The sequence below is a fragment of the Apium graveolens genome, chromosome 9 (genome assembly GCF_009905375.1).
Source record: "Apium graveolens cultivar Ventura chromosome 9, ASM990537v1, whole genome shotgun sequence".
Classification (NCBI taxonomy): Eukaryota; Viridiplantae; Streptophyta; class Magnoliopsida; order Apiales; family Apiaceae; genus Apium; species Apium graveolens.
The window spans coordinates 252,348,025-252,420,113 of NC_133655.1; the positions used below are offsets into that span (position 1 = coordinate 252,348,025).

The following is a 72,089-nucleotide window of genomic DNA, read 5'->3' on the forward strand; positions in this document are numbered from 1 at the left end:
CACAAACTCTTTTAATTAAAAACCATTGTCTATTCAATTTCAAAACTAAGTTCATCTTTTATTCAAACACACACACTAACTATCTACACTCCACCTACTCGGGCAACTCAAAGCTTTCTTCCTGGATTGGGATCAACACCTTGGGTATGAGAGGATCCCGAGGCTTGACTCGCTTCTTTACCACTCGAGTCCTGATAGGTTTCATATTCCTTCTTAACTGAAAACAATAAGGTGAATAACAACAAAAAGGGTGAGCCAAAAATTGCTCAACAAGTCCACAAAATATAAACAGTATTAAGGCAATTTAAATGAAACCGCAATCCCGAGTATATCTGCAAAGATATAACCCCACGAGAATAGAAAGAAGGCCATTACTGGCGAGTACAAATGAACTAAACTGGACACAAGTTTGCATCTATATTCTGCTGATCAGTCAGAATATAATGCAGATCTATATCTCCATATATATATCCAGTCGGGTACCCAGGCACTACGGCCCATATCGAGGCACCAGTCATATCCCGGTCCTCAGGATTAACACACACTCAATCCTCAAAATATCATTATCCAGTCCATCGCTTAGCAACCGGAACAATCGGTATGCTTTGATATATTCTAATCACCAGAACATATCAATATCAATGTGTAACCAATGAATTATGAATCAAGAATTCAAGGAAACTGAGAAATTAAGAATCAGAATGAAATATGAATAAAGGAATAGTAAGTGTATATCAGTGATTATACACAAGAATCAAAAGAGTGCAAACGTGATAAGCATCTGAAGTAATATCAATATTCTGAAAAGTAGAATAGGGGAAGAACTTGCCTTCTGCGCGACTTACTACAATTGCGTCACCTTCGTCTATTACCGACTCAACCTGCCTTGCTGGCTTAGCTTCTGTTAGAGAAATAGACTGATTTAGTCATTTCGTACTTCAATTGCATCTTGAATCGATTTCACAGCGTTCCTAACGTCTACCCATGCGCTTATGACTGACTCATGTATTATTTATTAACAAGTAAGACTCGATTAACCACATAATACACATAAGCACATAGTCATTTTTATAGTTACAGTAATTTTTAGAATCAACATCGACTCGTTGATCGCTCAACTGATCGTTATCTGACTTGTTTCCCATTTTTCCGAAATTTTTCGGACTCGTCTCGGCACGTATTTCGACTCACAATCAAACAAGTAACAAGGTCGACTAATTTCTAGGAGAAATTAGCCTTTAATATTATTTTTAATGGAAAGAATTCATTTTTCTGAGTCGCTTTTGTTTCGCTCGAATCGGACTAACGGTCTAATTATTACCAATTAAATACTGATAATTCAATTTATTACTCAATATAATAAATTATTACTAATTTTTAAAATCCAATAATAATTTTTAAATAATTATTTAAGAAAAATCAGAATTAAAAATGATTTTTCTATAATTATTGGAATTAAAATGAATTTATTATGATTTATTGAAAATTATTTGATTAATTATCAAAATAATTAATCATTATTAAATAATTAATAAATAAATAAATAATAAATAATAAATAATTGAGAAAATGATTAAATTTGATTTTTTTAGAAAATATTACAGAATTATTTATAATATAAATCAATTAATTAAGTAATTAATTAATCAATTTATAAAATAAATAAAACTGATTTTTAAAATTAATAAAAATAAAATTAAAATTAAAAATCCAAAAACAATTGTGAGAATCAGAATATCTGACAATTCAGATCAAAACTGGGTAATTTGAACGGGTCAAACGGGTCAAAATTCGGGTCGTGAAGAACACGCCGGATTTTGCCCAGAATCCGGCCACCGGAGCAGATTCCGGTGGGCCAAATTTCAGGCGAAAAACAACCCCGTTTGGTGTGTTTTTCACTGGGTTTTCATTCCTGACAACTACCCCAATCTATTCCTGGCCAAAACGAATAAAAAACATCCCTGAAACTTCATCTCCGATCAAACCGACTTCAAATTCTGGCCAAAATCCTATCTTTTGGTTCTGTAAACCAAACTCAACATTCTATAGTGCAAATCAAAGCTAAGAACATATATAATAAAAGCCCTAACCTTTCAGGAACCAAAGATTCACAGAAAACATCGAGTTGTTATTTGAAAATTCAGTAAAAACCCTAATAATCATGAATTACGATACAGACATCGTTTAATCAATTAAACACCATGAATCAACTGTAAATCATCTGACAAAGCTATATCAATCATCAAAACATCAAAATAACCCTGAAATCAAAAAGGCCTAATTCAAACATAAACCCTAGAATTTGAAAATCAAAAACTACGAATTAATACGTGAAATTGATGCTAAAAACAGAAAGAACGGATCAAAACCTTCGATTTGGTTACCGGAATCACACGATTTGATGAAGAAATCAGCTGGAAATCACAGTTTGATTCTCGACCCGATTCAAGTTGTTAGATATATTTGATAATGTCATGGCTAATATGTTTATGTTTAGATTTCAGATCTTATTTGAACAGAACAAATCAGTACTTAACTGATCAGTACTTATACTGGACGTCAGAACTTAAGGGATATCAGTACTTATGTTATCAGGAGATAAGCATCAGGAGATAGATATCGGAACTTAAGTGTTGAAGGATGATCAGATAAGGACAGTAGCTGATTAAAGTTAAGAAGATCAAGATAAACATAAGAAGGGATATGCATGAAGAAGGAATTCCGTGAAGAATGGAATACTTGGAATAGAAGATATCTGATTGATATATTTTAGGAAGCAGAATTATATTCCATATCAATTAGCGATTATCTTGTAACTGTGTAGTATATAAACACAGACATAGGGTTTACACTATAAGTGTTATCATTATCGAGAATATTATTTACTGTAACCCTAGCAGCTCTCGTGATATTTTGTTCATCACTGAGAGATAACAGTTCCAGATTGTAACAGAGTTTATTGTTTCAATAAAGTTTGTTTTCTGTTACATAAGTTCTTGAAGTTTGATTTGATTGTAATAAACACTGTATTCACCCCCTCTACAGTGAACGTGTGACCTAACAAGTGGTATCAGAGCCTTCTGTTAACACACATACAGTTAAAGATCCAAACACAATCATGTCTGACACAGAAACTCCAACTAAGCCTACCAAAATTGAGGAATCATCAAAGACATCAACTCAGAGTCGATATGAGACTATCAGAGTTCCCATATTGAGACCATCTGAATATCCCATATGGAAGGTAAGGATGACCATGTTTCTGGAAGCAACAGATCCAGAATACCTTGATAGAATCAAGGAAGGGCCTCACAAACCTACCAAGCTCGCTGTTGTAGTTGCAGGTGAAGCAGCAAAGACCGTACCAAAGGAAAAGAGTGATTACACTGCTGAAGATATAGCATCTATTGCTAAGGATGCCAAGGTACGACACTTATTGCATAGTGCCATTGATAATGTAATGTCAAACAGGGTAATCAACTGCAAGACTGCTAAGGAGATATGGGATGCACTGGAGACAAGGTGTCAAGGAACTGAAACAGTTAAGAAGAACAGGAAGACAATACTCACTCAAGAGTATGAACACTTTGACTCTAGGACTAATGAGTCATTGACTGATGTATATGATAGATTTGTCAAACTCTTGAATGACTTGTCATTAGTTAATAAGGAGTATGATCTTGAAGATACAAACCTTAAATTCCTGTTAGCTCTTCCTGAATGTTGGGATTTGAAGGCAACAACAATAAGAGACAACTACAATCTTGATGAGACAACTCTTGATGAAATCTATGGAATGCTCAAGACTCATGAACTTGAGATGGAACAAAGAAGCAAGAGGAAAGGAGGAAAGTCAAGGACAGTTGCTCTCAAGGCTGAAGAGGAATCCCTCAAACCACCTTCCTCAAAGAAAGACAAGGGTAAAGCTCTTATCATAAAGTCTGATACTGAGTCATCAAGTTCTGAGAGTGATGATGACTCAGATTCTGAAAGCTTGCCTGAAACTGATGCTGATGAGGAGATGATGAAGCTGTGTGCTCTTATGGTGAAAGGAATCACAAAGATTGCATACAGGAAGTTCAGGAAGGGAAAGAAGTTTTCCAGGAAAGGCATAAGTTCTGATAAGAAGAATTTTAGAAGATCTGAAGGAAGAGGAGGAAAGTCTGACAGAGGAGATTACGCTAATGTTAAATGTTATAATTGTGGTGAGAAAGGCCACATATCTCCTGATTGCAAGAAGACCAAGAGTGACAAAGGCAAAGCTCTTGTCACAAAGCAGAAAAGCTGGACAGACACCTCAGACTCTGAAAGTGAGGAAAACTATGCATTGATGGCAAATGCTGATAAATCAAGTTCTGAGAGCAGTTCTGAAGCTGCTGAAACAAAGGTACCTCAGACTACTTATGCTTTTCATACTGATGATATTAATGAGTTGAGAAGATATCTTAAAACCATGTTTGTTAGTTATAGAGATCAAACTTTAACATGTGAAAGATTAACTTCTGAAAATCTTGCTTTTAGGAAAAGAAATGATTTCTTAGAAAAAGAGTTAGTCATGTTCCATCAAACTCAGAAGGATAGAGATGATGCTTTTTATGTTAGGGATGAAGTGCTAAAAATGAATGAATCTCTAAAAACTGAGTTAGAAAAGGAGAGAGAGATTATCAGAACTTGGACTAATTCTGGCAAAACAACTCAAAATTTGCTAAGCAGTGGAAACTGGAAAGAGGGCTTAGGTTATGGAGAAAATAAAAATGAAAAAGGAACTGTAGAAATTAAGCCTGTTGATAAGCAAAAGCCAAAGTTAAAACCTGTTAAGTTTGTAACTGAAAAATCTGAAAATGAGAAATCAGAAGTTAAAAAGGAATTAGCTTCTGACAAACTAAAACAGGAAAAGACAGCTGAAGTTAACATAGGCTTAATGACGAGAAGCAGCTTAAGCATAAGCTGAAAGATGTTAAGAATGCAAACAAGGTAAAATCACCTAGGAAAAACAGGAATGGAAAGGAAGGTGTGAATAAAAGCAATAACTATAAATCTGTTCCTGATGCTCCTAGGAAAGCGTGTCATAACTGTGGAAGTTCTAACCATCTGGCTTCTTTTTGCAGGAAAAATAAGAATATTAACTCCTTATCTTCAAAATCAGGAGTTAAGAGTCAGTCTGTTAGATACAAACCACAAAATCCTTGTTTTCATTGTGGTAGTTTATGACATTCCATTTATACTTGTAAGGAATATCATAGTTTGTACTATGATTATTATCAAATAAAACCCTCTTTAAAGAAAGTTTCTATTGTTCCTTCTAGTGTAAGTTCTGATTCAAAGTCTGGTAGTATAAGTTCTGATGAGAAAACTGTTAACCTAAAATCTGATGCTAAATCCGCTGCAAATGTTAACAAACCTAAAAAGGCCAAAGGATCCAAGCAAGTCTGGGTCCTTAAAACTAATAATTAGTGGTCTTTTTGATTGCAGGGCAACTGGAAAAATATTTTAGTTCTGGACAGTGGATGTTCAGGACATATGACTGGAAATAAGGCCCTGCTATCAGACTTTGTGGAGAAAGCTGGCCCAAGTGTTTCTTATGGAGATGGCAACATTGGAAAAACTTTGGGATATGGCAATATCAATCTTGGGAATGTCATCATTAAAGATGTAGCTCTGGTCTCAGGACTTAAACACAACTTACTGAGTATAAGTCAAATCTGTGACAGAGGTTATCATGTTGATTTCTTTGCAGAACATTGTGAAATAGTTAGTAAATCTAAAGAAAAAATTATTCTGAAGGGATTCAGGCGTGGTAACATTTATGAAGCTAAGCTTTCAACAAGTTCTGATGGTTCTACAATCTGTTTAGTAAGTAGAGCCTCAACTGAAGAAAGCTGGAATTGGCACAAGAAACTCTCTCATTTAAACTTCAACAAGATAAATGAACTGATCAAGAAAGATCTTGTGAGAGGACTGCCAAAATCAGTGTTTGTTCCTGATGGTCTTTGTGACTCATGTCAGAAGGCTAAACAAAGAAAATCTTCGTTCAAGAGCAAGACTGAATCATCAATTCTTGAGCCTTACTATCTGCTTCATGTTGATCTATTTGGTCCAGTGAATGTCATGTCTATTGCAAAGAAGAAATATGCATTGGTCATAGTAGATGAGTTCACCAGATACACATGGGTGTATTTCTTGCACACAAAAAGTGAAACTGCATCTATCCTGATTGATCATGTCAAACATCTGGATAAATTGATCAAAGATTCTGTGAAAATTTTGAGGAGTGATAATGGCACTGAATTCAAGAATCTGATAATGGAAGAGTTCTGCAAAAATCATGAAATAAAGCAGGAATTTTCTGCTCCTGGAACTCCACAGCAAAATGGAGTTGTTGAAAGGAAGAATAGAACTCTCATTGAAGCTGCACGAACAATGCTTGAAGAAGCAAAGCTTCCAACCTATTTCTGGGCTGAAGCTGTGCAGACTGCTTGTTTTACTCAAAATGCAACACTCATTAACAAGCATGGAAAAACACCATATGAGATGGTGAAGAACAAGAAGCCAAATCTCAAATACTTTCATGTATTTGGATGTAAGTGTTTTGTTCTCAAGACTCATCCTGAACAGCTATCCAAGTTTGATCTAAAAGCTGATGAGGGAATCTTTGTTGGATATCCACTTTCTACAAAAGCCTTCAGAGTCTATAATTTGAGAACAAAAGTGGTCATGGAATCTATCAATGTCTCTTTTGATGACAAGAAGATCACTGGACTTGAAGATTGCATTGATCATGATCAGCTGAGATTTGAAAATGAAGATTCATATTCTGATACCTCAAGTCCTGACAGTCTAAGTCCTGATACTGTAAATTCTGATGGATTAAACTCTGATGTTATTGAAACTGTGGTGACTACGTCAAAGGAAGATGCACCAATGCAGGGGAGCAGACTCAAGATATTATCACATCTCAAGAAGCATCAGAACATACATCTGGCTCTTCAAATTCTGATTCGTCAAGTTCTGATAAGCCAAGTACTGACAGTACTGAAAATCTAAATACTGAAGGATCCAACTCAGAGAGCATAGTTTCAAGGGGAGCATCAGAAAATGAAACCGAAGACAGCATGAATCATGGGGGAGCATCCAGTTCTAGAGGAAATCTTCCATCTGCAAGGAAGTGGACAAAATCACATACACCTGATTTGATAATTGGAAATCCTGAGGCAGGTGTCAGAACTAGAACAGGTACTTCGAATGAATGTCTTTACAATTCTTTTCTCTCTCAGTCTGAGCCAAAGAAAGTGGAAGAAGCTCTTCAAGATGCTGATTGGGTGCAAGCAATGCAGGAAGAGTTGAATGAATTTGAAAGAAACAAAGTCTGGACCTTAGTGCCAAGACCTAAGAATAGATCGGTTGTTGGTACAAAGTGGGTATTCAGAAACAAAACTGACAGTGATGGCATAATTGTAAGGAACAAGGCAAGGCTGGTTGCAAAAGGATATTCTCAACAGGAGGGAATTGACTATGATGAAACATTTGCGCCAGTTGCTAGGTTAGAATCCATAAGGATATTCATGGCTTATGCTGCTCACAAAAAGTTTACTGTCTTTCAAATGGATGTGAAAAGTGCTTTTCTCAATGGAGAATTGGAAGAGGAAGTATATGTTGAACAACCTCTAGGCTTTGTAGATTCCAAACATCCAGATTATGTCTACAGGCTTGATAAAGCACTTTATGGACTTAAGCAAGCTCCTAGAGCATGGTATGAGACTTTAGCTCAGTTTCTTCTGGAAAGTGGATTCAACAGAGGAACTATTGACAAAACACTGTTCTATCTCAACCATGGCAAGGACTTACTTTTGATTCAGATTTATGTTGATGATATTATTTTTGGGTCTCCAAATGACAAACTTTGCAAAAAGTTTGCCAAACTAATGCCGTCAAGATATCAGATGAGTATGATGGGAGAACTCAGTTATTTTCTGGGCCTTCAAGTCAAACAGAGTGAAGAAGGAACTTTTATTTATCAATCTAAGTACACCAGAAACTTGCTGAAGAAATTTGGAATGCAAGACTGTTCAAGTGCATCCACTCCCATGGCCACTGCAACAAAACTGGATAAGGATACTGGTAATTCAGTAGATATTACTGATTACAGAGGTATGATTGGCTCACTTCTCTATCTAACTGCTAGTAGACCAGATATCATGTTTGCTACCTGTCTTTGTGCAAGATTTCAAGCAGATCCAAGAGAACCTCACTTAACAGCTGTAAAAAGAATCTTTAAGTATCTTAAAGGAACAGCTGATCTAGGATTATGGTATCCTAGAGAATCAGATTTTAAATTAATAGGTTACTCAGATGCAGATTTTGCAGGTTGCAAAATTGACAGGAAAAGCACAAGTGGTAGCTGCCAATTTCTTGGAGGCAGGTTGGTTTCTTGGTATAGCAAGAAACAAAAGTCAATTTCCACATCAACTGCAGAAGCAGAGTATATTGCTGCAGGAAGCTGCTGTGCACAGATTCTCTGGATGAAGAATCAGTTACTGGATTATGGGTTAACATATTTCAAAATCCCTATTTACTGTGATAATCAAAGTGCTATTGCTATGACAGGTAATCCAGTTCAACACTCTATGACAAAGCACATCGGCATCAGGTACCATTTCATCAGGGAACATGTGGATGAAGGTACAGTGGAATTGCATTTTGTTCCCACAGATCAACAAGTAGCAGATATCTTCACAAAACCACTGTGTGAAGCTACCTTTACAAAATTGGTAAATGAACTTGGAATGATTTCAGGTTCTTTCTCTAAATCTGCTTAAACTTGTTCTATGTTATCAGACTTTATGATCAGTATTTACAGAATTAATCTCTTTGTATTCTGTGCATTAATTGATAAATGTCTTTAAGTACTGACTGTTGTCTGATATATGTTTCTAAACTCTAATAAGTGATATGTCTATTTCAGTAACTATTCAATCCTATGAGGATAATTGTGCTAGATACTGACCTACTAGTCTTCAATAAACAAATGATCCCATGAAAGAAGTAATTATTTCTGTGGAAATCTTATGACACAAGCAAATTCTGATACTTGAGCTTAGTTAAGTTTACTTTGTATATCTTATTACTAAGTCACAAATTAGAATAATGCTACTCATCTGTTAAGTTCTGATACTAGTAAAACTGCTGAATGTACTAAGTGCTGATAGACATCTCCTATTAAAAAAAAAAAAATCAGGTACTCCTTTGAGATCTAGAGTAAAAATGTGAAAGGGACGACCCAAGTGCATTGCTGGTATTAAGTAAATATGCATTAGAAAAGCAAAATATTTTCTTGGTGACTTTTCACACTCTATGATTACTGGAGAAATACTCTGATAATAGCATAAATTCTGATAAGCAGTCGTGACTCACTTACACTGAGAAGCCACTGTAAAAGAGAATTTTAAAGATGCATAAAATTAACACAAAAATAGTTGAGGTGGACTCATGCATGAACTCATTTATCAGTAGGTTTCAGGATAATGACAGCTCTTTAGCAAAATTTTAATTATGACTTATTTCTAAGATGTACTGAAGTAGATCAGACTTTACTCTTTGTCTGTTATTTAGCTTAATGCACACACTAATCACTCCATCTGAATGATGAAAATTTCTGTGGTGGTCTATGTTATTTTAGATAAACAATCATTGTGTCATTTTTGCACAAATTCTGAGGACAAGTTCTAGTTACACGTTCTGATGATTAAGTTCTGACGTTCATAACTAAGAACTTGTATGAGTATTTACTAAGATGAGCATTCCTTTTCGAGTTAAGAAATTATGTTCTGATGACTGTTAAGTTCTGGTATAGGTCTAAGTTCTGATTTCTCAGTCTAATCCTTTACTTGGCTTATCTTTGAATGAAATTTAATAATAGTCTCAGTTTGTACTTTATCTTGTGTTGTTAAATCCTGCTTGATATTCTGATGACCATTTAAATTTTGTCTTTATTTAAGTTCTGATTCTTTGTCAGCACTTATTCATCAAAATTATCTCGGTCATTTTTAACATGATTCATTTTCAGAATATTAATGTTGCAGTGAAAAATAATTCAATCAGTGCTAACGGTTTCAATTTTGAATTAAAACTGTGTCTCTTGATAACTGAAATGGTTTTTCCTTGAAACAAGGCAATTGGGTAAGTAATCATTCCTGTTTTCTCGAGCCCAGTAACTATCCGTTATTACTGCATGTCTGACAGGTGTCCAACGGTAACATTTTTTTTCAGAGTATAAGAACAACAGAGAGAAGATTTCTTTAATCTTTTATTTTCTTTATACTTTATCTCTCTTCTTACTTTTACTCTCTTTCTCATTCTTTCTCACGTTGGTTTTTCATACAGACATTATCTCAAACACCTAACAGGCATACTTGAATTTCAATATTTTTTCACATGGCACCAAAGGATTTAATCATTGATGGAGCAAAGTTTGTTCCAAACAACTATGCTGCAATTCTTGATCATGCTGAAGCTCCATCTGAATTGCATTTTGTGCAAGATCTTCTTGCACATAGTGAGGTTGGGTACGCCTTAACTCAGCCTGAATTATTTTCAAGTCAACAAGTTCTGCGGTTCTGGAGGACTGGAGTTTTTGATGATGGTGGTAAACGAGGAACTCCCAGTATTATCTTCCAAGTGGGTGACTATGTAGTCACTCCTGGTACAGTACGAAGAGCATTACATCTTCCAGAAGATTGTACCTTCTCTATACCAGAGGAATCAGAACTTCGGGGGTTAATGATTGATTTGGGATATGAAAAGAGTCTGACGAAACTTGGACAGTTGAAACGGGCTAATATCAGAAGAGAATGGAGTTTCTTCTTCGATTGCATCACCAAGGCTTTTGGCAACAAGTGTTCAAATTTTGATGCCATCCCAATTCTGAGTCAGCACATCGGGTATGCTATTATCCATCAAACTCATTTTGATTTTGCAACTGGAATAATTGGTTTTATTGGGGATAGGATGACAGAGGATCGAGATGTTGTTTATTTTGCTAGATTCTGTCAACTTATTTATACGTATTGTACTGCTGAACCCCAGTTAGTCAGCACTCAAACCCCACCCTTTAAGGTTGCCAAAACGTACTTTAACGACCTGATAAATGCTGACACAAAGAAATCAATGGTGAGACAATTACAGATTCCTCAGTCTGTGAAACAGATTCTGGTAAATGCTGATCCTGCTACTTACAAATCTGTTTACTCAAATGTTCAACCAACTCACCATAACCAAAATCCATCAACCTCAGTACCTACCTCTCATTCTATTCAACCTACCCTCAGAACTTATCTCAAATCCTATCTCTCCACTTCACAGACTGCTCAACCTTCTTCTTCAGCACCTACTGTGAAGCCTACATCCTCTAAGCCAAAGAGAACAAAGACTGTTCCTCAAACACCTCAAAAGAGGAGAAGCATTACTTTGAGAGATGAATCAGATTCTGAGGATCATATTCCCTCTTCAGAACCTGTGGTAAATGAAGCTGAGAAGGCAACTTCTCAGAAGGATTCTGCAATTGGGGGTTCTAGGCTTCTCAAGAGGCTTAGACGTATGACGGTTCCTGAAACTCCCAAGGAATCCAAATCAACAAGGAAGTACAAGAAACAGAGGGCACAAAGGCCAGTTTCAGATGATGAGGAGGAAGCAGCTAAGGAAGGGGATCAGGAATCTCTGATCTCACAAGACAAGGAATTTGCTCCAGTCACTTCTTCTCCATCAACTCCATCTCAGGAACCTGTATCTGACAAGGCTAATTCACCTTCTATGTCTCTTGTTGATCCAGGCACAAGTGCTGAAATTGATATTCAGAACCTGGTTGTGCCTGAAATACTTTTCTTAGAAGCTCCAACAGCAAATAATCCTTCCACAACACCTGTTACTGATGTTGTTCAAACTCCTGAGTTATCACTAACACCTTCTCTGCATCAAGATGCTGATGATCAGATTTTAGGTGAGCATCAGGATATGGCTGTTGATCAGAACTTAGTATCAGATCAGCAATTAGAGGATGTTGAAGCCTCCATTGCTACTCACACAGTTGTCTTATCAGAAGATACTGATTCTCTAAGTTCTGATGCTGCAAATGTTGGAGATACTGGTGAGGCTGCTACAACTGTAGATGCTGATGAAGCAGGTCCTTCAAGACATACTCCTCCACTGACTCTTCCTAAGTCTGAACTGGTAAAGGAGTTTGTTATCAGGGATGCACCAGTACCTTGGAGTGAAACTCCTGCAGGTCAGGAGTGGACTAAGGAATGGAACTCAGTTTCATGTGTTCCAAATGCTTTACATCTTGCTGAGCACTTGACTAAAGCTGATGAAATGTTACATTCTGATGATTTTAAAACCCAGCTTAGAGTCACTGCATTGAGTACTAAACATCTACAAGGTCTTCATTCCAACACTCATGCAGAGCTACACAAGATTCAGGAGAACTTTATCAAACAGGAACAAGTTTGGAAAATTGATAAGAAAAAGTTCTTCCAACCTACCATTGACAGGGTTGCTTATATTGAGAAAACTCAAGAGAAGCAACAAGCTCAGATTGATCAAATTCTGACAAATCAAGCTTCTCAGCAATCGCAACTTACTGAAATCCAGACCTCAGTGGAACTACTTATCTCTCTTTTATTACCTGCTGATGCCAAAAAGGGGGAGAAGGTAATTAAGTCCAAATGCAAAACCAACAAGTCACTGCAAGGAAAGGATGATGGAAAAGATGACCAAGGAAACTCTGGAATGGGTAGTGGTCATAGTCAAGGTAGAAGGTTTACATCAAGACAAGCTAGTCACAGAACAAGTTCTGATACTGGGAAAAGAATAAGTTCTGCTGCTGGTAAAAGGATAAGTTCTGATGAACTTCTAGATCTTGATGAGGAAATGTCAAGACAGTTATTTCTTCAAGAAAATCCAGGGATGGACTTGGAAAGTTTAAAGGAAGAAGAAGCCAGACTTAAATCAGAGAAAGTCACATCTAAATCTGAAGCTTCTGGTAAAAAGTTACTTCCAAAATCTAAAGGCATTGTGATCAAAGAAAGGATACATACTGAAGAAACTTTGGCTAGATCACAACCACAGATAGATCCAAGATCCAAGGGTAAAGAAAAGGTTGGTGAACCTATCAAGCCTTATGTACCTCCTGAGGAAGAAGAAATTACTGATGGAAAAGATGATCTTGCTCTGACTTCAAGAAAAGTTCTTAAAACAACCTCTGACATGGCTCAAGTTGTTCAGAGTCAAGAAATTGTAAGTTCTGATATTCAGAAGAAGCAAGTAACCTCTGACAGTGCTCAAGTTAACTTGATATCAGAAAATAAATCTAAAACACTCCTACCAGGATTCACTAAAGCAAAACAGACTCAATCTTTGAAGACTACTTCAAGTGGTTTTGAAGCAAGAGTAGTTACTGGAAAGGAAGCTAGAGATAAAACTGGATTGGGAAGTGCTGATGAAAGAAGAGTACACAACACTACCGATGATCCAACTTCCTTGAGTGAACCAGGTATTGGAGCAACTCCTGAGAGATTGAATCAACTAGAATCTGTACAGATGGTTTACCATACCTACTTGAAAGAATACATCATGTTGTATTTCATGACAGATGGTAGGGTTTATCATATAAGACAAAATGCCATTCCTTTGAAGTATTTTGAAGAATTGGAGCATGTACTTTTCTTACTTCAAGTGGATGACAGAATAACAGAGACTGCTGCAAACTACTTAAAGGAACAGATTCAGAGACAGAAAAGGCTTTATTCTGTTAAGTCTGACAGCAGATATGTTCCAAAGTACAGAAATCACAATGGGGATATTGTTGATATGAAGCCTAATACTGCACAGATCAGAACATATCTTGGTATTAAGGGGCTTGAATTCAATCTAGAGTCTAACAAAGCTTATGTCATAAGACTAGATCGGGAGTTGAGAAGAGCAAAGATTAATGATCTCAGAGCTTCAATATTTCAAACTGGTGAAGATACTGCAGAGCTTAAAGATGTCAAACGGAGAATGATTGATGAACTCAGATATGCTGAGAAATGTTTGTTGAAGAATTATCTCAGAACAACTCCTAACATCAGAGAGATCAGAAAATGATGAAGCCAAGTCAAAGATCTACAACTACTTAAATTCTGATGTGTATACAGACCAAAGTTGTTATCAGAAGTTGAATTGGTAAAAGCTTTAAGGACTGTAAGTTGTAGTTATCTTGTCTATTTCTCATGCATTTGTACTTAATGTTTTTGACATCATCAAATATCTGTTGAACTTGTATATTTTGCTAATTTACAAGTTGGGGGAGATTGTTAGATATATTTGATAATGTCATGGCTAATATGTTTATGTTTAGATTTCAGATCTTATTTGAACAGAACAAATCAGTACTTAACTGATCAGTACTTATACTAGACGTCGGAACTTAAGGGATATCAGTACTTATGTTATCAGGAGATAAGCATCAGGAGATAGATATCGGAACTTAAGTGTTGAAGGATGATCAGATAAGGACAGTAGCTGATTAAAGTTAAGAAGATCAAGATAAACATAAGAAGGGATATGCATGAAGAAGGAATTCCGTGAAGAATGGAATACTTGGAATAGAAGATATCTGATTGATATATTTTAGGAAGCAGAATTATATTCCATATCAATTAGCGATTATCTTGTAACTGTGTAGTATATAAACACAGACATAGGGTTTACACTATAAGTGTTATCATTATCGAGAATATTATTTACTGTAACCCTAGCAGCTCTCGTGATATTTTGTTCATCACTGAGAGATAACAGTTCCAGATTGTAACAGAGTTTATTGTTTCAATAAAGTTTGTTTTCTGTTACATAAGTTCTTGAAGTTTGATTTGATTGTAATAAACACTGTATTCACCCCCTCTACAGTGAACGTGTGACCTAACACAAGTTCTTCCCGACCCGATTTGCAGAGAAAATTAATTAATTTCTGATTTTTAGTTAATAATTAATAATAATTAAATAAAAATTAGTCTATTTATTATAGTAAAATTAATACTCCTAAATAAAATTAAGGCCCTAATTTTACACTTTTTAAAATTAATAGCCCCTAATTTTATTATTTTTGAGTATTAAATTTTAATTTATATTTATTTTATATATATAATACATATGCCAAAATTTCCCAAAAATTGTGAATAATGCAAAAATGCAAAGAAATAATATAAATGAAAGTCCTATAGTTTTATAAAAATGAAAATGTGATTTTTGTGGGGTTTTTAACACCCAATGGGGCCCGAAAAAGTTATTTTTCACAAAACGAGAAAATTTATAAAATGCCTAGATATTCAGAATAATGCGATGATAAAAGTCGTTTGATGAAAAATAAGGCCAATTATTTTATTTGAAATACTTGCTTTAAAATCATGGTTCGGGTCGTAAGACGTTTGAAATGAAGGCGATAAATGCAAAATAAAATATCTGAAAAATATCTTAAAAATACCGGAATGACACAGAATGCACGTAACACGCAACAACTAGGGTTTGACAGATACTTACACATAAATGACACATTAAAACACATCATTTATTAAAAAAATATGATATAATACAGACGTAGATTTCCCAGACGTTACATCCTTCCCCCCTTAATAGGATTCTGTCCTCAGAATCTTACTATGAGAATAATTGAGGATATTTTTTTAACATTTCACTCTCAAGTTCCCAGGTTGATTCTTCAACCATAGGATTTCTCCACAAAATTCGCACTAAAGATACAGACTTATTTCTTAACATTTTCTCTCGCCGATCTAAAATTCTTACCGGTTGTTCTATAAAAGACAAATCAGGTTGGATATCTATCGGTTCATACTCGATTACATGCCTAGAATCAGGATTATATCGCTTAAGCATCGACACATGAAACACATTGTGAATATGTTGCATATGAGGCGGTAAAGCTAATTCGTACGCAACTTTTCCCACTTTCTTCAAAATTTCAAACGGTCTGACGTATCGTGGTTTCAATTTACCCTTGTTGCCAAATTTGGAGACTATGGATGGTTTTGAAGTCCCGAGAACTTGGCATGCCCAAAACCTGAAGGTTTACTATGTGTAGAACAGTTAAAGTACGATTCTCACTTGTCAGAGTGACAAGTAGGTTTAAAAGCACCTTGAAGCTTTGCTTGATTAGGATTTTTTATAGAAGATATGTTTTAGATTTTGTCAGGGTTGAACCTATCTCATGTAAGGTATCAAGAATACCAAGTTATAATAAAAAGTGTTCGACTTAATCTTAGCCTATCAGATTGATGCATTGTGAAGGGTAAAACCAAGTTATGAACTTGAGTTTGAAAAATCGGAAAAAATACGATGATGCTTGGGCAAATACAACTGAAAATATTAAAAGTTAATTACAAAGTTCAAATATTGTCTAAAAAAAGAAGAAATACATAAAACTTAGGCCTTAGAAGGCTCAGATTCTTCGGAACCACTATCCGAAGTCTCCTCGGATGTCTCTCCAGTCGGTCCCTCGGATGTCTCTTCGGAAGTCTCCGTAGAGGTTCCCTCGAAACTATCCTCGGACGCCTTGGAGGCCGTAGAAGATGCTTGTTTAGGAGACGATGGCTTTGGAGGCTCTTCTACCCTGGCCTTCTTTATAACGGGCTCAGGCTCCTCCTCGGAAGAAGATTCCTCCTCTTCAGAGCTGGATTCAAGCTCCTTCCTTTTTTGGCCTTGGCCTTGACTCCCCGATGGGCCGTCCTTAATTAAATCAGCGAGCTTATCTGCAACGCCCCCAAGTGTTGGGACTTTCACAGGGCAGGGGAATGGAGATTGTTCAAGAACCTCAGGATATTCTTCCTGGATAGTCTCCACAGCAGCGTCCCAGCCTTCCTTATAGATGACTGGATGTAGGAGGGCGTTATGCTCCACCATTAAATCCTTAAATTCCTGAGTATCCATCCAGCCGTTAAAAGCTTTGTCTTTTTGAGCCTTGAGGATAACATTCTCAGCCCGGGCTGTTTCAAGGTCAGAAGTTGATGAGGCGTGTTGGGCTTCAAGAGCCTCTATCCTCTGGTTGGCCTCCTCGAGCTTCTTGTTTGCATCCTCTAGGCCAACTTTCTAAGGCTTGGCTTGGTGAATCGCCCCTTGAAAATGGACGTTCGCCTACAAGATACAAAGCAAAAGTGAGAAATGAGAAAAATTACAGCAAAAAACTATGAATGCCAAAGGGAAAAGACGTACCGTTGCCAAAGCCTGAGCTCCGAAAAGCTCGTTAGCCTCCAAGTCCTGTTGAAGGACAAAGTCTTGATAGTCAACCGGAGAAATGAAATGCATAGACCATTCCTTGGCAAGCGCTGTGTTGCCAACAATCGAATCATTGCCCCGGATTCCCCAAGCGGGTTGGAAGAAAGCCCCTGGTTTTTGTTTGGTACGTAAAAGTTGGTTGGGGCCTTCTTCGCCTGGTTCCTTCGCCTGGAGTAGGAACTCTGGGAAACGATCCCCGAGGCGCGGGTCTTTGAAGACCTTCCCAGCATGTTTCATCCTGGTTGTCTCCAGGTCTTTAGGCTTTATAGCCTCCTCAATCTTTTCAGCCACTGCAACAAATAATAAAAGTGATTTGAGAAATTAGCAAGGTAAAAAATGGAAGAAACGAAGACAACTAGAGAAGAAAGGAAACATACTCTTTTTAGGAACGGGAGAAAGGCCACTTTCTACAAGAACGGTCTCCCTGATAAGATCCCAAGAGTGGGAAGTCCCATTATCTTGAGTAAGGAGGTTGAAATCTATGGTCTCCTCCTCAGACAAAACTATATCATTAGGGCTCCCATCCACCGCTAGCCCAAAAGATGAACGAAATAGGGTGCCCCAATCGCCACCCTCCCAAAGGACATACATAATATCTTTCTTCCACCCCAAATTGTGGACTTCCCATTCACTATGTGGGGAACGGTTGGGTGCTGGTTCAAAGAAACTCACCCCAGATTCTTGTCAGGACTGTTCTTGAACTGAAAAATCTTTCTAAAAACAGCAACCGAGGTAGGGACATTGTGCTTGGCACATTGCGACTGGTAGCACAGAATCAACCTCCAAGAGTTAGGAGGGAGTTGGCACGGGCTGATGCCCACATTAGCTAGCAAAACAGGGATAAATGGGTGAAAGGGGAGTCTGATATCTGCCCTTAAAGTGTCCCTGTAGACGCATATAGCGTCCTTCCTCCATTGACAGGCCCTGTCGGCCGAACCCGCAAGAACTAGCTTGAAAGGTTCCTTGATTTTAAATAACCACTCAACTTGTCCAGCTCCTTTGGATCCCGCAAGGCACTGATATGGTCGTGCCCGTCTAAAAGCGCATCAGACGGGTACTCGTCCCATCGGGTGTTGATCATATCAATCAAGGAAGTGTACCTTGATCGAATGGGGAATTCATTGGACTTTTTGGCCACATTCATCTTGGCCAAATGAGTCATTTTCTTATCATCCATCTAAAAAAAGAGGGGGCACATAAGAAGACAATTTTAAACACAAACTATGCAAAAACAAGTATAAGAAGAAAAAGGGAAAAGGGTTTACTTGAAGTAATGCTGCTAAAAGAGGCTGGCTTGCTAAATGGAGGCTTTGGGGCTTTAAATACTCCGACCTACAGTTATTTCTCTGAGATCCTTAACAGAAGAAAAAAGAAGGAGAATTTAGAAATGAGAAAGTGAGGAGCAATAGACTCTACTCACTCCTTTATATAGGAGAAAAAGTGAAGTTGAAGGGACAAAAATCCCAGTAAGAATAAAGGCCCAAAGAAGAAAGCCCAGAAATGGAACGTTCCAGTATACTCCAAGGAATTCCAAAGAAAATAAATAAAAATTCCCGAGAATTCTAGAGAATTCTAAAGAAGGTGTTTTAATATATTAAAGTCCAGATTAATATGGAAGAGGCCCAATGGGAGGCCCAAATCCAATTAGGATTTGGAAAAATGGGAGGCCCAAATCCAATTAGGATTTGGAAAAATAGAAGGCCCAAATCCAATTAGGATTTAGAAAAATACAGGCCCAAATCAAAGCCCTAAAAAGAGAAGGCCCAAACAAGGCCCAATCCAAATTGAATTAGAAGGAAGCCCAATACAGACCAGGATTGAGGTCAAATTCCAGGTCGTGAATTCTATTCGAATTCTTTTGAAAAGACACCCGAAAATTACGGGTAAAATAGAATAAGATTGAGGTCGAAAGCCAGGTAAATAAGACCAGGATTGAGGTCGAATTCCTGAATCAAGCATAATATTTTTCGAAGAATAAGTGCAGAAATCTCGACTAAAATCCAGGTCGAAGGTTCGACTAGGATCCTGGTCGAAATTCAGGTCGTGAATCCTAGTCGAAACCTTTCGACCAGGAAAAAAATAAGCACAAAAATCTCGACTAGGATCTAGGTTGAAGGTTCAACTAGGATCCTGGTCGAAATCCAGGTCATGAATCCTAGTCGAAACCTGACGACCCGGAAGCAAAGAAAGACATAAATTTCGACCAAAATCCAGGTCGAAGATTCGACTAGGATCCTGGTCGAAATCCAGGTCGTGGATCCCAGTCGAAGTCCTTCGACCAGGATTGATAGGCTGGCCCAAAATTCGACTAGGATCCTGGTCGAAAAAGGGCTGAAAATTTGAAAAAATCTCGGAAAAAAGGAAAAATTCCTGAAAAATACCAGAAAATTCCTAAAAATAGGGAGAAGGTAAGAAAATAAAAAGGGAAGTTTTTAAACGACCCTGAATCCGCGTACAAGGCTAATCGTTGTAAACGTGTAGGTCGCTCCAAACTTTACGCAAAACGATACCCTGAAAGGGAATGAACAAACTTAACTTTTGCGAAATCTTATACGATTTCCCATAAGTTGGGGGGAAAATGATAGGGATAAATAAATCCTGATTGTGTAATTAAATATTATATTAATTATACATGATTTGGGCTGTTAGGCCCAATAAGAAGATGTATGGCATTCAGACCAAAAAGGTTAACACATTGATCAGACCTGATGGACCAAATCAGGCCTGATGGAACAAAGAAGGCCCAAAACCCCTAAATATTAATTAATTTCATAATTAATTAATAAGGGAAAAATCAGCTATTGAGAAGAGTCCCAATAAGGACATAAATCCTTGCAGATTAGCCTCTAAGGGACCTAGAAGGATAAGGAATCAGTTTCCTACTATTTAGGACTCCAAAGTCCATTCTAATTCTGAGACTTGGCTACAAAGTCTCCTATACCAAGTCCAATTCAAGGACCACCAACATCTATATAAGAGGCCTTACCCCACAAATCAGAACTACGTTTTTTGGCTTGATTCTCTAATTCACAGAGATACGTAGGCATCTCGTAAAGGCATAGTTAAGCTACGAAACATGAGAGCATCCATTAAAGGCCTTGAGCTCCCGAACCTTAGTATTAAATACAACAATTATATATCTTAGTTTTTAATCCATAACAGAAGTCTAGTCATCAAATAAGCTAAAAAATGACTTGGGAAAAATGATAGAGATGTGGGAAAATGCAAAGCCCGATAAAAATGTTCCTCATCGCTTTAGGATGTTATATAAACATGCAGTAACTTTTATGAAAGAAAAAGGAGATTCCATACAGATTGGGTGTGGTCCTAAGGTGTTTGGATCGGAAAAGATAATATATGTATTGTATGAGAATGTACTGGATTTGTTGAAGTTTGGAATGATTGGCGCTGCCATTATATCAACTTACATGGCGTATATTTTTTTTATATCTTTTTTTTAACATTAATTTGTCTAAAATATTTCATATTTCTGCAATAATATTTCATTAATTTTTACCTTTACTTGTAGGTATTTGTATTATGTGGTTGATGCGAGGAATTTGGATTTGTTTGCATTTGCTGATCCTGGAGCCACATACAGTTTGAATGATGATTTTAATGCTTACATTGTTAAAAGGCTGATTGCTGCTTCTTCCCGCATTTTATTCTTGCCTCATAATGAAGCGTAAGTCAATTATTAAGTTATATTTCTAGTTAAAACTAATATTTGTGGTAATTAATTTATATATAATTTATATAAAATCTAACTTTGATTATTTTATAATTAATACAGTTATCACTGGATTTTGGAAATGATTTGAGAATCTGAAATTTTTATTCTAATCCTTGTATTCGAACAAGTTTCAAGCGCTAGAAACAACATTAGTACGGTAATATTTTTTTGCCGTCATATTTTGATTTATATTTTATACAGAAATGGAATAGTTGTGGTAGTACATTAATATTTACATGGTTTGATAGTAATTTTAAATATTGTTCTACAGTGTTGTACGAGCATACAATGCTCAAACTGGACGTGTAAACAAAAATCCTAAAGTTAAATATTTTCTTGTAAGTATTCTGTACATTAATTATGATTTTTTATTTTTTTATTCTTCTTACGGATTGATAATTAAGTTACTATTCAAATAGGGATCCCCTAAACAACCCAGAGGGCATTAATGTGGGTATGTCGTCATGCGCTACATGAGAGACATAATTGAGGACAAGGAAATGAAATTTATAAGCAAGGTTTGTGCTGCACTTTACTTTCTTGGCTTTATTCAATTTGCAAACTCTTCCTTTAAAATAATTTCTGTAATTAACTGTGGATTCTAATTTTTACTTCGTTTATACTCGATTTAATTTTGACAGTGGGTTCTGAAGACTCAGAAGAGTTACACAGATCAGGAGCTTGATGTTGTTCGTTGCGAGTGCCTTGATTACATCCAGGGATTTGGCTAAACATTGATGACTAGCTGAATGGATTCCAAGATTTCAAGTCGCTATTGTTATGTTCTAATTACTATGAACGATCTGTTTTCCCATATTTTGTATATTCTGTGGATGTTATGTACTATGATCCGGTCTGACTATAGTCTTCAATGTGGGCGTAAATTGGTTGTTTTTGTGAACTTGAAATAGATTAGTACTTGAGAAGTTTTTGTAATTGGTTTAGATCTTTGGTGAACGTGGATGGATTTGGTATATATGGGGATGTAGTACCTAGAAGATTAGTGAATGACTTGCATAACCTTTTGTATTGCAAAGTTCGGAAATATATGGCAATTTGAATGTTTTGCAAATTTGGATGCAATTTTGGTATTTTTTAATTGTTTGGGTAGAAAATATCTGAATATTACACATCAGATAGATCCTTCAAAACTGATGTAAAAATATGGATAATACATCAGTTCTAAACATGAAACTGTTGTTCCTGATATAAACATACATCGGTTTGTGGTTTTAACACATCACCTGAAAACTGTTGTCTATTTTGACAAACTTCGGGCCGTAATTTCATATCGGTTATAAACTGATGTAAGAAAGCCTTTATTAAATCGGTTCCTTAAATGGAATCGATGTCGTAGACCACTACAAACATCGGTTTTGGTTTTAAAACCGATGTGTTATAGTAAATAGACATCAGTTCTTAAGTAAAAACTGATGTATGAAATGGTATTTACATCGGTGCCAAACCGATGTGAAAAATAGTGACTTTTCTCTACACCCACCTAGACATCGGTTTTGGAAAGTTTAGACATCGGTGCAGAACCAATATTTATTGACCCTTTTCCTGTAGTCGTTACGAAGTATGCTCTTCATGCACTGATCGATGCATTGTATGTTTTGAGTAATTTAACTTTAATGTACTAATGAGCTTAATTAAATCTTTATAATCTAAATATTTAATATTACTAATTTACTACATTTTAATTGTAACTATTTTATTATATTTTTAACATTAACAAGATTTAAAGATAAATTTAATATTTTAAATGGACATATTAGATATAATTACGATGTTCAGGATAATAACATTAGAGATTCTGAATCCAAATATTCAAATTTGGAACAAATTATCTTAAATTTCCTCCAAATCTAAATGCCAAATTTGGATCAATAAACAGATCCAAATTTAGATCACCATTATTCACCGATCCAAATTTAGTTTAGTATGAAATAGTAGTTTTCTTATTAATATTTTTGAGTTTATTTGATTTAATATTGCTTTGTGGTTAATTAATGAATGTTAATGATGTTTTATTTCTTAATTAATGAAATGAATGTTTTTTTAATTAAGCATATAATTTTTTAACTACTTTTACGTATTTTAAATTTTGTTGTCTTTGATTTAAATAAACTATCAAATATAATATAAATAGTTGATAATGGTTAAATATTAAATTTTAAAATAAATAGTTTAATATAATATTTGTGTATTATAATATCTAAAAGATAATTTGGACATGGAATTCGTTAGAAATTTGGGTATTAATTAGTGATTCAAAATTTAATTTTTGTATCAAAATTGTTGAAAATGATTGTAGTCTATAAGAACTTTCAGCGGCACTAGAAATAGACTGATTATTTTTGGACGGAAGGAGGGCTATTATACAAGTCTAAACTAAAGATAAATAGAACATGTAGTTTCTAAATATGTATATATATGGGAACTTTTACCGATTAAATTAACTTAAATAAATTAAGACTAAAGTTAAGATAATAAGATCTTTTCAAATATTTAAAATAACTTTAACAGAATACAAAATTAATATAAATGATAGTTTATAAGGTTAATATCGTATAATATAGCCATTTGAAAAATAAGTTATATCAAAGATAATTAATATATACTTGTTTCTGTTTCATGACAAATTGACAGTACAAATATTTCACTTAGTCTATCATCTTTCATATTTATAATATAAAAAAAATTTAATATTTATAATAAATATTAAATTTTCTTAAATATGCCAAAAATATTTAAACAATAAGAGTCATTAATCTCTAACACATGCATCCATCGCATTTGCTGCAGTCTTGTCATGAACATCTATTTTAAAAAATTGATAATATATTGAATTGAAACATGTCTGTTTCAATGTTAAATTTTGAATATACATAGTATTTATAAATTATTTGATTGATGCATCCAAAAGTTATATAATAAAGACATAAACCTTAATATTAGAAATAATAGTTTAAAAAATATAATATATATAACATATGATCAATTCGATCTAAAAGGCTTTATTTCTTATTTCCTTTCGATGTTGTTTATATTTAGTTCCGTTCCAAGTCGAGTCGAGTTTTAATATATTCCGTTCGAGCTCGACTCGAACTCGGCTCAAATTTGTTCAAAAGATATAATATCCAAAAGATATAATATGTTCCGTTCGAGTTTTAAAAATATCCAAAAGATATAATGTTCCAAAAGATATAATATGTTCCGTTTGAATTTTAAAAATATCCAAAAGATATAATATAATGAATTCGAGTCGATTTTTAATATGTTCCGTTCGAGCTCGACTCGAACTCGGCTCAAATTTGTTCGACTCGAGCTCGTATTATTAAAACTCGAAAAAAGTTTATATACATATACAGATATATACATAAAGATAAAGAGAGATGGTGATAAGGGGCTGTTTATAACCAAATCAAAACTAAATTGAAATATTTTCAAACACCCGCTTACATATCCTTCACTTATTTATAAAACCCCAAATCTGAAGCTATACTTTGCTGATAAAATCATGATATTAAAGCTGTATTTTATTGATATTGGGCCCAAGTTAATTTATTTAAATAATTTTTAAAAATATGAGTGCCGAGTTAAAATTTCTAATTTCTACTCAAAAAACTCAAAATATCCGATGGTGGGAAGGATTGTCCAACATAGCCATTAAACACAAATATGGTTAATACGTGTACTGAATATAGATCACGAAAATGTATATTTTGTATATATGTAGGTATAAATATGTCGAACATGCATATTTTTAAACCTTTTTTAATATATGACAAGCACATTGAACATTCACCAACTCAAAATTTTAATTGCAGTGATCACGCCTAAGAAACATGTGTATAGTTCAAACAAAATATCTTACGCTTTAGTTGACCGTTTTTTAACCACTATTACACGCTAATATGTATTTTCGGGTATTTGGATTTAAAAATGGGGTAGTCTGTGTATTTTCTCATTATACATCAGCATAATTATCTCAGTATATTATTTATTACCTAAAATTAATTATTAAAACAATTGCATTTATAATATAATTCTAATAATAATATTAATTTATTGAAAAATAATTTACAACTGTACAAAATATATGAATCTAGAGGTAAAATAAAGGTGAGAATAAATCGGAAAATTAAAGTTATTATTAGTTTTATTTTGTTTATTTACAATTATTTTAAGAAAAGTAAAAAATTGTAATATACATGTGATAAATATATTATTTGCATTAGAATTATAATGAAAAAGATTATAATAACATCAATGATTTTATTATTTTATTAAAAAATACTATAGAGTTATATTTAGTCATATATCAGAAATAGGATTATCAAGCTGAAATAAAAACAAAAATAATTTTAATACGATTTTAACAATTTAGTTATATTTCAATAATAAATAAAATAATATAGAGTTGTATTACAAATAGGATGATTGGAATGAAATCAAAATATGGGTCAAACTAAAATAAGGTGATATCAAATTTGGGACCATTTAAAAAAAAAGGTTTCGCTTATTAATAAATGTATAATATTTATGTTATGATATTTATGTTATACTTATAATAAAAAGATTATAATTATTATACGATTTTCAAATATATTATTATTTTATTAAAATATACTATTGAACCATATGAAAAATAAGATTGCCGAGTTGAAATCAATATAAATATTGTAATTAAAAAATGGGTAAAATAATACGTATAATATTATAAGTCAAATAGAAGTAAAATAACAATAAAAATTATACATTCAGAGTTATAATAAAATTCAAAATGGGTGAAATCAAAAGTTGAGAAAACCAAAAAGAAGTGAAAAACGGGTAAAAATAATATATATAGAATTATAAGTTATATAAAAATAAAAATGATAAAATTAATACATTTACAGTTATAACATGAATCATAAAAAGTGAAACTATGGTATCAAAAATTAAATGAAATTATAATATTACTTGAAAAGAGTTTTCGTTTATTAATAAAGATTACTAATTACTAATGATCGTGTGTATTGCACATAAGGTACAATGTAATAAAGATTCAGGGGGAATAGATGCAGCGGGAAGGGAGGAGGAGAGATGAGAACGAGAAGGAGAAGACATTAAAGGACACCTGAATTGCTATACGTTTAGGCTTTTAGATGACTCTGGGTTGGGCTTCGATTAAATATTTGGGTTGGGCTTAGATGGTTCTTTCAATTGCGGGCTTAAATTGGTTATGTTAGGCTATTAAGATTAATTATTTATTTATTTGTTAATGAGCTGTTTGGCATTGGTTCGGCTCGATTCGTACGTCTTTACGAACAAGTTTGAGTTTGGCATATTCGTTAACAAGTTCGAGTTCGAAAACATTTATTTGTTTAATAAAAAAACTCGGCTCGACTCGACACGATTTGTCTGATAAAACAAATGAAAATCCTGCTTGTTTCCGATAAACTCGGCTGATAAAGTACTTTCTAGACTTTTCGAATCTCATTTTTCTAAATTTAGTTATGACTTGCCTACTAGTCTGCTACCTTAACATATCGTAGTCCTAGACATTTAAATTCTTAAAATAGTAATATGTGGGGTATGAATATCTTAAAGCGAAAGGAGTTGCATAGGGTGAAGACACGTATCCTTACGTGTCAATCATATATTGCCATCTGGCTGACAAAGCTACTTCCACATGCACAAGATATTTCCAGCGGCGTCTAAATTTTATTTTTGTTCCTGTATATATACACCCAGATATTTTACATGCATTTAGTCATTTTGATTGCCTTATTAAGTACTCCCTCTGTCCCTCCCATTTGTTTACACTTTCCTTTTTTGGATGTCCCTTCCAATTGTTTACATTTCAAAACTTTCCAAAAATAGTAAGGTTTTTATAATTTTTAAAATAACTACATTCATTACTTCTCTCCACTATACCCACTTTATACATATAATATTAATCGGTCCCACTACTTTACTCACTTTTTTAACTTTCCTCCACTATTTTATCATTTTTCTTAAACTCCGCGCCCCTCCCAAATGTAAGGACGGAGGGAGTAATAGACAGCTAACTTAGAAGATGGAGAAGGTAGAAGAAACTCATAGCAGCAGCAGTAGTACCAAGAAGCAGAAAACGACGTCGTATTCATCAAGAAGAGGATGCATGAAAGGAAAAGGAGGGGAGGAGAATGGGCAATGCAATTTCAGAGGAGTTAGGCAAAGAAAGTGGGGAAAATGGGTAGCTGAAATAAGGCAACCTGGATCCAGAGTCTGGCTAGGAACTTTCGACACTTCTGTGGAAGCTGCGCTTGCGTATGATGATGCTGCTTTCAAGATGTATGGTCCTTCGGCCAATCTTAATTTACCAAACCATACTGATCATCATCCTGTCACTAGTACTAGTTGTGACACTACTACTCATGGTGCAAGTGCAACTCCTGATATAATTGATGAAAGTTACAATGAAATATCTGTATTGCTTGAGTACTTTCAGAATCCTTCACCTCCCACTTTGCTTGATTCGTGGCAAGATCGGGACCAATTGTCGTAATTAATCATATACATATAAATTGTCAAACAGGTGCGTCAAGCTCTTGATGCGCATGCGAAAGTGTGAATCAGACTCTTTCTTGAATTTCAGATTATACAATCTAGTAAGTGTAACTTTTTTGTCAGTCTAGTTTAGAATATATTAGTTTTTGGTTGTTGGTTTTCAGTTATCAATGATTCGCAGCTTACGTTATTGATTACCCGTAATTAGCTTCTTACAGTATGTTCGTCTCTCTGTTTCATCTGTGTACTTCGGATCTTGTTTTTAAAATGTGGAATTACAATTTTATTTTACTTAAATTCAAATATTTTCGTGGATAAAATATAAACTTGTCAAATTATCTCAAAATCACTCGTGTGCAGCAAATAATTTCGGTATCATGTTACTAAATATTTTGGCATCAGAACTAGAGTGATTTTACACCAGAAATGTGTATTGATGATCTGGTGTGGAAGGCGAGAAACCTTTGCATTTACCTCTAATCATACCAATATACGGATGGCATGTCTTTATATTTAGCAAAAAAATTTATGTACAAGCGAATGTGTTGGACTGGTATAATGAATTGGACTTGCTAGGTGTCAAAATAGGGATTATGGACCAAAATAGGTTGATATGACGAGCTATTGAGATAATGGTTAGGGTCTGTTATAAAGATTATTATAAAAGATAATGAAAATGATTTATTATTGACTAGTTATTATCATAGATTTCTTTTAATAAGCCAGGTCTCGGGATTTTGTTAAGAATTGCATTTTGCAGGAATTCTCTTTGAGATATATGATGAGAAGCCTACACGGATTTATTTGACATGACTACTGAATCACAAGAAATAAAGGGTTGGACTCTTTACGGGTTACTATAATTTGAAAAACGTGGATATACATGATATATGTATGGAATATATATATATCATGAACAATTACAATATTTATATTGATAAATAAGGATTCTAATGACATAATAGGAGAATAACTTTTGGTGGCTAGCTTAAATTTAGTTGGATAAGGCTTGGAGGCTGTTATGGGCTTATGAAAAACACGTGGATAGCTAATAATGGGACAGTCCTATGGCGATAGAACTATATATAGACTTAATTTCTATAAATATAGAATATGTAGGTCATTTACAAAATTTGGACACTTACATTCCTCATTAAAAATCGAATAGAGGCTTTGTGAGATCATTTTTAAGCACCCCCATGGATGGTAGGTAGGAAGTACTCCTCCACCACAGCTCAAAATTCTTGCAAATTCAGTTCAAACGCAGCCACAAAAACCTCTCGGTTCCGGAATATCAGGCTTATTCAGATTCCATGATAGGCCCAACTTCCGGTCTAAATTTCTGCGATCCTTTCGTTATTTTAGCAACAACCTTTCCGAATATTATAAAAATTTCTCTCACAAAATTTTTGACACTTAAAGGAGAAGATTGATGATCTATTGAGTGGAAATATGATTATAAGCTCCGACATAAACGTACGTCAAAAAACAATGAAGGAAACCTTAAAATCGAGCCCAAGAAGGCCATTAATGGAATTATTATCGATGATATCACATGAACATGCAGGAGAATCGATCTCCCATAAAAAAATTGGAAAAACTGAAGAAAAATGGTGGTTGAAAGCATGATTTATCGGGGAAAACGGGAATATGGTCTTGATGGAAAAATGTGAAAACGTGAAAGGGCGGATAACCTCAACCGCATATTTTATGGCTCCGATATGCAAGTATTTTGGGCGTGATGGAAAAGATCATGGACATTATGGCCGGAATATGGTCTTCATGTGTTGATTTTATTTGAAGATGGATAGTTAGAGGCCCAACCGATAGCCAACAGGGAAAAAAGGAAAATTATTTTTAGCCGAGTCAATTCTGGACATGAGGAAGGAAAGGCGGGAGAGAGTCCATTACAAAATGTATTTTTTGATGTTGACTTGAGAAATGAAGAATGCACAAATAACTTTAAAATATGGAAGGTTTCTCCTGCTTAGAGCAAAAATTTGTCCATAATGGAAAAAGGTACAATCCATGTGGAACGTTACGGTCAAACGGGCCTAAGAGATAAATGGTGGATACCTAATTTAGGATTTCCTCTTTATACGAGAACCCCTGGTATACAATAGTTTTCGAGTTAGATGTTGGTAAATGAAGTCTTGAGGCGGATCGTGATCTAGCTTTCCCCATAATGGATGTTTGCAACCCCGAAATTGGCAAAGATAAGAACCCTAGCTACCTCAAAAGACGAGAATAGGCTGGGATATTTTGTCCAAATAGAAGGATAGCGAAATTATCATGATAAATTATAATGGGGAATATATGGATACCATGAACAGGGCAAACCTTGATACATGTTCTCACAGATGTGGTGAAACCCCAAAATAACTTTGAAAAATGTGGACAAGGGGTATGTGCCTTTTGATGAAAGGCCGGACCCCCATATAACCTAAAAGTTAAGGAAAGCCTAGAATATAATGGAAACATGGATGAATTTGCGGCCATGATGGAATATTGTCTCTCCCTTCTCCATGGTTATAAATTAATCGCATATGCCCGACTTCTACAAAATAGGCATTACCCCAAAATATGATAGTATCTCTAATCCGGCAGAATATTTCTATCACTTTAACATGGAGATTGGGGTGCTTCAGGTGGAAGGAATTGTGAGGTGTAAGCTGTTGGCTGCAACCCTTAATCAGAAGGCTTATCAATGGTTTGAAAAATTTGCCCCGGATTCTTTATCCCAATGGGAGTAGATGGAAAGGTTATGTATGACGCAGTTTCAAGTTCTTACAACGCTCCAACCACTACTAAATTCAGTGGTAGACATCAAAATAAAAAGACAGCCATGAGACATTGGGGGAGTACGCTTAGCAAGCTAAGAGCAAATACAGGGGAAGTCTCAATCTAGGAATACCCCTATCTGGCGTTACCCCAAATATTATAATTTTAGCATCTAATAAAAAGGCTCTTGATGTGTAGAAATAACTGCAAGTGCACAGTGGTTAATTGTAGCAAATGCAGGTCGATCTACAAAGACTATGAAATTTTCAAATTCCTAACAATTAAATCGGGCGAACTACACAATAATATTTGATAGGAGTTTGAATTAACCTAATTAGAAAATAGATCAAATAATATAGAAAACCTAGGAATCTGAATCCATTAATTAATCACAATTAACATCAATTTTCCCTAAAATCAATTCTCTTCTCTTCACAAATAAATTTTAATTAACGAGATAAACATATACTACGAAACTTATTATCTAACAATAACCTATCAAAACTTCATGGACCAAGTATAAGCCATGAAAAATAAAACCGATAACAATAATATATCAAAATCACTTTGTCAATTAAATAATTAAGCACCGAGAAAAATTATAAAAAACAATTAATAAAAAAAGGAGATATTAAAAGTATTTAAATAACTTCATGTTCATCCTAGGACAAGAAAATCAGCTAAGCATGATTGTAGAATTAACAAAACAACCAACAATTAACATATAAAACATTAATGAATAATCCGATAAAAGTAGATGTGTTAGGTCCCGAAATATCTAAAAGGGGGTTGAATACAAGACTCACCAAATTAAAAAATTCTTTCGAATCTTTTGCGGATATATAATTTAGTTTTCGGTTAGTGGTTCCGTGTTCTTGAGGTGAATAGTGTTTAGGACAATAAACTAACGAACACAAAATATTCGGGGAAGTACATATTCATATATAAATCCTCGGGGTGTTGCTAAACTTCAGTAAATAAATTAACTGGCTACAATTCAAGAACAACAATGTTCTTGCTTCTACAAAGATATAAAATTAAATCCTATACTATGATCTAACTTTTGTTTGTTTAAGGATCTAATTATAGAATAAAGATTATAATTCCCCTATGAATATACAAGAGTTAAATTAGGCATTATATCATTTCTCTAATGAGAATTTAAACAAATAATCAATGTTCCTGAGCTACTCTGTATTTCTTTCTTTCTTATTTCATCAGCTCTCGTGAGAGAGAAGATGAACAGAACAGTACAATTCATAATTGTTGATTGTTAATTCTTCTGCTCCTGTAGTGTAGGCTTTATATCAATCTTTATTACATCGCTAAATATTAGCCAAGTAAATAGATTGATCAACCAATAAAGTTGTGGTTGAGAGAACTTGCTTTCTGGGACTCATTTCTTCACTTGCGAGTACTAGAAAGAGTTTTGCACTTGTATGAATTCTCCAACTCCTAAGTTGCAACCTAGAATCCCCTTGGAAGGCTTACTTGCGACCACTAGGGGTTCTTGGACTCTTTACTTGCGCACACAAGGCTCCACGGAGATTTGCCTTAGCATATTCTTCATCCATCAAATGACTTGCGACCCCTTTGCTTCCCTTGGAGTCTAACTGGCGACGAGAAGCTACAGGAAGGTTTTTGCCTTAAAATTTTGAGTTACTAAAAGCTAAGTTGCAATCCTAGGAATCCCTTGGCTCCTTAATTGCGACCATATCATTCTTATGGTTCTAACTTGCGGCTGGAAACTCCCTTGGAAGCTTTGAATCTTTCCTAGTGGGCCATAGAGCACATGGGATGAAATTTATCTCTCATCCTCATTCTAACTGGCAACCCAAGCTCCCCTTGAAAGTGTTAGTTGCGACTCTAGCTCCTCTTGGGAGTGTTAGTTGTGACCCTAGCTCCCCTTAGAGGTGTTAGTTGCGACGACAACAAGGAACAACAAGCATTCCTGAGATAGTTTCTTTACCCATTTCTTCCATGTTTCTTCTACTAGCTCAAAAACAACTCCGGTACTTAGATTTTAAGCTATACTTTAAGGTTATTGCTCCTTCTAAGCAAAAGAGTGGCTATGGTGGCTCCTACTACAAGGAAGTGGTCACTTTGACTCAGTTTCTGTAGAACGCTTTAACCCTTAAACTGTCGCGTCTTCAATTCTTCTCTCTGAGTTTGCGTATAAACCATATATCCTGTACATCCAGATATGTGTATCACTTAACAATTTTCCTAATGATATTATTTATTTTCCTTTCACGAATCACTGACGCCTAGTGCAGTGGTCTGGTTCACAGGTGACTAGTCCGCTTTCAGGCCGTCGTACTATAATCTTTTCAAATCATTGTTAAGCTTGCAACTACTTCATCACTTCGAACACTGACTGTCGATAAATAATTATACTTTCACTGGAATCTTCTTTTAGACAACGTCTTCAGTGTTACTACAATCTTGAATACTTTATTCACTATTCTTCACTGATGTTTGAACATGTAAATAAATTCCTTTCAATGAGTATTACTTAAGACTACAACTGTCTTCTTCAACCTCTGTCTATACCGTGTCTTCAATTCTTTAGATTCCTATACTTCAAACATTGTCTATCTTCAATCAATGTTGATACACTGAAATCTTCTGATAGCACTTTTACATTAAATCTTCAACACTTCTGAAATCCTGAGAGTCTTTAACTTTTATTCTTCACTGAGGCATGAACATATTAATGAACTTTTTTCAGTGACCCGTAAACAGACTTCATGCCTTCTTCTAATCTTTTGATTCTTTGTATTTTCCTTGTCTTCAATTCTTCCTGATTTTTTGTGTAGATGTAATATTATTTATCTGTGTTGTTCTAGTATTGAGTTATCACGTCTACTGTTCATAAAGATTCACAATCTCACCAATAATATCCCGTTATTTGATTGTTAAACCTAACAAACAAATTAATAGAGAGGATAACTCAACTAATAACTAGAAAAAGTAAAGTACCCGAACTTGTGAATAATGCTACTGGTTTTCGGGATCAAATTCTACATTTCCAGATTTCTAGAGTAACTGCAATGAAAGATTCTTGTTCCTCAAGCAATGAATTGATCTTCCAGTAGTCTCATCTTCATTTCACCGGTTCTTCAAATCTCTGCCAGATAACACTTCTCAGTCTTGAAGTAATCATCAACAACTTCTTTTATACAACCACATTTTCTTTGAGAAACACATATCTCTCTTACTTCTCCCCCTATGGGAGTCAACTTCTTAAAGGAGATCACCTTCGTTTACCACCTCTCATGTATAATAGGATTCATAGATAAAAAACCAGTGGTACTCCCCTTTAGGAAAACAACTTATCCCCTTACGAAGAATAATGAAGAACCAATTCACTTCTTCTGAGAACTAGGAAATCACCTTCGGGTTTACCACATCTCCCGTACAATAGGATCCGTAGTTTCAAAAAAATAATGGTGTGGTGTGGTGTACATATGCTTTACCTTTTTCCTTCCACTTGCCATTTCTCCCCCTTAGTTTAGGAATCCTCCAAACTTTTATCCAAAATTTTATGTAACACTTTTTCCCCTTAGAATAAGAGAATGAATGTATTCTGTTGTCTGAAGGAGTTCTCATATTTCACTTTATTAGAAAAAAATTGCAAGTCAAAGTCTGATCAACCATGTCCCTTTCAATGTTGCAAAAATGGCTTCACTATTGATCATCTCGTTAAACAACCTTCCCTATATCCTTATACCTCCCAACTGTAAGATCACAATTATTAGGCCCCAACCATTGTTAGGACCTGAACTATTTGATTCCAATTTGTAAACGTTAGGTCCCTAAGAATCATCTTACAAGAGTTTGAACTTTACAAACCATGTTTAGGGATACGAAATGGGATTTGGTGTTTCTCTTTCATCCTCACTGTGAGCGTGTGATTCAGTTTTCGTGTACGTCACAAGTATTTCACTCTTCTCTCTACTCATGTTTACACTCATATTCACAAGTGTATCACTTCTCTCATAGCTCTAGAATCCAGTTGTACCTGCAAGGAAATCACCTTAGCCATCCTTAAGGAGGTCACACGTGGGCAATAGGAGTTCGCAAATCCCAATCCTTGTTAGACTTGTTAGATGAATCTGAGTCATAATCTACAAGTTGCTAGTTTCCCATTGAGGGTTCCAGATTTGAACTCTGGGAAGGTAAACAATGATCCAAAGAATTTAGCATAAAGATCAAAGTTTTTTTTAATGTCTGTGAAAATATTTCCTTGTGGCTCATCAGGTAATTCTGAATTATTGTCAACAAGTTGCCGATCTGCACCTATGTCAGACCCACTATCCGCAGATACATCTAGGGGATTTAATCCTTAGGAGGTAGACATTAACCACTGACATATGATTATTGGATCAGTACCATCCCCTAACACATGTAAAGGTAATTGATCCATTAAAGAACCTTGAACAATCGAATCTGACCTTAAAATGGTCGAAACTCTTATTTCCATCAAATCTTCCTGTGTGTGTAACCTCACCTTGTGCATAAAGAATTGTTTGTGTTTGAGGTGGTGTGATCACTATATCGGATACCCTAACGATATGCAAATTTCAATAGACGCACCCTGTTGAGAGGATAAATCTAGTAACCATTTTTTTGCCTTTTCAGCCATTACATCTTTTTGAGAAGATGTAGGGGGCTAGCAGTTGACTCCGTTTTAATACAACTCAACTTTGTAAGAGATAGAGTTGTTGGGTTGACTTCAGAACCTTTCTTATGTGGTGCACTAAGACACTTTCTCACTCACGCTCATTTATACTTCATTTTAGGGGTACGAGAGTGTTGGTTGGTGCTGTTCTGTGTTTGTCTTTACAGTCTGGGATAAAAGTTGTGGGTTTTCAACTTCATGACTATCACTGAAAGAAGGCCATTGGAGGTTGAACCTGCATTATCAAACATATAGCACAGTAGATAGAATGCACATGAATCTATAAGGAATGAAAGTCATGCATTTAATCTTTTGAGAAAAATGATGTACAATAGTGATTTCAAAAAGATTTTCATGAAATAAGAAATCACCACTGTAGAAAGAAGTTTGATTTTTCTCTTAAAACTGTTCGAGTGCACAAGTTTGTTTTTATGCATAAAAAGATAAATAATTGTGTCTTTTGATTTGAAAAAGACACGGACTTATGACCTAGAAGTATTATTAGGAGAAAGAAAAATTTTATCTTTCAATATGAATGAGTTTTTAGAAAAGTACTGATCACTTAGGGTAAAGTCTAAGCAATTCTTATTCATGTCAAAAGCTCCATAATCTATTTTTATAAAATTATTATCAACAAAATTGTTTATTAATAAATAATCTTCATAAGAATGATTATGCTACTGATTTCAAATTATAGTGAATCTATCAGATTTAGCAACACATGTAAATTCATTGGAACTTAAAATCTCACAATTATTTGTAATAAAATATAAAAGTATATCATTGACTGATACTTGTCAAGTACTTTAGATACCAATAATTATGCTACATCCTATTTTAAATATTAAAATAAGATTTTAATGAATTAAATACCAACTATCTATCAAATAGACATTAACATTCAATTTCATGTACTATACAATTGTTAACTCCTAACAACTGTAATATTTTAAACAATATTGGTTCGATAAATAAAGCAACATTAACCAACATTGTCGTGTTTGCAATCTTATAAAAATATTCTAAGTTTCATTTACTTTGATTCATTGAGTATTGCGTCTATATTAAAGCATCCAAGAATTTGCAAGTAAGTATAAAAATTATTATCCACATTGACCAGAGTTGTACTTAAGAAAGATTTTTACACTTTTTATATTAATATAAGTGACTGAGGATAAACATTGATTACTTAGAGGAGTTCTAAGTAATGCCACAAATACTAAAACTTCACAATTAGTTCATAGTTAAACTCTTAACTAAATATCACTAACTGATATAAGTCAAAAATTAACACACTACTAATCATGTTACAATCATGATTCTGATTTCAGTGAATTCTGGAGATATAAGTTGATAAATTCACTAAAATCAAAGTCTCACAATTAACCTATACCAGTTTAGTTACAATCAATATACTAGATATCAATCGTTTAACATATTTAGTTATAATTAATCATGCTTCTTATTTATTTTAATTTAATTTTAATTATGGAGCAAATAAAATCATTGAATTGCTTCAATTTCCATAATCCAAACTTTCTAAAATAAATAATAAAAAAATAAATACTAAATATCTATGAGTTAGATACTAGCACTTAAATATTTATAAATATCCTTGATTAATTACCAATAGAATATATGAGTTATACACATTGCAATTATTTTCTGGAAAATTAGTAATTTTAGAAATACTTTCTAAACATATAAAATATTGAGAGTTTTATACAAATAACTTAGAAAATATTTCAATTTCTAATATTAGTGATTTTAGTAATGAACATTGATAACACAGAATAAAACCCTAAATAATATCACTAATACCAAAAGTGTCACAATTATTTATAAATGATACAAATAACTATACTGCAAATTATTTTAATATACTTTAATTGTGAGACTGATATGACATGGAATTGTTTACAATCCTAATTTAAATTAATTAAAATAATATTCAAAATTAATGATAAAAGGCTTAATTAACACAAATGTATATGACATTGTAATCATGATAATCAAGATAGTAGCACTGAGTACGATGTACCGGATCATTGATAAATTTACAAGTCCTTTAAATATTGAGATTTAACACTTGTGAACTTATATTAAAAATTCCTTACAGATGGGATTTCCAACTAATATGCAATGAATGATATCCCAAACTTACAAACGAGTCTTGAAAAATTAATTTTATCAAGTGATTTAGTAAATATTTCTGCAAGTAACTCTTTGACTAAAAGACATTCTCTCGAAATAAATGGTACATGGTGTCAAGGTGCTTTGTCATAGAGTGTTCCACAGAGTTGTTGGATTTGAAGCTGTTTCTCATCATAAAAAGAAATCAATCTTCTTCCAAGAAGTTGACTGCTTCCCGAGATGCTTCTCCTGTCACTTATGTTGACAACTTCCAAAGATGATTTTCATGTCTTTCTTACAACCTGCGTAATCTATATATATATATAGCCAAACATGTTAAGCACATTATCTTTAAGGTACTATACTCCAAGAGTTGTAAATCCCTTAAGATATCTAAATTTTTTGTTAATAGCTATAAGATCGGATTCTCTAGGATCCACTTGCTACCTTGCACATTGGCATCTTGAGAACATTACATGTTGTCTATTAGCATTTGAGTTAAAGAGTGAGTTTGTAATACCTCTATAGCTTGTCATTATACCTGAGTTGCATTGATCAAGCTTTAGTGGTTTTTCATTCTTTTGGTTTACTTTTGCTTGTAGTAATTTCAAATAGAATTGAAATATTTCCAACATGCTCCTCCATACCTACTCTGCAATTACTAAGAAAATAATCTTGCACAAGTTTTTGTTAGTAGACCAACATATAGTGATATCACTGCACATATAAAATACTATGTGTGTGCCTAGTGATAAGAGAGTTATTATTACGATAACTCTACTAGTTCATATTTAACTGTAACTTGAGTTAGAGTGCCATTACCATGTCCTTGACGATTAATTGAGTAAGATATCATTTTATATCAACCTTAAGTAAGCTTGCGAAGAAGAGATATATAGAGTCCAATTGATTGGCAGCTGCAAAGTCCATGGACTGTTGTGCATTAACTTCTTCTTTTAAATTACCATCCAGGAGTGCACTTGTTCACATTCACCTTATAGATATTGAAGTTTAAATGTGCCTCAGGTGCCAGATATGTCATAATATCCTCAAGTCTTGTCACTGGTGCTTTCTGTTAGATACTGCTTCCAGACAATAACCTAGCATCCAGTTTGGCCTTGTCCCTCGTAACAATGCCATTGTCATCCAGTTTTGACTTCTGGTTATTCTTGTACTAGTTACAAAATTGTCATTTGATTTAGATACCAGCTTCCCTACAATCTACTTTCTGACTGATAGAGTTCAATTTTCTCTATTTCTGTAACTTTTTTAGTTTCTTCTTTAGATAGAAAATTAAAGAAATAATCATTCATACTCAGTAACCCTGCTAATCATTACTCCACCATCTGGATCACTTAAGAACTAGAATCTGGGAATAATATTGACATCAAAACTTTTGTCTCATCAGATATGTTCTTGTTGTGTCCTCTTGATTTTCAATGTGGTGTTGTGTCTGATTAATTGATCCTTCTTTTTCTCCCCTTAAGCTGTTGTTGGGATTTCCTGAAAATCCTTACCCTTGCTGACTAGCTTCATTGAAGTAATGAATTGTGTATTACACTTCCATTCCATTGCTTGGATATGAATCATCAATACCATTAATTTCTTCTGTAACAGCTTGGAGCATGGAGTTGTTGAACTATGCATTTTGACTTTCAGCCATCTTCTGTTGATCAACCACAAATGCCTTGTAGGTTGTAGACTCCACTGAGTAGCCATGAAAAATATCCTTACGAGTCTCAGCTGCAAATGCCAAGATCTTCAAACAACTGAAAACATTTTATTGTTTCCTTCTGAAGAATATTCTCTCCAAACACTTTCAAGTTATTTAGTGTTTGCTTTTGTTGACCATTAACTCATTAGTGGTCTTCATGTATACATCCCGATCAAGGCCTGATCTTACTTGTAGCAAACCGTATTGACTGTTTCAGCCCTTTAGTATTTAGAAAGTCTTGATTAGCTTGACATTGTTCTTGTTGCTTTAATCAAGTTCGGGTTATTCCCTTGTACCACTCCATATTGACACGGAGTTCCCAGTGCTGAATATGTCTCAAATTATTCTTGTTATTGCATATATTAATCAGGTTTGCTTCTTGAATTCAGTCCCATTAGTTAACCATAAGATCATTTCTTTTACAGTTGCTTCTGGCTTGATCCTCTTAGATGTGATCAGTCACCATCTGTGATGTCTTGTCTTGAGAATGCATGAACAACAACTTTGTTTATTAAGATTAGTCATCCACCATCACTAAGAAGCTTTATAAATTGGTTGACTAAAGCTTCTTAAGGTAAACAATCCGATCTACGAATTAAATATCTATTTTTCGCATGGATCCTGCGGTGGGTTTCGAAAATTCTGATTTTTCACATTTTTAATTATTGTTTCCGTTATGTTTATGTGCTCGAAACCCAACAATGGCATCAGAGCTACTTGCGAAAAGTGTTTAATTCGTTTATGTGTTTACTGGTTTTATGATGATAACATGTATACAATATTCCATGACTGTTATGTATGTGATTTTGTATATTTTACATGTTATTATGTTTATATATGCGTTTGTATACATATGTTTTGAATATATGATATTCATGGGAGTTGTATAATCATATGATGATTATATAATCTGTATATATACTGATATATACATGTTTTGTATTTGTTCTTATTATAAGAATCGTATTTGATACGATTATGAATCGGATGCAGCGGATTTGCTGAAATCTTTGTTTGGTGTCTGATTTTGGCTAACGAATACGGTATTTCATATGGAATCGAGCGTCTGAATGTAACTGATAGCAAAAGCTATCATCGGTGGATCTCTAAGGCGTTTGATGTAATAACCCCAATTTTTGAGAAATTTTGAAACCCTTATGAATAGTGTTTTTGCTGAACGAGAAAACTTTTCATGCCACGCTATGTAGGGGTTCTGTTATTGATCTTATGGGATATTATTAGTACTCTATGAGGTATATAAGTGTATGTAAAGATCGTCAGAATCCAATTACGAACACTTTGATTTTTCCCGGAAATCCACAATATACGGAGAGAATTGAGTATAAGGTAACAGGATAAAAAGGATTTAAATTAAAGGATTATAAGAGAGGATCATAAAAGGAATACAATGTATTGAGAAAGGTTAAGGGAACCTAAGTAATAAGATCCCGGGTATGATCCTTCAAACGATAAACGAGAACGAAAGTTAAGCGAACCGTATAACAGATCAGCGGTCATTAGGCAAACGATTAGGAAGTTAATCAAAGGGATTAATGGGAATGATGTCATCCAACCAATAGAAAGAAGACAAGGAAGGAAGGATGACATCATGAGGATGAGGTAAGCATGACATGGGAAGGAAGGAGGTGTGGTTGAATAAGGACCACACAAATTCAAGGGCAAGGTAGTAATTTGCTAAATCAAATACAAAAATCAATCAACCAAGCAAATCATTTCATTTTCATCAAACAAAACACAAAATCCTCCATTCTTCATGAAGCTCTCGGGTGGTTTTCTTAAATTTTGAAAGTCCAAGCTCCTCCACTTGTTATTTTCCAAGGTAATTATCCTAGCTTCTCCTAGTTAAGTTACATACTTCCTATAAGTTTAAGCTTCTAATTCCAAGCCAATCTTTTTCTATAAATCATCAAAGAAGATGGTGAATAGTGTTTTCAAGAACTAAAATTTGTGTTCTTGAAGTTTTGTTTAGATTAAGCTTGGATAAGGGCTTTAAAGGTGATTCCAAGCCATCCTCTTGATTCTCCACTCTCCAAGGAAGGTATAAACTACAAACCCTAGCTTTAGTTTTGAGTAATTAGGATTGAATGTGTTTGATATAGCATATGTGAAGCATGATGCTTGATTGGTTGAAGTTTGGTTGAGTTGTAGAGATTAGTTGGTTTTGTTGCATTGTTGGAGTTGTAAATCTTGGTAATTAGTTAAAGAACCTAAGTAAAGCTTTTAGTTCATGTGAGGAATAAGTATAAATGGTAAATGTTGTGGTTTTGATTAAAAGAACTTAAGTATGATTAAAGTTAAGTTTAGGCATAAGTATGAATGATTAAATTAAATTGGTTGGGGTTGTTATGATGTGATAAGGATGGATGTTTGTTGTATGATGGATTTGAGGTTGGATTTGGGGTTGATTTGGAATGGGTTTGAATGGTTTAAAATATTGGAAATCGCGTAAACATAGCCGTCGTAACGTCCGATTTTCTTTGGACTGTTTTTGTGCATAGCATTAGGACCCGAGAACCCCCTGCTAGATTGTGACCACTGCCATGTTTAGATAGCTCATGTTACGAGCTTCGTTTTGATATGTAGTTCGTTCGATTCCGATTTACGGTTTAGGAGAAACGACCGTTTCAAGTAACGGCGTTTCGCGAACGAAACTTTTTCCCTCGCCTTACTTTGGAATGTAGGTTAAAGACCAAAAATGGTTAATTAATGTGTGAAACATTTATGGTAAGTGTGTTAGGCAGTTGGTAAGTCATTCGCGAAGGAATCACTTTAAAACTCGTAAAGGTTAAATTATTAAAAATGGTGGAGCCGAGGGTACCCGAGTGACTTAAGCAAATCGGTGAGCGCAAAACAAGCGTTAGAGTCTAAGTTAGTTAAAGTATAGATTTACAAGTGATTTTGGTTTAATTCCAACTTACTTGTTGTTTATAGGTTACCAGACTCGTCCCGAGCCTTTCTCACCCCCAAGTCGCTCAGGCAAGTATTCTATCCGATACACTGTTGTTGTGATGTAAATGTATGTTAATGCATTATCTTGTGATATTGCATGATTGTTATTTAGCAAATGTTGCGATATATTGTAGCATGTGATATGGTATATATGCATGCCTGTTTTATATTCTTGAGATATATATCTGTTGGTTTATTTGATAATACCTATGCTAGAGGATAGTTGTATCTTGCATATACCCTTAGTATAGGGACTCAAAGGTGAAAATGTTTTCAAAAACCGGGAGTCGAGGATCCCGAGTAGATTTTATATATATGGATATGGATATTTATTTATATATATATTTATATATATATATGGTTATACTTTTCCAAACTATTAATCGAATAAGATTTATTCGATAACTTTAAACTCTATTTTATATTTGAATATTATTTCGAATATTATTCGAGGGCTTATGACTCCTTTTATTTTATTTAATGAATATTATTTATAATATTCATTCGAGGTATTATGACTCAGCTTATTTTAATTATTGAATATTATTTGAATATTCATTTGAGGATCTATGACTCCGATTATTTGCTGAAATATATTCTTTATTTTATTAAAGAATAAGATGTCAATAATCAAACTTATTTTCGATTATTCAAATAAAGATAATACTTTCATATAAGTATATCTTGGGTTATTTAATACTCGTTTCAAGTATAAGTTTTAATACTTCTACTTCTATTATTTTATAAAGATTATTCTTTATGGGAATATTATATTAAATAATAATATTCAGTCACTTCTAAAAATTCTGGGGACTGATTTACTTCATTAAATCAGCCTTACTCCAAACACTCTTTAAAGTGTTTTCGAGTCTTCAAAATGATTTTTAAAAGTCAGAGTGGATCCCAAAACTCATTTTTATATTTAAGATCTTCCTTTTTAAGGGGATTTAAATACTCGCTCAAAACCTGGGGAATCCGGCTCTGTGGTGTATTTTATATTCGCAACGAGGTTGCAGATTTGGTAAATGAATTGATTACTTGCCCAACGTTCGGGAAGTAAGCCCATCTCATTGAGTCGGCATAAGCGACAGGCCGGGGTACGGTCTATTATTGTGTAAGTGGCTGGGTGGCAGTCCATCAACGCGTGAGGGACCGGGGTACGGTCGAGCGCGAGGTCCTAATGCGGCCAGGGTGATGACCGGTGAGGAATTCATCCATCTACTGGTAGAAAAGGTTACTTATTGGTATCTTTGCCTGATCAGCAAGATATCGGGTTTATGCCAAAATTCTTTTCCTTTCCCAAAATTCATTGGATGTTTCAAACTCTGTTCATACTTTACATAACAGAGGTTCCAGGAAATGTTTAAAGGGGTATATATGTGTGGATATATATATATCGGGACTAAAGAAAGTATCTCATAACTTTTTCATTCAATAATATTTCAAAGATTGAATCTATTCAAGTCTTATCTTGTGGTCTCATCAGTGGGATGAACTTTTGAAATTGATTGTAACTTGAACGGTGGTAGTTCAAGTAGTATTTGGGAATGATATAAGTGTAGTGAAGTATTTGGTAACTTCATCTTTTAAACTTATATCTAATTAATAATTGTCTTATGTATGACAAAGATTTTCAGAAAAACATTGAGACAAGGTTAGATATATGAGATCACCTTGCAACGATATTTTTTTATATATAGTTATACACTGGGATTTTGTGTATATTATGCATGGAAGAGGACTTCCAATATTTTGAAAAGTATATATGTATATATATATACTGAATATTTTGCGACTTCATCGCATTAAGTTATCAACTTGGTTCATTTCTTTTGACCAAGACTTTCATGAGTATTATGAGTAGACTCATATATTGTTAATCATTATACATATTATTTTGGTGGGCTTGCTGCTCACCCTTGCTTTCTTCTTTCATCACACAACATCAGATAGATAAGATGAACAGGACCAAGCTCCCAATTCGCGAGCGGATAGGAAGCGTTCCGCAGCTTCCTATAGGCATTGAAGTCACTGTAGCTGAGGTAGGGAACTACCAATAGACTAGGCTTCAACTTTTGATGTACCAGATTTATGTATACTTATGAATTGTAATAATGGCAAAGAAATGTAAATTTATTCAGAACCCTTTTAAGGTGTATTGACTTATAATTGTGGAATAAAACGACTTGTGATTATTTGTGGATGTTCATCTCTGAGACTATAACGTGTGGTGTGTGTTTATTGTGGGGTCACAGTACAGAGTAGTTGATTGTGCATTAAGATTGGGTGTTATTAAGGGAAATGGATCTCGTGACAACCCGGATCCCCGACCCCGGATCTGGGGGTGTTACAGAAATGGTATCAGAGCTAAGCGTTATAAACCTCAGAGATGATGGGACGTTAAGATAATAAGTTCACTAAGATAATAAGAACTCTTGCCAAGTTCATAGTCGGGCTACCTAACGTAGCACTGACAGTTAAAACCCTTATGGGAACCCTTATAGGTATCGTGATAGTAACATAGTTTGTTCTCGTATAGGGCAGCGGGGCACCAAACCTTGAGGTTCAGGAGCATCAGCATGAGGATGTTTTATTACAAGTTGGAGATCAAATTGTGAATCCGATGGAGTACCCTAATGAGGGACCGGATGAGGTTCAGATAGAGAATGCTGCGGTTGAGGATGTTATTCCGGAAAGGATTGTGGCTGAGGAGGATCTCATGGAGGATCCTGATGAGAATGAAGAGAGGACCGTTGAGGAACAGATGACCGTAGTCAGGGCGACTACCAGAGCTAGAATGGCCGCGAGGGTGGCCCTAGAGAATGAAGAGTTACCAAGGGCACAAAGGTTAATGAGGGCAGAAGGAGTGGGGCCTTCCACGACCCCAATTATACCAGTATCAGACCCTCTTCCAGAGGCTCCTGTAGACATCCATGAGGTTCCACCAGTTCCTGTTCCCTCCCCTGTACAGAGCCCAGCATATACTGAGGAAATGCCACCTTTATCCCCTGCACCATTGTCACCTGATACCGTGCTTGGTTATCCATTTGGATCTCCTGGGTCTGCACCACCTGTCCCCCATGGACTGCTAGATGCTACCACTCAGGCTTCTCTTATCGCTGATTATCATATGACTTTGGGTGGCCTGTCAGAGGCCAGGAATGTTAGGAGTGATCTGTTGGATCGACTTACTGCACCAAGGATTGAGGGTGGGATACTTCCGGCAGGATTAGCGTATAGCATGGAAAGGATTGAGGCTACCACCCGTGTTACAGCTAGAGGCCATCTTGAGGGTCAGGTTGATCCAGCTCTACTTGCGACTATCTTAGACCTCATCACCTCTGTGATGGAGCAGGTTAGGGATGTTGTGCGTGCTCGCACCTCTTAATCCATGGTAGTGTGCAGAGCCAGAGCAATCAACCAAGGGTCTCATGTAGCACCGCTTTTGGAGGATTAGCCTAAGTTATGAATGATTAGTTTTAATGACGAGATGACTATCTATGGTAGTACTTTTGGGATAGGAGCGATAAGTTCATATGATGTAATCCTCTTTAGTATGTTCAGTTGTTGTACCCTCGAACAAATGGTTATGTATATATTCGTTAATTTCAGTTCAGGTCAGTTTAATTGTGATAAATCACATTGTTAATTGCTCTATTAACACTTAAGAGAGTGTCATGAAGTTTATCGAACTTAAGAATTCATAATTTACAATCGTGCAAGGACTAAACGAGGGGAAGACTTAAGCAAAGTAAGTAAGACAAATATCCGGAGATTCTCAAAATTTTCCAAGTAATATGCCCCCACAAGGAATAAGATTAAGGGCAAACCTTGAACATGATAATCGGGGAGGCCGCAATTAAGATATAAAGAACCCGGAAAATAATAAAGTGGAAAATGAAGATTTTAAATTAAAAGATGACTCCAATTATGGGGAGTAGGAAGAAACATTTAGACTGAGGAAACAAAAGTCGAGTAAGGAAAGGAGACCCGAGATGGTACCCCTATACGGCAATTCATGGACCTGTCTAAAAAAAAAAAAAAAGAAAAAAAAAGAAAAAAAAAAAAGAGAACTTAGACTATTATCCCCAACCACCACCTTGAGGAAACAATGTAGTGGGAAATTCTTTCAGGACCTTTAAGTCGCTAAGCTCTCTGAGTTCTAAGGAACAAGCTGACCCAGCCGAGGCAAGAGCCTGGCTAAAGGAAATATAGGAATCATTTGAGATTCAAAATGATTGATGAACCATCAAAGACTGTTTTCGTCACTTACCCTCCTAAGAGAGAAACCACCCGCCGGTGAAAGATCAAGAAAGGCACGGAGCCAGAGGTTAGAATAAACTGATTAAAGTTCAATCAATTGTTTTCGAGAAAGTAATTCCCAAGGTTATGGAGATAGTGTAAAAGCTTTAGAGCCAGAACAAAGGCAGACGAGTATGATGAATTGTGAATCTAAGTTGTAAAAAGTTGTCAAGATTCGTTCTGAGGACACGAATCCAGAATGACGGGATGTTTGAAATCAATGCTTATGTTGTGTTGGTTCATGAAATAATGATAAGAGAAAGGAATATAATGGCAATAGAGTTTGAGGAATGATAAGGGAGTTGGGTATGAGGAAACCCTAAAGACTCATAGCAATAGAAATAGAAAAGTATGTAATCGTCAAGATGATGATGATTCACCATGAGTTAAAATTGATGGTTGAGGGCATAAGAGATACATATATTTTGTCCCCTGTAAGTTGGGAAGATTCGAGGAAACCTTGAGATAATTCGAAGGATAAATAATGAGACGCGGATAGACTAAGGAGACAAGGAAGTAAAAAATTAGGAAAATTGGATGAAGGAAGTGACCTTCAAGAATGTGAAGTGTAAGATCGGTGGCTTGATACCCAGATAGGGAGACGCCAGGTATGAGAGATATCCCAACATTGAGGTGACTGTTGAGATAAACAACAAAAGTAAATAAGGAATTATTAAGAAGAAGTTCACGTTGAACACGACCAATATCTTCCAGAACATCCTTGTTATCGTTACCAAATTAGGCAAGATAAGCGGATAACCGTTGTTATCTTTTGGAGGCCATATTTATTGACCCCATTTTGAATACAGACGTTATTGTGAAAATAGACATGTACTATCAAGGTGGGAATGATTGAATAAGATACCCTTATCAGGGATATATGACTTGAGTTATCCATGGAAGGATGCATGTACCTTTTTAAAGGTGGAATTAAGGATAGAACATCGGTAACTTAAAATGAATCTTAGGGGAATGCATAAAGGTGGACATTTCACCCTTAATAGGGATAGTATGAAATCTGACAGTATGAATTGGAAAGGATTAAGGTAATAACAACCTTTAAGAATCAGTGGAGAAATTTTTCAGAAGTATATAGACAATGGTTCTAGTATTAGTAAATGGTATTTTGATATGCCCTGTATCTAGGGAATACAGGAGGAACGATTGAAGGATAACCTTAGAGGTTTTACAAGGAGAAAGGAAATATTCAAAATTCTCAAGAGTAAAAATATTGATAAAGGAAATATGACGTAGTTATAATGATGCCAAGTGGGGCACGTGTTAAACCACGAGAAAGTATGGATCGAACCAGTAAGGGTCGAAATTGTTCAGGGCAATTAGGGCCTAGGATAAAAGATGTTCTAAGTATGATTGAGAGTCCGTCGTGACAGTGATTAGCCTCTACAGACTGAGGCAATAACTTATGGAAAAAATGGTGATATTTTTTTTCCCATCTGATTTTAAGGAAAATATCTTCACTCAAGCAGTGGTCGGAAATAAGGTAGAAAATTTATTTGGAGGTGGTTAAAAAGACATTGACTGTAAGGAAATTTTACTATCAGGAAAGGCCAAAGAGGTGGCCGACACTTTAAAGGTAAGAGGATAATTATAGGCGTTTGTGCCAAAAGAATACAGTAATGATGGTTAAAACTGTGAAGGTTGTATTATGGTTTGGAAGATTGACATTCCTTCTGATGACTGTGCAATACCCAACCGTAATAGTAGTTGGTAAAATTTAATTCGTGTAATCGCCATGAACGGGCTATCTATCTTAGGAGGTCCTATCTTGGGATAAGCCAGGACCATGTTTCCAAAAGGACTAAACGAACCTTTGAGTTAAGTCTTCTATCGAAGGCATATGATTAAGAATGGTATTAACCTGCTATCGTTGCTTTGAGCGAAACTCTTCTGCAATTTTATCTGCTTCATGTCATGTATGTATGTCAGAATCAGGAGTGTTCTTCATGAATCGTGAATGGTGATTATGTTACCTCCTTAGAAGGATTTGATACGACATGTATGGACTCCGTATGGTTAGCTATTAAGATTTCATGGAATGTGAATGACGACAGTAGGTCAGTGGTGGACCATAGTAAGGCAGCAGTGATTCTGCGAGTAGTGAGCTGATTACAACCGTGAGAGTTGTATTGGAACGGGTGTTGAGATTGAGTACCACTAATCGGGTCGTGGTAGTGTATAAGTTATCATTGATAGACTAATTAAGTAGAGTGTCTACCTAGTGAATTATTATTCTTTCTTATCAATAGGGAGTCGTATTATTATACGAGGAAGGTTGCGGTGCAAGCATAGAATTCTAGTAACGATGATGTCTAGAATGAGATCCCAGATTCGATTTTCGATGTCGAGGGAGTTTCAAAGGTGATTGTGTATGAGCTCGAGGAAGAGCATGGGTCCATAGAATGATGAACGGAATAGAAATATTTAGACATGGGAAATACGATGTTATAATACTTGATGCTGATATAAATACGTTTATGTTTTGTTCTCCTATGACAAACCTCTATAATTCAGAGGTAGGTTCCAAGCCAGATATTTTGTGGCAGTATATTTTTTTTTATATATACAATTCTCTTCAATTCGTTCTTTTCTCTTCTTTCATTTCATATAAACTGAGAAGAACAACCCTTCCAGGAAGGGGAGGTATTGCCGAATGACTATCTATCTTTGTGATAGAAGCCTAGTAGGATACCACATGTTGTTTAATTGTTTGTCAAGTACTAAAGGCTGGCCACCTTCTGTACTAACTATGCGATATAACAAGTGTTCATGATCATAGTGATCTCTCAACAAATTCCTTTACTTCTATTTGATTGATCAAATTTTGGAAAATAGAAACAACTGAAAAAGGAGTAATAAAGTGGTGGTAGTATGCGGAATGGGAACACATTCGTGATACTAAGGTTGACGTGGTTATTAAAAGGGTTATAGAACGCTAGCGAGCAAAAGTATGACCAGTATAATATTAGGAACGGAAGGTGATAGCGATTACGAACTGGAAAAGAATGGGTATTAAGAAGCAAGAGCTCTAATGATTGGAAGCTATGATGAGAGTCTGTGCAATAGACTTGAAAGAATTTGGAATGATCACTTAATTCGGATTGAGTTATCTTACGACAATAGATCATATGTCATTATCGAGATGTCGCCTTATGAGATCCTTGAGGGAAGACAATGTCGATCTCCCTTATGTTAGGATGAAGTTGTAGAGCGCAAGATGCTCGGACCCGCAGTAGTCCAAAGGACCAAGGATATGATAGATCTAATCAGAGGACGGCTGGTAGTAGCCCAAGATGGACATGATGAGTATGTTGATTTGACACGAAAGGATAAAGAGTATGAAATAGGGGACCTAGTAATGTTATAGGTATCCCTTGGAAAGGATTGATGAGGTTCGGAAAGAAAGGAAAGCTAAGTCTACAATTTATTGGACCCTTGGATATGTTAAGACGTTTGGGAAGTTAGCATATGAGCTAGCCCTAACCCCGAACATGTAGCAGGTCGTAACGTGTTTCACGTATCAATGTTAAGGAAGTGTAATTTAGATGCCAGATAAATAGAGGCATATGAGCGCATAGACATGCAACCAGACGTAACCTATATGGAGCAACCAGGAAGGGTTGTAGAGTGAAAAGGGAACAAGTGCTCAGGAGAAGGATTATCAAACTAGGCAGAGTTTGGTGGCAGAACCACAATGTGGGAAAATTGACTCGAGAGTTAGAAAGTGTAATGCTAAGAAAGTATCCCCATTTGAATTCTATCTGATTCCGGGACGAAATCCTTTTAAGGAGGGGAGACTGTAATAACCCCAATTTTTGAGAAATTTTGAAACCCTTATGAATAGTGTTTTTGCTGAACGAGAAAACTTTTCATGCCACGCTATGTAGGGGTTCTGTTATTGATCTTATGGGATATTATTAGTACTCTATGAGGTATATAAGTGTATGTAAAGATCGTCAGAATCCAATTACGAACACTTTGATTTTTCCCGGAAATCCACAATATACGGAGAGAATTGAGTATAAGGTAACAGGATAAAAAGGATTTAAATTAAAGGATTATAAGAGAGGATCATAAAAGGAATACAATGTATTGAGAAAGGTTAAGGGAACCTAAGTAATAAGATCCCGGGTATGATCCTTCAAACGATAAACGAGAACGAAAGTTAAGCGAACCGTATAACAGATCAGCGGTCATTAGGCAAACGATTAGGAAGTTAATCAAAGGGATTAATGGGAATGATGTCATCCAACCAATAGAAAGAAGACAAGGAAGGAAGGATGACATCATGAGGATGAGGTAAGCATGACATGGGAAGGAAGGAGGTGTGGTTGAATAAGGACCACACAAATTCAAGGGCAAGGTAGTAATTTGCTAAATCAAATACAAAAATCAATCAACCAAGCAAATCATTTCATTTTCATCAAACAAAACACAAAATCCTCCATTCTTCATGAAGCTCTCGGGTGGTTTTCTTAAATTTTGAAAGTCCAAGCTCCTCCACTTGTTATTTTCCAAGGTAATTATCCTAGCTTCTCCTAGTTAAGTTACATACTTCCTATAAGTTTAAGCTTCTAATTCCAAGCCAATCTTTTTCTATAAATCATCAAAGAAGATGGTGAATAGTGTTTTCAAGAACTAAAATTTGTGTTCTTGAAGTTTTGTTTAGATTAAGCTTGGATAAGGGCTTTAAAGGTGATTCCAAGCCATCCTCTTGATTCTCCACTCTCCAAGGAAGGTATAAACTACAAACCCTAGCTTTAGTTTTGAGTAATTAGGATTGAATGTGTTTGATATAGCATATGTGAAGCATGATGCTTGATTGGTTGAAGTTTGGTTGAGTTGTAGAGATTAGTTGGTTTTGTTGCATTGTTGGAGTTGTAAATCTTGGTAATTAGTTAAAGAACCTAAGTAAAGCTTTTAGTTCATGTGAGGAATAAGTATAAATGGTAAATGTTGTGGTTTTGATTAAAAGAACTTAAGTATGATTAAAGTTAAGTTTAGGCATAAGTATGAATGATTAAATTAAATTGGTTGGGGTTGTTATGATGTGATAAGGATGGATGTTTGTTGTATGATGGATTTGAGGTTGGATTTGGGGTTGATTTGGAATGGGTTTGAATGGTTTAAAATATTGGAAATCGCGTAAACATAGCCGTCGTAACGTCCGATTTTCTTTGGACTGTTTTTGTGCATAGCATTAGGACCCGAGAACCCCCTGATAGATTGTGACCACTGCCATGTTTAGATAGCTCATGTTACGAGCTTCGTTTTGATATGTAGTTCGTTCGATTCTGATTTACGGTTTAGGAGAAACGACCGTTTCAAGTAACGGCGTTTCGCGAACGAAACTTTTTCCCTCGCCTTACTTTGGAATGTAGGTTAAAGACCAAAAAGGGTTAATTAATGTGTGAAACATTTATGGTAAGTGTGTTAGGCAGTTGGTAAGTCATTCGCGAAGGAATCACTTTAAAACTCGTAAAGGTTAAATTATTAAAAATGGTGGAGCCGAGGGTACCCGAGTGACTTAAGCAAATCGGTGAGCGCAAAATAAGCGTTAGAGTCTAAGTTAGTTAAAGTATAGATTTACAAGTGATTTTGGTTTAATTCCAACTTACTTGTTGTTTATAGGTTACCAGACTCGTCTCGAGCCTTTCTCACCCCCAAGTCGCTCAGGCAAGTATTCTATCCGATACACTGTTGTTGTGATGTAAATGTATGTTTATGCATTATCTTGTGATATTGCATGATTGTTATTTAGCAAATGTTGCGATATATTGTAGCATGTGATATGGTATATATGCATGCCTGTTTTATATTCTTGAGATATATATCTGTTGGTTTATTTGATAATACCTATGCTAGAGGATAGTTGTATCTTGCATATACCCTTAGTATAGGGACTCAAAGGTGAAAATGTTTTCAAAAACCGGGAGTCGAGGATCCCGAGTAGATTTTATATATATGGATATGGATATTTATTTATATATATATTTATATATATATATGGTTATAGTTTTCCAAACTATTAATCGAATAAGATTTATTCGATAACTTTAAACTCTATTTTATATTTGAATATTATTTCGAATATTATTCGAGGGCTTATGACTCCTTTTATTTTATTTAATGAATATTATTTATAATATTCATTCGAGGTATTATGACTCAGCTTATTTTAATTATTGAATATTATTTGAATATTTATTTGAGGATCTATGACTCCGATTATTTGCTGAAATATATTCTTTATTTTATTAAAGAATAAGATGTCAATAATCAAACTTATTTTCGATTATTCAAATAAAGATAATACTTTCATATAAGTATATCTTGGGTTATTTAATACTCGTTTCAAGTATAAGTTTTAATACTTCTACTTCTATTATTTTTATAAAGATTATTCTTTATGGGAATATTATATTAAATAATAATATTCAGTCACTTCTAAAAATTCTGGGGACTGATTTACTTCATTAAATCAGCCTTACTCCAAACACTCTTTAAAGTGTTTTCGAGTCTTCAAAATGATTTTTAAAAGTCAGAGTGGATCCCAAAACTCATTTTTATATTTAAGATCTTCCTTTTTAAGGGGATTTAAATACTCGCTCAAAACCTGGGGAATCCGGCTCTGTGGTGTATTTTATATTCGCAACGAGGTTGCAGATTTGGTAAATGAATTGATTACTTGCCCAACGTTCGGGAAGTAAGCCCATCTCATTGAGTCGGCATAAGCGACAGGCCGGGGTACGGTCTATTATTGTGTAAGTGGCTGGGTGGCAGTCCATCAACGCGTGAGGGACCGGGGTACGGTCGAGCGCGAGGTCCTAATGCGGCCAGGGTGATGACCGGTGAGGAATTCATCCATCTACTGGTAGAAAAGGTTACTTATTGGTATCTTTGCCTGATCAGCAAGATATCGGGTTTATGCCAAAATTCTTTTCCTTTCCCAAAATTCATTGGATGTTTCAAACTCTGTTCATACTTTACATAACAGAGGTTCCAGGAAATGTTTAAAGGGGTATATATGTGTGGATATATATATATCGGGACTAAAGAAAGTATCTCATAACTTTTTCATTCAATAATATTTCAAAGATTGAATCTATTCAAGTCTTATCTTGTGGTCTCATCAGTGGGATGAACTTTTGAAATTGATTGTAACTTTTTTGGTGGTAGTTCAAGTAGTATTTGGGAATGATATAAGTGTAGTGAAGTATTTGGTAACTTCATCTTTTAAACTTATATCTAATTAATAATTGTCTTATGTATGACAAAGATTTTCAGAAAAACGTTGAGACAAGGTTAGATATATGAGATCACCTTGCAACGATATTTTTTTATATACAGTTATACACTGGGATTTTGTGTATATTATGCATGGAAGAGGACTTCCAATATTTTGAAAAGTATATATGTATATATATATACTGAATATTTTGCGACTTCATCGCATTAAGTTATCAACTTGGTTCATTTCTTTTGACCAAGACTTTCATGAGTATTATGAGTAGACTCATATATTGTTAATCATTATACATATTATTTTGGTGGGCTTGCTGCTCACCCTTGCTTTCTTCTTTCATCACACAACATCAGATAGATAAGATGAACAGGACCAAGCTCCCAATTCGCGAGCGGATAGGAAGCGTTCCGCAGCTTCCTATAGGCATTGAAGTCACTGTAGCTGAGGTAGGGAACTACCAATAGACTAGGCTTCAACTTTTGATGTACCAGATTTATGTATACTTATGAATTGTAATAATGGCAAAGAAATGTAAATTTATTCAGAACCCTTTTAAGGTGTATTGACTTATAATTGTGGAATAAAACGACTTGTGATTATTTGTGGATGTTCATCTCTGAGACTATAACGTGTGGTGTGTGTTTATTGTGGGGTCACAGTACAGAGTAGTTGATTGTGCATTAAGATTGGGTGTTATTAAGGGAAATGGATCTCGTGACAACCCGGATCCCCGACCCCGGATCTGGGGGTGTTACATTTGACGTCGTTTAGGTTCTGTAATCTGCGATTTAATGATATCAGATTTAATTTCGAATATTCTGATTTTTTCAATATTTGGTTTTTATGATTAGATCATGATGGGTATGATATATTAAGATCAGATTATGTGTTTTAACATGTTATTTTGTGTTAATTGAGCATGGTAGATTGTTATGGCTTATGACCTTAGGTTAATGGTTTTGGTTATTCAAATACGGCTTGCATGTCGTTTAATCTTGTAATTATTAAATCTCGAATGTAACTCGAGTTCTTCTTGTAAGTTCATTAGATTAGTTTTCAAATTTCATTCTTGTGATGTACATGAAGACATGAATATTTGAATATCAAGGGTAATCCCACACGGAGGCCATCCAAAGAAGCAATACAAGAAAGAAGACATGTAATAGTTAGCCTGTATTTAGTTTCCACCTTAGATTGACCTAGATCTTTGTCATTAGCTTGATAAAGATCAAATAGGATGAAGCCATAACCAACCACATTTATTTATTGCACTTTACATATATATGGGCATATAATGAATGTATGTGTAGAGTAGTTTATAAAGATGCATGCTTAATTAGATTAAGGATGTATGTATTAAATACGACACCCATGCCATGCTTGCTAAACAAGATAAAATCTGTAACGATTCAAGATTTTAAAATGAATAAACGATTATGAGATTCTTGTGTTTATGAAACACGAAATAAAATACAAATTTTCTTTATTTCTGATATGGAGCGATTTTGTCAAAAGCGAGTTCATTGAACTTGTAAGGTTGTGGGTTTTAAGCGAGACCGTTGTGACTCCCTCACTACCTGGAAATCAAACCATTGACGAATATTGATTTGAAGTATTTTATTCAAGGAAAAATTGGGAATCTCTTTATGATGGGATCATGATCATTTTAAAATTAACAAAACCCTAAATTAATATAAAGTTGATCAGATGCCTTCCAATGAGTCCAATGCGTTAACACCTAGATCGACAAGGAGTGTGTTCGCCAAAGCAAAGTACTCATATCTATCGTGGGAGATGTGTTGAAGTATATTGATACTTTTTGACTATTGGGTTTGACTTAACTAAGTTATCACAATAGGTTTGTGAACTTAGAGGCATAGAGTTTGGCGAGATTTATTAGATAAATATGAACAAATGTTGTTCCACAAGCTATCCAAGAGTTATATAGTCGATAAAATTGACAAATATTGTCTACCTAAATAATCATATTTTAGGAGAAAATTCAAAGCTGGCCTAACGCGTGGTGAAATATGGATCTTGGCTCACTAGAAAGGATATAGAAGATATTTTTTTCGAATTAATAGTTAGGGCTATTGATTTGATAAAAATAGTGGGAGATATATATATTATGAATATATATATATGAATAATCACTTGAACATAATTTAATGATCATATGTAGACTAAGTCATTTTATGCACTTTAATATTGTAGATATCAAATGACAAATAACACAAATAACTTCTCTATGTAATAGTCCTTGAGAAGGACAAGCTGACATGAAATAATTTCCTCGATTGACATGGGAACTTGAGGATTGTCCTCGGGTGCAAGGATGTCACTCAAACCCTCCCTTATTTCTTCTAGCTGAGAATGAAACGTGTGCATAACAGAATACTTACTAGAAGCAAATTAATTATGCAACTGATGTTTCATGTCTCTTGCTTGTAATTATGAGTGCTGAGCTTTAGAAGCAACAAGAGCATAATGATGCTTATGATATAATTGAGCATCTTCAAAAGATGTTTGAAGGATAGGCTCGTTAGAAAGATTTGACAATAATAAGGCACCATATTTTTGCATTAATGGGAGAATGATATCCGGTTGTACCACATCTTCTAAAGATGATAGGTATATGTACCTTGATATTTTGGGTTTCAAGAATAGTCTATAGACTCGGCTTGATTTGATCAAACAATCTTTGAACAAATTCTATTCTTAGTTTGTTAAGAACAAAATGAATGAGATTAATAGAACATTCACTGAGTTGTTAATCATGTTTAGAACTGCTGAAAATAACACGGTTAAGGCATGAATTACATCCATATTGATGATGTATACATAGAATGCAAATGGGAAAGGAAAGTGGATAGGTAAGGTGAAGATTTGATCTTATTCGGTGCCAAACCAAAGTCCAATCCCAAAGGGCTTTTAAAGCCTAATAGTGGTGTTGCTAAAGGAGATGATTGTCATTTCTGTGGAAATAACTGGATAAATGGAAGTTAAATTGTCGAGCTTATTTGGAAGATCAAAAGAAGAAGACTAGCAATGGTCAAGCTTCAGGTATAGGGTTAGAATTGGAGCAAAAGTTGTTGCTCTAGTTGAAGGAACTCGATACCTAATGTTGTCCATAAGGCGAGATTGAGAACTTGATAAATTGTTATTACGTGTCTGCCTTTAGCGGATACATTAAGTCAATTTCTTGTCAGGACAAGAAAGGTTTTCATTTTAATTAAATAAACAATAGTTGTTTATTCTATTTCAATAATAAGACTTATAATGTTGCACAATTAGTTAACAATTTATATGTTCTAAGTTGATTCAAATCAAACATTACCTCTAGCATTGTCGTTAAGCCATATTAATGAGAAACGCATTTCTGAGTTACATATAGATGAATACTTGGATAAGTTTGATTTTGAATTATACGGAAGATGCGAACTTTGTCTCATTGGAAAAATGACTAAAGCTTCTTTTACCTGATCAGGTGAAAGGGCCACCAAACGATTATGACTTATACATAATGATGTATGTGGTCAAATGCGTATGATGGCACGGGGGGCTTATACTACTTTATAACATTTACTGATTATTTCACTAGATATGGATATGTGGTTCTTAGGAAGAACAAATCCGATTCTTTTGAAATGTTCAAAGAATATAAGGCCGTTGTAGAAAAGAAAACAAGGGAAAAGTATAAAAGTTTTACGATTAGATCGTGGAGGAGAATACTTAAACCTCAATTTCAAGAGTTTCTTGAAGGAGTGTGATAGTGTATCATAACTTACTCCTTCTGGAACACCTCAATGGAATAGAGATTCCGAGAGGTGAAAAAGTACCTTGTTGGACATAATGCGATCGATGATGAGTCAAGCGGATCTTCCATTCAGTTTCTAGGGTTATGCTCTAGAAACGGCTGCATATACACTTAACGAAGTTCTGACTAAAGCGGTTCAAAATACTCCATATGAGATATAGAGTGATGAATGTCATAACATGCATTTATGAAAATTTGGGAACGTGAAGCGTTTGTAAAACGGTTAGCCTCTGACAAGCTTAGACCAAAATTAGATATATTTTATTTTGTGGGATATCCAAGTTAGACTAGGGTATAGTTTTATAATCCTTTTGAGAACAAAGTGTTTGTTGCTCGGGCCGCTGTATTTTTTGAAAGAGAACTACTTTCTAAGAAAATCAGTGGGAGGATAATACATCTCGATGAAGATCGAGAACCACATGATAACATTGAACCAGAGTTGGAATAAGATCAGGATGTACATCAAAATATTTAAAGTAATCTTGTCCAAGAAACACAGGTTATTCGTAGATCTAGTAGGATTCACCATGAGCCCGGGAGAAATTTTGAATTTCTTTTGACTCAAGATGGTGATGTGATGCTTACGGATAATAATAAGCCTCTCACCTACCAATATGCTATGAACAGTTCAGACTCCAAGAGATGGCTAGAGGCCATGAAATCTGAGATGTAATCCATGTATCAAAATAAAGTATTGACTTTAGTTGATCCACTAGAAGGGGTAAAACCTATAGGGTGCAAGTGGGTTTTCAAGAAGAAAACTGACATGAATGGTAAAGTACAGACTTATAAGACGCGACTAGTGGCAAAAAGTTTCAAACAAATTCACGGTATAGACTATGATGAGACTTTTTCATTGGTTACTATAGTCAAGTCCATCAGGATTTTGTTAGCAATAGTTGCTTACTTTGACTATGAGATTTGGCAAATGGATGTCAAAACTGCTTTCTTATATGAGAGCCTTGAAGATGATGTATATATGATATAACCTGAGGGTTTTGTCAATCCAAAGTTTGCTAAGATAGTTTGTAAGTTGCTTCTATCTATTTATAGATTGAAGCAAGCCTCAAGTAGAATGAATATTTATTTTTGATGAAACGGTCAAAGAGTTTGGCCTTATTCAAAATGGACATAAACCATGTGTTTATAATAAGGTTAGTGGGAGCCATATGACATTCTTAGTATTACATGTAAATGATATATAACAAATAAGGAATGGCAACCTTCTCTACAGGCTGTTAAGACTTGGTTGAGAAATAGTTTCTTAGTGAAAGACTTAGGCGATGCTACCTATATATTAGGGATCAAGATCTATAGAGATAAATTGAAAAGATTAATCGACCTGGTCGGAGTACATACATTGATAAAATATTGCATCATTTTAGGATGTAGAAGATAAAGAATTCATATGTTTCTATGTCTCACGGGATAGTGATCTCCAAAGATAATTGCCCCTAAATCATTAGATGATAAGGGCCGTTTGAGAAAGTTCCAGATGCGTCAGCAATTGGATCTATAATATGTACAATGATATGTATTTATCCTGATGTTTCATATGCTTTGAGCACGACGATCAGATACCAGTCTAATCCAGGTGAGGGTCACTGGATAGTTTTCAAGAATATTCTTAAGTATTTAAAGAGGACTAAAGATTTATTTTTGGTATATGGAGAAGATAGGAAACTGGTTGTAAAGGGTTACACTGATACTAGTTTATGAACCTAATTTTTGGACAGACAAGGATGATTACGAGTTTATGTTTGTTTTGTGTTTTGTCTAAATATTATTGATGTTAGCTTGAATAGTTCACAACAAGAACATTGATGATTCTATGGAAGCCGAATATATTGATATTTTTTAAACAACCATGGAGACTGTTTAGGCATGTCCTTAGGCAATATCGCCTTATTATTTAAATTATCAAGGAGAAATAAAAGTAAAGTGCATATTATGATAGTGTTGCAGACCCACTGACTAAGGCTTTGTCGCAGCAGAAGTACGATGGTCATACTAGTTCCATGAGTATTAGATACATGGGTGATTGGCTCTAGTGCAAGTGGGAGATTGTTAGTGTTTGTGCCCTAAAGACAATACTATGATGTTTTAGTTTAATACATTAGGATTATTAATGTTTATGTTCTATCGATTATTCCCTTTATAATTTATTAATTCTTAATTTACTGCGATATAAATGCTAGATTAATAAGTGTCCTTGGAATATGATACGCAATTCTATATCTAAGTACGTGACTTAGAAATGAGATTATGAGAATAATATCAATATTTCTAAAGGTCCCTAGTCGAGTATTATTATTAAGGGACAATAATAATGCATTAAGACTGGTGTGTTTGTTGACTGATGATCACATCTCATTGATTATAGGTATATTGATACTAAAGTCAAAAACACAGGCAGATGTATATGTACATGGTATATGTACATGGTGCTGGACAGACCCAATGTGAGATTCTACATGTATGTTGTGTCATAAGTAATTCTCACAGTGATAATGATGTAATGGTCCTTAGACCTGAAGTCATTATATTTCTATTCGAGAATTAATATACATTGATTCCATTAAAAGTTATCCTTGACCGGGTAATGATAAAAGTGGACATTGGGTATATTATGAATCGTATGAGAAATATAAATGATCTAGATGGGATTTAACCCTCCTATTTTAGAAGTGATATTATTGGCCTCTTGTGTGAGCTAGACTATAAAATACGTGGCCACGCTCAAATGTTGATTTGATATGATAGTCTACTCATTGATCAAGGAAACTTGGATTAAACTATGATGAGGATGACACCTTACATGCCTCTAGTTTAATCTATAATATTTGGTTAAAGGGATTATATTACATTATACATTATTCACGAAAGGTTTAATCGATCACCGATTTAATTATTATTACTTGGGTAGCAATGATGTATTACTAGATGCCGCTCATTGTTTACGATTTTAAATTAGATTTAAAATTCGTTACCAACGTAATAATAACCTATAGGGTCACACACTAAGAATGCTTGAAGGATTATTTAATTTAAATTGGATTTAAATTTTATTAAAGTAATTTGAATTATTTATAATATTAATTAAGTATGACTTAACTGATTAAGTAAATATTGATATTCGAATTTACTAATATTAATTATGAAATTTATTTGTTAAATAATGAAGTGAGACTTAATTATAATATAAATAGGAATTTTGAATTAATAATAACTCCTAATTAGTTAAGAGTTATAATTCATTTTTCTACTCTCTATATAATATCTCTTGTGTGGTTAATTATGTAAGAAAGACTTTTAATAAAACCCAAGCCACCAAGGGAGAAGATGGAGAGAGCAAGAAGAAACGAGTTTTCAAGCATTTTTAGTGTGTGACCCTATAGGTTATTATTACATTAGTAACGAATTTTAAATCTAATTTAAAATCGTAAACAATGAGCGGCATCTAGTAATACATCATTTCTACCCAAGTAATAATAATTAAATCGGTGATCGATTAAACCTTTCGTGAATAATGTACAGTGTAATATAATCCCTTTAACCAAATATTATAGATTAAACTAGAGGCATGTAAGGTGTCATCCTCATCATAGTTTAATCCAAGTTTCCTTGATCAATGAGTAGACTATCATATCAAATCAACATTTGAGCGTGGCCACGCATTTCATAGTCTAGCTCACACAAGAGGCCAATAATATCACTCCTAATATAGGAGGGTTAAATCTCATCTAGATCATTCATATTTCTCATACGATTCATTATATACCCAATGTCCACTTTTATCATTACCCGGTCAAGGATAACTTTTAATGGAATCGATGTATATTAATTCTCGAATAGAAATATAATGACTTCAGGTCTAAGGACCATGACATCATTATCACTGTGAGAATTACTTATGACACAACATACATGTAGAAACTCACATTGGGTCTGTCCAGCACCATGTACATATACCATGTACATATACATATGCCTTTGTTTTTTACTTTAATATCAATATACCTATGATCAATGAGATGTGATCATCAGTCAACAAACACACCAGTCTTAATGCATTATTATTGTCCCTTAATAATACTCGACTAGGGACCTTTAGGAATATTGATACTATTCTCATAATCTCATTTCTAAGTCACGTACTTAGAGATATAGAATTAAATATCATATTCCAAGGACATTTATTAATCTAGCATTTATATCGCAGTAAATTAAGAATTAATAAATTATAAAGGGAATAATCGATAGAACAAAAACATTAATAATCCTAATGTATTAAACTGAAACATCATAGTGTTGTCTCTAGGGCACAAACACTAACATATTCTTCATCAATCAAGTGACTTACGACCCCTTTACTTCCCTGGGAGTTTAACTGGCAACTAGAAGCTACAAGAAGGTTTTTGCCTTAGACTTTTGAGCTACTAGAAGCTAAGTTGCGACCCTAGGAGTCCCTTGTCTCTTAAATTACGACCTTATCATTCTTATAGGGCTAAATTGTGACTGAAAACTCCCTTGGAAGCTTTGAATCATTCTTAGTGGGCCATATAGCACATGAGATGGATTTTCTCTCTCATCCTCATTCTAAATGGCGACCTAAGCTCCTCTTGGGAGTGTTAGTTGCGACTCTAGCTCCCCTTGGGAGTGTTAGTTGCGACCCTAGCTCCCCTTGGAGGTGTTAGCTGTGACGACTACAAGGAACACAAGCATTCCTGAGATAGTTTCTTTTCCCATTTATTCCATGTTGCTCTTACTAGCTCAAAACCAACTCCGGTCCTTAAGATTTTGAGCTATAGTTCAAGGTTATTGCTCCTTCTAAGCAATAGAGTGGCTATGGTGACTCCTAATACAAGGTAGTGGTCATTTTGACTCAGTTTCCTGTAGAACGCTTTAACCCTTAAATTGTCCCGTCTTCAAGTCTTCTCTCCGAGTCTTTGTATAAACCATATATCCTGCATATCCAGATACAAATACTTACTTAACAATTTTCCTAATGATAGTACTTAGTTTTCTTTCACGAATCACTGACACCTAGTGCAATGGTCTGGTTCACAGGTGACTAGTTCTGCTCTCAGGCCATCGTACTATAATCTTTTCAAATCATTGTTAATCTTGCAACAACTTCATCGCTTCGAACACTAATTGTCAATAAACAATTATACTTTCACTGAAATCTTTTTTTGTTACTTAGATAACGTCTTCATTGTTACTATAATCTTGAATACTTCATTCACTGTTCTAAATTGATGCTTGAATATGTAAATGAACTCCTTTCAGTGAGTATTACTTCAAGACTGCAGTTGTCTTCTTTAACCTCTGTCTATATCCTGTCTTCAATTCTTCAGATTCCTATGCTTCGAACACTGTTTATCTTCAATCAATGCTGGTACACTGAAATCTTCTGGTGTCACTTTTACATTGAATCTTCAACACTTCTGAAACCTTAAAAGTCTTTAACTTTGATTCTTCACTTAGGCATGAATATACTAATGAACTTCTTTCAGTGACTTGTAAACAGACTTCAAGCCTTCTTCTAATCTTTTGATTTTTTATATTTTCCTTGTCTTCATTTCTTCTTGATTTCTTGTGTAGACGTTGTATTATTTATCTATCTTGTTCTAGTGTTGAGTTATCACGTCTACTGTCCATACAGCTTAGCAATCTCACCAATAAGATGACTAGATAATATAATAAAAAATAAAGCAAAGTCAATGAATTCGGGGGACAAAAGATAGTCACATGGATATATTGATATTAAACTAAAATATTGTTAAACTAACTGCCTGAGAAGAAGATCAGTAAATAAACTAATGCTCGAACCAAAAAAATAGCAAGAACACGCGATCGATGATAAATAATTAAGAATAAAATTGTAGGAATATAAATTAACAACCAGATTGTAAAATATAAACTAAATGCATAAGATCTCCTAATAACAAAAATAAAAGATATAAAATTCTAGGTGTCTCAAATACAAGAGAGAAGCCCCATATTTTAAGAAAAAATATTAGGGGTTTGGGCCTTTGATTACAAGTAGGATTCTAAAAGTATTTCCTTGTATTCCTTTTTCTACTCCAATAAGTATTCTATTTATCTTCCAATTCCTTTGACTTCAAGAATAGTCCACCTCCTTCGTTATTTGCACATTTTCTATCTCAAATTTTGGTTTTATTAATTTTCCTACAAAACAAAATGAAACAATTTATTTATTCATAAAATTATGAAAACAGACATAAAATAGGTATTAAAAAGATGTTAAATATGGACCTATCAAATGCTCACATACCTATCTTTTTCTCTTCCTCGAGAAAAATTAAAAATAAAAATGCTAACTTAGAAAAGTATTATGCTCCTTTTCGTAGGTGTGATGAGAAATTTTAGATTTACCAATCTGTTACACTCATAGATGATCTCTACAAGAGGAGTGTTGTCTTCTAAGAGTTTACAGAAGATATACCCATAAAATTTGTGAAATACTATAGCAAGTGTCCAAACTCTATCAACAATAACATTTATCCGAGTCAACACAAGATTTTTTAGGAAAATACATGCCTTTAAGACTCTTCTAATAATAGCCAAGATCTGGGTATCAATATTCCACTTATATTGACTCTGAACGTTTATAGAAAATCCCAAGGTGTGTCGTAAAAGTAGGTCTCTGAAGAATCAATTGAGTAAGTACATTTCCTCTTTTTCAACCGATATTGAATGGACGGACTCAATCTCTATTAAAAAAAGTATCTAGCCAAAATTCACAGTTTTTTTATAATTAAGTGTGCAATGTCTGTTTTCTTAGGATTTCTATGTTACCCATATAGCGAGCTTTGGGCCAATGACTCCCAAACCAGTTGATCTTAGGGCACTAGGTTTTGAAATACCCTACGAACTTAATTACTCGAGTAACAAAGGCCACAAAACAAGACTAGTCAATTATACTACTTGTGCCCATCATCTCTTTTTTTTATTTGTGAGTAATATTGGGTATTGAAGTAGTTTACTCAAAGATCTTTTTTGCTATTTTTTCTTCTTTTTGTGGGCTCTGTCTCAGATATCGAAAACTTCCCTAAATAATCTTTTCTACAAAGATCTTGTGCAAATGTGTCGTCTTGCACTCTTAAGCAAAAATTCGTTCGACACAAGGGCGTAAATGATTAGGTGGAAAACCTAAGCGTATATGATTATTTCAAGACCCTAGGGAAGTTATGTATATGGATAACCTAAGCTGGGAACAAGTGTGGATTACACTTAAAATGGATATGGGAAATGTATGGATTATACATAAGATGGAAACTAAGGAAAATAAGAATTATTATTTACCCAGTGCTCGGGGGTATAAGAGGTGGAACACCTAAGGCATGGAAATACCTCCAAAATTGGGCCTGCTCTGGGGAAACACTAAATAAAGTTAAGGAAACTATGGTTATTGAAAAAGCTTGATAGGATTTCTTGCTTATTCTACTCCTACAAGGGTTTACGGGCAAAATCAAATTCATAATAGAGCCTTCAAGATGTGAAACTTTTCGCATAAGGTTTGGTAAAACCAGAATCGTGAGACCTATATTGGGCTTACGTGAATTCTATATTGTGGGAAGGTCTTTATTTAGGTGAAAAACCTATATTTAGGGTTCATACGAATCCTAGGGAAGCTAGGTGTGTGAAGCCCTTCGGATGGTTTCATATTCACCCCAGGGAAATAGGGTTAGTAAAACACGAAAAAGGAACATGTGTGGATTGCACATGAAATAGATATTGCATGTGCATGGAAATTCGTAGGTTAGTAAGCAAGAAAATTCAGGATTGTAAGGACCATGTGGAACCCTAAAATTGGTATACCCTTGGGAAATATCTATGAAGGTTGGAAAAACTATATTTACACCGGGATTAACATATGGTCGGACCCCCGGGCAGTAGCTATATGGTTTAGCGTGAATACAAGGATACTTATGAGGCAATCCTAGGATAATATGGAAGACTATTATGCTGGCATGAAGTTTTATATAAAGGGGAAGCAGGTATGGGTGTACTAACGCATTTCAGGGGTGAATCAAGAAACATGGACTTTAGCGAAAGGTTTCTTCTATTCATGCTTTAAACCCGAAACCTCATTAGTAGGCCAACGAGAGGCTTCTTTGGGTTTCTTCCCTCCACCTTGTTCAATGTCTTTATTACTTCTGGCATGAGTTATGCTTGACTAATGGAAAAAATCAACAACTGTGGTTTTATAAGTGCCTTCAGGCATGAAAGTGGGCATCTACAATTATAACGGAAGGGCCTAATTCTGGTCACTTGGACACCTGGATTCAGAAATCTGTAGCTTGGAATGACCACTTCAAGCCCCCTCTTCTTAGTGTATTGGCCTTCACATCGAACTTACTATTTCACCCTTTCAGCCAAATCTTTGAGGAATGTGAGCCGGGGCCAGATGAGGGTTTAGCCATTACACTTGAACCCATCTTTTGGGGTAGCCAAACTAGTTGTACTTGAGAAATTTATAGAGCTGATGCCTGCGAGATTGGGATTACGGACATAAGCTATTAACATTATCCTCACCGCTGAACAAGAACTCATACTTTGTATTCACCAGTTGGCTTTGGGTATTTTGACATTTACCTACCAGTGGTCGGTTTCTTCGCATTTACCTACTGGTCGTGGGTTCTATGGAATTTACCTGCAGGCTGCAGGTTTCTTGACATTTATCTACGGCTATGGGCTAGTTGGAATACACATGTTGAATGCTGGTTGATTAACGTTTACTTGATGATTACAAGTTCATTGGTGTTCACCTATAATTGGATAGACTTGCACTTGCACTCACCCATATTAATGGATACTATAACATCAATGATTTCCCCAAAGAGCGGGGTTAGAGATAATTCTTATGATCCCTGAATTCACCCTACGACAACTGTGTACGGGCTAGTAATGATGTCATATGGAGAAGGAAAATTGTTGGCTCGGGGTAGATCAACTCTTCAATATCTCACCACGGAAGGGCTAATATTATGGAAAATTGACTTTTACCAACGGAACGCCCCGGAAGAGGCTTCAACCGTATGGGTTTCCATGGATGAAACTTAGTCTCTATTGAAATGAGATAAGTCCTAATTTCATACGTTTACATATTCAATATTATACATACTTTATGTGCATATATGGAAATTAAGTATCGCTAGGCTGAACTTCATATCCCTTTTTTCCCTACACGTGGACACGTTTCTCTAAATTTGTATATCGTATATTCTTAAGGAATAAAACTTATAGAGGTTTACATGTATGAGGTTATTACATTTTATACATTTCCTTACACTATGCACAGGGTTACAATATACTTTTAAACTTGCTGAGCAAAACTTTTAAGAAGATACTTAGGCACGATATATGCCCCACATCGTAACCACTTGGAAGGATATAACAACAATTGATGGGTTTCTCCATGGCCTTCCATTGGTCTCTCTCACAGTAAACTCAGATAGCCCCATAAAACATGAGCATCCAGGAAAAGTCCCATATTACATAGACAGGATTTGAAAGTCTCATATTTCATGGGCATAATTTAAAAGTTGGGCGTTGGGCATCAAGGGATAAGTCCTTAATACTAAATAATATATTAAGAGGCCGGGTGATGAAACCATGAAAGCCTCTGAAAATTGTGGGTTTGTCTTGAATAGTGCATTGGTCAGGGTTCAGCCTGATTGTTGAGGCAGCAACATATATGGATATCTATATTTATATAAAATATTTATACTGTCATCTTCTTACTTGCATATATATACATATATTTTATATGTATAGGTTTCATGCGTTATATATAAGAGTTGTTTAACTCATGCTACTAATCACTCTTTTTAAAGTTATCTTGGCCGCCCAAGATTTTAGATAAATGAAGCCTATTTGAAATTATGGGCTTCACTCATAAAGGATTCTCACCTAAAGATCGACGTCACGGGAAAAATGAATATCTTTGAAGGCCAATGAATGGAGTTTGAGGAAAATGGCTGGAAGCTGGAGGATACAACTAAAAAGTTAGGAAGCCCTAGATTGGAACTGGCATGGGGATACATGGTCTAAAGTATACTTAATGATTTCAATTAAGGATTCATATTGAGGTACATATGTTGAGGCATTGTGTTTCCTGTTTTTTACGCTGAGTTAGCTCATGTAAGCTTGGAAGCCAAATATGAAAGCTATATATTTCTCTGAGAAGGGTAGAGAAGAATTGAACCACGTGCTATATAGGTTCCTCTTGTATTCAATTGCTACGAGGGATCAGGGGGTAGTTTTTATGCCTAAAATCAGGGTTGCACCGGATTTATGGCCCACAAAATAATGCATTAGATTGGTATAATGGATTGGGATTTTTAGGTGTCAAAATAGGGATCATGGACCAAAGTGGGCTGGTATGACAAGGGTATTGAGATATTGGTTGGGCCCTAATGTGAGGGTTATCATAAAAGGCAATAATAGTGGTTTCTTAAAGATTATCCATTACCCTAGACTTCTTATAATAAGCCAGGCCCAAGGGTTTTGTTAAGAATTGCATTTGGCAGGGCTTCGCAATATGGTGAGAAGCCTACATGGGCTTATACTGATATGGTGAGAAGCCTACACGGGCTTATCCTGATATGGTGAGAAGCCTACAAAGACAGTGTTCTGCTAGGACACAGCTCATGGCCAAGAAGGAAAAGAGAGTTGGACTCTTAACAGGTTACTATAACTTGTAAAACATGGATATACATGACATATGTATGGAATATATATCTATATATATCTATATATATCATGGATTATTACAATAATTACATGGATATGTAAGGTGTCTAGTGGCATACTAAGAGAAGGACTCTTGGTGGCTAGCCTATAAACAGGCTTGAAAGCTGCTATGGGCTTATGAAAAACGTGGATAGCCCATCATGGGAGAGTCCTAGGGTAATAGAATTACATATGTACTTGGATCTTATAAATATTGTATATGTATGCCATTTGCAAAGGTTGGACACTTACATTCCCTCTAAAAATTGAGTAGAGGCTTTGTTAGACCATTTATGAGCACCCCACGGATGAGTAGGAAGTACTCTGCCGCCGCTACTCAGAATTCTTGCAAATTCAGTCCAAACACGGCCACAAACACCTCCCGATTTTGGTAGATTAGGCCTATTCAGCTTTTATAATAGACCCAATTTTTTGCCTAAATCTCCACAATTCTTCTGTTATTTTAGCAATAACCTCCCTGAATATTGTACAAAATTCCTCTCACAACAGTATCATATTGCTAAATATTCTGGCAATATTGATGATCTCGTGTGAAAGGCAAGAAACCTTTGCATTTACCTCTGGTCATATCAAAATATAGATGGCATATATTCTGCCAAATACGTCTTCTCATAGACTCTCTTGTAACTTGTTTGTTGTATCAGATGCATGTTTTGTAAATTATAATAAGGTGTTAATATTCATTGTTATTTATTAAATTGCGATCATAGCCTTTGGATAATTTTAACAATTTTTACGAACGAACAGTTTAAGCCTTTGAAAGAGCTAATTCAATTTAAATAAGTCGACTGTTCCAACGTTACGCCATGTCGTCCTCTACAATTTAATGGTATAGAAATCTTAAAATATTTTATGATCTTTACGCTTATGATGTCTTTAGTAAAGTGTGATAATTATGTAATGAAGATAAAATTTAAAGTAACTATGAATTCATTCATTTTTTTGATGGTTCATACAAAAGATGATATCCTCTTTATAATAGAGGTGGTTACCGAACTATGGACCATAGTCCTTGACTCTACGGAGTTAAGAAAAAAGGCATTAAAACTTTTCCTAGTACCAAATAAAGAGTTACTTATGACAGCTAATTAGTTCTGGAATTTTCTTGAATTATGTGCACCTTTACTTGGCCTGATACTTGGACTACGATATAAGACTTGGTTCTTCAATATACCCCCTCAAGTTAGGTTTGTTAGATTCAGGACACCTAACTTGTTAAAAATACATTGATATCGCTCTATAGTTAACACTTTAGTGAAGACATCAGCTATCTAATTTGCTGTTGAGATATAAGTTGGATGGATTTGACCTTTAGAAGAGTTCTTCCTGATAAAATGACAATCAATCTCCACATGCTTAGTTTTTACATGATGAGCTGGATTAGCTGTAATAGCCAGACTGCTTTGTTATCACGGAAAATTGTAGTAGCTCCCCAGTGAGTAAGTCCCAGATCCTTGGGAAGCTGATTGATCCATCGAACCTCACATATTACCCTTGCTAAGGATCTATATTATGCTTCAGCTGTGGAGGCATGCTATTACCTGTTACAATCAAGTCATCCATATAGGCTAAAACACCAGTGAAATTCCCATCTATTTGTTTTGTAAAGAGAATGAAATATGTCTTAGATGGTGTAAAACCATTATCCCTCAAAGATGTAGTTAACTTGTCAGACCACAACCTTGGTGATTGTCTAAGACCATAGATAGTCTTAAGTGATCTGCAAACCTTATCTTGAAGTACATAATATTTTGTATAATTTCCTGGAGATGTAACATCAAACCTAAATCCAACACCCTAATAACAAGGGGAAACTTCATGTATACCACTTCCTGCAAATTTCCATGTAAAAAGGCATTCTTCACATCATCTTGTATATCTTCCACTACTAAAAGAGATCTCACTATAGTTAGTTTTGCTACAGGAGTAAAGGTTTGGTCATAGTCAATACAATATCTCTTATTATTTCCCAACACCATAAGCTTTGACTTATACCTGATGTTTTGCCTTTAAGGATCAAACTTGGTGGTGTACACCCACTTACATCCTATATAAGTCTTTTCAGTAGGCAAATCAGTAATTTCTCTTTATGATTGCTCTCCAATGCATCCAGCTCTTCATTAATGGCCTACAACCAATGACTGTGTCTTGCAGCCTCTTTGAGGTATTTGGGATCATGTGCCCTTGTGAATGTGTTCATGAAACATGAAAATTGATGACTAACATGAGTTCCAGTTACCTTTTTAATTAGTACTGATATGATAATCATTGTGCCAAGCAAGAGGTCTGTGCTCTTTGCTGTAACTTTTAATGCTTGAATGTTCTTCTTGAGAAACCTCATGTTCAAATCCTAGGCCATCATGACTTTCATTTGGAGACTCCCCATACTCAGAGTCATCCCATGTAACAGGTGTGTCTTGTAATGGTTAACTGAAAGACATGATAGGGTTACATAGATTCATAGAATCTTACATCCTGGAAATAAATAATGTTCCAATAAGAAGATTATGTAATCTATAACCTTTCTGAGATGGTGAGTTGGCTAAATACACAAGATACTCCACTTTTCGGAAATTTATCTTTCTTTCTGTTGGGATTGTAAGAAAAAGCAAGACATCCAATAGTCCTTAAGTGTTCATATCATGCATGCTACATGTATAGTACCTCATATGGAGTTTTCCCTTTTAGAGTCACATTTGCTAGCCGATTAGTGATATGTGTAAATGCAAGTAAATAATCTTCCCGGAACTTGAATGGTAAAGCACCTTGAAATCCAAGAGCTCTGGCCATCTCCAAAATATTTATGTGTTTCATATTTGTCCTTCCATTTTATTGTGGCATGTCAGGGCATGAAGTTTGATGGAAAATCCCTAATATTTCAAAGAAGAATTTACATTTAAATCATCAAAATTCAGTGCATTATCTGACCTTATAATCTTTACCTTTTGATTGAATTGGTTAGTGACCATTTTCACAAAGCTGCATATGGCACTGTAGGCATCAAACTTGTGCTTGAGTAAATGTACCCAAATCACCCTGGAAGAATCATCAACAAAAGTAAGAAAATAATTGAATTTACCTCTATAGTGAACTCTATAAGGTCCTCATGTATCCATATGCATTAACTCAAATATTTTTCCTGCTCTTGACTCACTCTTGGTAAAAGGTAGCTTAGTGAACTCTGCTAAAGGACATGCTAAGCATACATCCTGATTGTTATTCTTGAACTCAATTTGTTCAATAATCATCATTCTCTTCATAGATGTATGATAGTCTTTGGTGCCACAACATCTCCTTACTCAATTTTGGGACATCCTCAGTTATGGTGGGAAGGTTCTGGACCACATTAGCATACATATCAACTTTACTATTACTACAGTGCTCAGTTTTACTCCTTATAACCTTAGTTTGAATAATATTCCTTAAAGTCTGTTGAAGTGGCTCATTAAGCAAATAGTATAGACCATGTCCCAACAGATTTAACTTCACTTGTTTTACTATCTTGAATAATGCAGTAAGTCTCATGAAACACCACAGTGCATTTCTCATCATGACATAACTTATTAACAAACAGTAGATTATGTTTAAATGCTAAAATATACAGCACATACTTCAAATCTAGACTATTATTCAGATTAACATTTTCTCTATGTGTTATTTGAGATTTTTCACCAGTAGGTAAATTTGACATATTTTCTCACAGACCACATCATTTTCTAACACATTAATCATACCAGTCAGATGGTTAGACGTACAAGAATCTATAATCCATTCAGCATTTTTAGTAAAACTAGCAAAGTAGCATGAGACCATACCTGCATAATTGCCTTCAATTTCATCATCTATATCTCCTCCCCCTCTTGAAGAATCTGGTAGCATTCACAAGAGTTGCTCATATTGCTGAGAAGTGATTGCAGTACTACTGGTAACAGATCTAGTATCTTGAGAGAGACCCTGTACATTAGCAGCAATCATGTCTCCAGAATCAGGCCTTACCTTATTCCACCTTTGTTGATTTTTGACACCATTACCTCGACCATTTTCTTTGTG

At 34.9% G+C, this 72,089-nt stretch overlaps 1 protein-coding gene across 1 annotated transcript; it reads left to right on the forward strand.

Annotated features, from left to right (window-relative positions):
* The first annotated feature begins 27,116 nt into the window (after window positions 1-27,116).
* LOC141686165 (dehydration-responsive element-binding protein 2D-like) lies at window positions 27,117-27,587 on the forward strand. The gene has a single exon (XM_074491218.1). The coding sequence runs from the start codon at window positions 27,117-27,119 to the stop codon at window positions 27,585-27,587; it is 471 nt and encodes a 156-aa protein (XP_074347319.1).
* The last annotated feature ends 44,502 nt before the right edge of the window (window positions 27,588-72,089 follow it).

What these genes read in the sequence shown, in the direction of transcription:
- LOC141686165 (XM_074491218.1), top strand. Translation starts at nt 27,117, where the DNA reads ATGGAGAAGGTAGAAGAAACTCATAGCAGCAGCAGTAGTACCAAGAAG.